The 72,089-nt window shown below is 38.6% G+C and overlaps 1 protein-coding gene and 1 pseudogene across 1 annotated transcript in view; both read left to right on the top strand.

The window, feature by feature from the left end:
• Window positions 1–4,193: 4,193 nt before the first annotated feature.
• On the top strand, window positions 4,194–59,932 carry LOC103053894 (vomeronasal type-2 receptor 26-like; annotated as a pseudogene).
• A 10,908-nt stretch (window positions 59,933–70,840) lies between these two features.
• LOC112543130 (vomeronasal type-2 receptor 26-like) overlaps window positions 70,841–72,089 on the top strand; it is a 12,286-nt gene continuing 11,037 nt past the window's right edge. Inside the window, exons 1-3 of the mRNA XM_088141978.1 lie at window positions 70,841–70,935; window positions 71,017–71,308; window positions 71,538–72,089. The exon at window positions 71,538–72,089 is cut by the window's right edge and continues 309 nt beyond it. Of these exons, the coding sequence (XP_087998104.1) occupies window positions 70,841–70,935; window positions 71,017–71,308; window positions 71,538–72,089 (939 nt within the window). The remainder of the gene's footprint in view (window positions 70,936–71,016; window positions 71,309–71,537) is intronic.

Genomic DNA, 72,089 nt, shown 5'->3' on the forward strand with positions numbered 1-72,089 from the left:
CAATAGATGTGGAACATGATATAATTCAAGATTTCCAAGACCAAATCCCACCTCTTTAATAGACAACCATGTCTTCCTAAAGACATATTTCATACCTTCTTACATTCATTACATTTTCCCAAAGTGATTGGTGTCTTCTCCACCCCATCATGACACCAAACGTTGATATCAGTGGAGTTAATGTATCCCAAAAATAAACCAAACTATTTCCTTAAAATGGGAGCCCAGACTTGGGTGGAAATCACCAGGGAAAGGGGATTAATCTCCATTAGAACTGAGGTAAGGACTGAGACATTCTGACTATTAGCAAGTTGGTCTTGATATTAAACTCGAAGCTGTGATAATGTAACATAAGACCATTTTTCATTGATGCCCTTTATGATGATAGAAGAGAATTAGGATGGGTTAGAATAGATCTTTTCTCTGGATCACTTCCAAGGGAACTGAAAACAACCAATTTCTACTCAGTTTTGTTTTCTTTTATTTTTGGTATTCCCCTTGAAATATACATGTTGCTGTTAGGATTTTCTCATGGGAAGAAATACATCTCGCTATCTTCAAACACATTGTTTTGACTACAGAAATCATGTGACTTATTTTGGCCTTTTAGTTTGCACGTATACTGCTATTTACTGCCACCTATTGGCGTTGGTATGCTAGTTACTCAAGGGGTGGGTTTTTTTTTTTTTTGTCTGCGCTCAGTCATTGCTGACCCTGCAGTGACTGCTTGGACGAGTCCTTGCAGTTTTCAAGGCAATTGTTTTCGGAAGTGGTTTGCCAGAGCCTCCTTCCTAGGGCAGAGCCCAGCTGGCGAGCGCAGGAGGCGGGGTTTCCGTTGCTTCGCGCCCTTTTCGGGCGCGTGCGGTTTTTCGCGCTTACCGGCAACTGCTCCCGACTCCTTTTTTGCAAGGCGCCACCAGCATTTTTCCTCCCACTGGAGTGAGAGTCCCCATTTATCTACTCACGTAAGTTTTCGAACTGTTGGGTTGACAGGAACTGGGGAGGAAACAGGAGCTCACCCTGTTTAACGCGAAGGCTGGACTCGAACCGCTGAAGCGTCGACCATTTCTGGCCAGCAACTTTCAGCGTCATTAAGCCGCTGCGCCACTGCGTCCCCCTTCAAGGGGTGGTGCATAGTGTTAATAAAGTGTGAGGATTACATGTCTCACTGCTCAGTAGAATTTTAGCCATCATGAAATCAGTTTTATGGGTTATGTAGTAGTAATAACCAAGTAGTGTACCTCTTCTCTGAGAGTTTTTGGCTAGAGACTTTGTTAAACTTGTGTAGTGGATAAGTCTTGGATGCCACATATATGAGAAGAAGTGATTTTTTCTATGTTTTGTATGAAACTTGTATTTTAAGTAGTTTTTTATTTTTCTCAATAAACAACCAGATATTTTATACTTTCTGGCTGGATTTCTTTGGAGAACAAGATAAGGACATTGCATTCTTTAAATCTCTCTAACGCTGGTGTGTATTTTTGGCATGAACTGTGGTCATAGCTGCACTCTGCATAACAGTTGCATTCTGCCTGTGTGTCCCCATCCAGCTGAGTTTTTGGATCATTTTCCATTTGCTTTTCCTGCTATAACATATTAAACTTAATTCTCAGTTTATTGCAATATATTTTCCTGAACCGTATGGGATGGAAGAGGAACATCTTGATAGGCCTATTCATCCCAAGTCATGGAGAAGTCACACATGAGAATGGAAATCAGGACCACATTCAGCTTGATGTTTTGCAAGTGCGTGGAAGTTCAGCAGCTCTCCCACGGACACATGATGACAGATGGAACGGATGTATTCTTAAAAGCATGCCCCTTGTGTCATATCTACTCAAATCCATTGGCCTGCACTGACTACAGTTCCCTTCTAGGTGGAGGTGGATCAGGTTCTGCAGACTAAACTGATTCATCTTTTGTGTTATGTATTTGACAAAAAAACAAGGCCTACAACATCCAAATAGAATAAAGTTTCCTTCCCACAAAATGCTGGAAACTAATACTACTGAGCCCTTCATTTTACTATTGAAATACACTTTGTGTAAGTGCTTCCAGGTTTGTTATTTTGATGCTTGCATTAACAGGGTAACATATTCTGGTTGAGAAGTGGAAAATGACCAAAGTTCTAATAGTCAAAGAGTGGCTTTGATAGGATTTGAAGATCAGATCTGAACTTCTCCAGTTATTAAGCCACAATCAGAAAAGAAATTTGGACCTACTAAGTTCAACTTCCTTTAAAAAAAACAGACAAAAAAAATGGCCAACAATGGGAGAGAAAATACTGAAGAAATAATTTTCTCCCCACTAGAATTATTCCAATGATAATAATTTGTTCCCTCGGTCAAAGGTGTAAACAGCTGAAGAAGACATTAGAGACATGAAAAAAATTGAAAGAAATATATGTCCTGTGGAGACTTGGGAGTAGAAGAAAAGGGCAGACAAGTCCTGTCAATTCAGCTGCCCCAAACTAAGTTGTTTTGCTGTGATTTAAATCTTCTTGAGTGTTAGCACCAGATCCAAGCAGAAACAGTACTAACTGTTAGCATGAAATATTGCTCTTAACAGGAGTTTTGAGGCAGGCGAAGATAGACTAAGTTGAGAAGCTGGTCTTGGTGGAGCTTCTCTATTCAGAGAGCATTTGCTGCCCAGAATGTTCTTCCTTCTCATATTTCCGCTCTTCAGAGTGAAGTCTCTGCCGTGTGGTCCAGGTGATCCGGTCATGGTTCCAAATCAATGGTACCAGCAAGGGGACCTTGTCATTGGTGGGATGGTATCTATGCTAATTACCAATTTAATGAAGTTTCATTTCAGCAGCATCCCTCTCAGGAGTATTTTGCACATCCAGAGTAAGGAATTCTTATCTTTCCGCTTTGTGGCATCTCTAGGGAGAGGAATTGCAATGACTGGAGAGAAAGTTAGATTGTTTTGCTCTCATGATGTCAACCCTGTTTAATGAAAGATACTGCATATTGGAATATGGGATTTCCTAAAGTTATTGCTTGTTTTTAATGAAGCAAATTTCCATATAGGCAAATGTGAAACATTAGAGCAGGAAGCCTAGTTTACATCAGAAGCAGAATACTTGGGGGGAAAAAGTATATTGACTTCTGCAATCAGCATAACACTAAACCTGTCAGAAGTGTGAAAGTTGCTCTTTTGTCACAAGAGCCTGCTGTGATTGTCATCAAGTTGCTGAATATCTTCTCTAGGAGAACATCTTTCTCTTTCCTTCCCTTTCAGATGCCTCCCCATCTCCCACTTTCTTTCCTCACCCACTATAGTTTCCTTTCATTTTTCCCCCATTTCTCCCATTTTCCCAGATGTCAATGTTTGCATGTTGTAGGCCTTGTTTTATTGCCAAACGAATAACACAAAAGATGAATCAGTTTAGTCTGCAGAACCTGAACCACATCCACCTAGAAGGGACCTGTAGTCAGTGCAGGCCAATGGATTTGAGTCGATGTGACACAAGGGGCATGCTTTTAATCCCTCATATCGCTTTCCTTCAGGAAGAACAATTAATCTTCATTTCCTTCTTTCTGGGAACAGTGGTTTGCTAGTGGTTTAGGTCTCATTTACTCAAGGCTGTATCGTGTTGGCTTTTTAGTTTTATTTAATGCACTGAAAAACATCTGTGGTACCCAAAACATGAGTAATAAGTGAGAAATAACAAGCATTTTTTTCCTCTCCAAATATAATGTACAATTAGAATGCCACCTGTTCTGATTGGCATAACAACTTGAGATATGAACAAGAATCTCCTGGAACTTGCTAAGCAAATATTACTTTCCAATGTTTGCTTAAATGTCTAGAACAGTACTTTGAGTGAAATGTGATCAGATGCTTTCCTATTTCTCATTAGGAAAACTTTATGTGTGAGGAAATCCGCTAAAACATTTTGTGATTTCATCAACAGTGGAAATCACAGTAGCTACTTCAGTGTATTGGAGTTGTCGATAGAGGTGGACCAGCCTTTCTCTAGTTCCCCAAGCACCTCTGTGAGGTCCTGGAAATTAATCAAGAAATATATAATGACACATAGAACTCTTCCTGTTTTTAGCGTGCTAACAAAATTCTACCAGCATGTCCTTTCCTTGGCCTTTGCTGTGAAGGAGATCAGTGAGAATCCACAAATCTTGCCCAATGTCAGTCTTGGCTTCCATATCCATGACAGCTACTACAATGCAATGATGACCTATCGGACCACCCTGGACCTTCTCTTCAGATCACAGAGATTTATCCCGAACTACAAATGTGACACCAGGAAAAAGCTCATTTCTATCATTGGAGGACTTAGCTCTGAAACCTCCTCCTATGTGGCAGACCTCATCCAATTTTACAAGATTCCACAGGTAGGATTCTGGAGGAAAATCCTCCTCCTCCTTTCCTTTTCCAAACTGTGGCTCTCAAATATGGATCATCCTCTGAAAGATGGCCACATGGCTCAACAATTTGACCAAATTTGTCAGCAAATATAAGTGTATCAAATAGGGGAAAAAACGAACAAACAAGACGAACAAAAATATTAACTGATGCTGATTTGTTTCTATAATATTTGTTTATTTTCTTTTAGCTCACATATGGGTCATTTGCCCCACAGGATATTTATGGTTCTGAGATCCCGTTCTATTATTCCATGGTCCCAAATGAGTCCTCACAGTACATTGGGATTATCCGACTGCTGGAGCTTTTGGGTGGAGATGGGTTGGGCTCCTTGCTATTGATAATTGGCACGGAGAACATTTTCTGCAGACCATGGAGCCTCTCCTTGCCCAGCATGGAATCTGCTCTGCTTGTACAGAAAGAATTCCATATTTAACCTACTGGGATAAAATATTTGCAATATTTCAGAAAGGGGAAAATATTTTGAACCACATAAATGATGAGAAGATCAATACTTTTATCATCTGTGGAGAATCTTTGACAATTGCATGGGTGATTAATATAATCTTTGTGCTTGCTCCTGGACTTGAGCAGAGTTCCTTGGGAAAGGTATGGATCATGACTGCCCAGATTGATTACCTAATAACAGGAATGCAAAGAGGATTTCGTCCGCAGTTCTTTGATGGTGCCATTTTATTTACAATTCCCTCAAAAGAAATCCCAGGGTTCAAGGAATTCCTACAGTTGATAAAACCTCCTTGGATTCAAGAAGATGAATTTTTTCCACTCTTCTGGGAACAAGTGTTTGACTGTTCATTGCCATCTCCTCCTGCGACATTACTGGACAATCACACTTGTACTGGAGAGGAGAGTCTAGAGGACGTTCCTGGGGCTCTTTTTGAGATGCAGTTGACCGGGCACAGATATAGCATCTATAATGCTGTCTATGTGTTGGCTCAAGCTTTGCATGCTCTCTCTTTACTTCGCTCTCGTCACAGACATTTCGGGAGGCATAAAATATCAGAAGATGAAAGTGTACAACCATGGCAGGTGATTTGTGTGTTAGAAGACCTTTGTAGCAGATAGCAGTAAAGTACAAAGTTAGGTTGTATGACTCAGACAGAGAAGAAGTGATTATTAAAGTGAAGTTGAATATCTTGTCCACTGATAACATTTATGGCCATACGTTTATTTCCTTCACTGTAATATGTTTTCCATTTTACTCCCTGAGCATCTTCAGGATGCAAGGATGGTTTAAGTGAACTAAGATCCAGGTCTTGGTTTTCAAACCCTATGGCTTTTTAGGCATTTCACCTATTTTTGAGAGAATAGAGCAATCCTACCTTGCCTAGTCAGCCGTATTCAGGTTGTTACCATGTCCATAGCAGCCTTCTATCTGTGAGAATTACATGAAATGAAAAGTGGGTGCGAAGTCAGGAGTAAATCTGGAAATTGTTTCTACAGGTTTTCACATGCTACTTCCTGGGAAACATGGGACTGGGAACCAGAACATATGGAAAACAAGAATGCCTTTATCTTTCATGTGACTGTTACTCAAACAGAAACATCTGATTATTCCTATTACCCCTCTATACAGAGTTTTTCAAGAGGGTCGAAATATTGACTTTCCATGTTTTGAAACTATCCCTCAAAAGTACAGTAAACCTAAGAGAAAATTGCTGCTACCTTTCTATTCTTCAATTTTTTTGTATTTATTTATTTTATTCCCAATAATATAGCTCCATCAATTTCTTAAAGGCATGAAATTCAATAATTCTCTTGGAGAAACTTTGACTTTTTATGATCAAAAGAAGATGGAAGGTGGGTTTGATATTACAAACATTGTCACTTTTCCCAATTCTTCCTTCCAAAGACTAAAAGTTGGAAAAGTAGATCGTGATGCTCTGAAAGGAAATGAATTAGTCATTAATGAGGAAATGGTAGCTTGGCACAGATCGTTTAACCAGGTATGCTCACAAGGAATGTTTTTATCACTATTCTTAGATATGTTCATTAGGTTGGGAAATTTACTTTTCTCCTTCCTGGGAACCCATGAGAATTAACAAGATTTAAAAATGATATTCTTTCCACTAATTTTTGAAAGCTAACGTGTCTAATTTTGTGTACAGTATTTACTAGACTTCCCTCCAATAGTGAAATGAAAATGTGAACAAATGAAGCATGCATTTAAGCAACTACATTTCCTTGTTTGAGTGAAACTTCCTCAAAGATGTGATTTAAAGTAAATTTCATTGACTCAAACCTTGTAGTCATATAGATTAATTGAATTAATGAAGCATCAGATCTTGAAATCGTCACTGAATCCAAATGAAAGAATTGAAAATCCAGATCATCTGTGCTCAGAAATTCAAACTGGAGTGCAGATCAAAATGTACCTAATTGTGATTTGAAATATATTCTGAAATCCAATTTATTTCTTGAGACTTTTGATAGGACTTTTGTTTTTATTGTAATAAGGGCACACATTTCATTTTCCGCGAAAAACTGATTTTTCTTCAAAACAATAAATGCTCATCTTCTAATATTGATAACTAGGTCCTTCCCATTTCTCTGTGCAATGAATATTGTCACCCTGGTTATCAGAAGAGGAAGAATGAAGGGAAAAAATTCTGCTGCTATGACTGTGTTCCATGCCCAGAGGGGAAAATCTCCAATGAGATAGGTAAGTTAACAAAATTCTGATTTTGTGTATATAGTGATGAAGTAGAAATTTCAGCCAGAATTCTATTTCAGACCAGTACACCATACCAGTATCTTTGGGGTGCATTGTGCTGAACTCTTTCAGCTAATCCATTTTTTGCAGATTGTTTATTCCTGAGGTTTTATTTGGAAACTGAATGCTGCAATGAAGAAATCAAATTCATTAGTAAATTAGTTCATTAAAAATTATATGATTCTAAGCATGGAATTAATTCTCTGTGTCATTAATCTGCATTGACATAAGGATTTTTTTTTCTTTTCTGTTTAGACACTGTTGCTTGCTTTCAGTGCCCTGAAGATCAATACACAAACCATGACAAAGATGGATGCATCATCAAAAGAATCAGCTTCTTGTCTTATGAAGACCCTTTAGGACTCAGTTTAGCCACTGGGGCTACCTTACTTTTCCTCACTACAACATGGGTGCTTGGAACATTTACTAAGCACAAACACAGTCCCATTGTCAAAGCCAACAACCGAGACCTCACCTACACTCTCCTCGTCTCCCTTCTCTTCTGCTTCCTCTGCCCTTTGCTCTTTCTTGGACAACCTGGGAGAGTGACCTGTCTCCTCAGGCAATCTGCATTTGGTCTCATCTTCTCAGTGTCCATTTCCTGTGTGTTGGCCAAAACCATCCTTGTTTCTCTCGCCTTCATGGCCACCAACCCAGGATCTTGGATGAGGACATGGGTGGGGAAAAGACTGGCCATTTCTAATGTCCTTTTCTGTTCTCTCCTCCAACCAAGTATCTGCATGGTGTGGTTGTCAACCTCTCCCCCATTCCCAGAGTTAGACACGCACTCAATCACTGAAGAAATGATTCTGCAATGCAATGAAGGGTCAGTCTTTATGTTTTCCTGTGTCTTGAGCTATCTAGCCTTCCTTGCCTTTGCCAGCTTCATTGTGGCTTTCCAGGCTCGTAAACTGCCTGACAGCTTCAATGAGGCCAAATTCATCACCTTCAGCATGTTGGCCTTCTGCAGCGTGTGGATCTCCTTTGTTCCAACATACCTGAGCACCAAGGGAAAAGCTATGGTGGCTGTGGAGATTTTCTCTATCTTGTGCTCTAGTGCCGGACTCCTAGGATGTATCTTTTCCCCAAGTGTTACATTATTGTGCTGAGGCCTGATTTAAACAACAAGCAACAACTGATAAGAAGACACATTTAAATGCCTTTTTTCTTTTTCTTTTATTATGTTTTTAAGCTGGTAGGAGAAAGAGAGATCATAATGAGAAATTCATTCTTAAGTTATTCTTGTGAAGGGAGTGTTCACCATTCTAATTTGCCTGTAGCTCTGAAATTTGGATTGATGGGCAATTCTATCAGATTTATGCTTTTTCCCAACAATATCCAAAGAAATCTCATAGAGATTACTGTTGGAATGCAAGTTATTTTTAGGACAACCAGAGAGACCCATTTTAAAATGAACCAAGGATAATTTTCTAACTATTCCCATAAATGTTCTTGAATTACCAAATGTAAATATTAGCACAAAGATGAAGTTTAAAATGTGAAGGTGAACCCCTGTACTCCATAAGAAAGCTTATTTTTTAAAAGTGAAAACCTAGGAGATTTGACATTCTCTATATTGTCCAGGAGATAATATAATGTAAGATCAATAAAAACATTTGTTTTATAACCAAGGAAGATGGATAGGTAGATATTTTTCCCTTTCTTGCTCTCAGTTTGTTTTGTTTTGTTTACTGATTTTTTTTTTTAATTAGCACTCAATCGTTACCGATTCTGCAGTGACTGCCTGGACAAGTCCGTGCAGTTTTCAAGGCAAGGTGTTTCGGAAGTGGTTTGCCATTGCCTCCCTTCTAGAGCAGAGCCCAGCTGGCGAGAACAGGAGGTGGGTTTTCCGTTGCTTCGCGCCTTTTTTGGACGTACGCGGCTTCTGCGTTATCAGCAACTTGTCCCGTCTCCCGTGCAAGGCGCTGCCAGCATTTTTCCTAACACTGGGGTGAGAGTACCCATTTATCTACTCATGGAATTTTTCGAGCTGCTGGGTTGGCCAAAGCTGGGAGGAGACAGGAGCACACTCTGCCACGCAGAGCTGGGCTCGAACCGCTGAAGTGCTGACCACTTCTGGCCAGCAGCTTTCAGCATCATTAAGCCACTGCGCCACCGTGTCCCCTGTTTATTGATTATGTCATACATATTAGTTATTATATGCAAACACATATTTCAATAAAAACAAAGTATTTATTATTGTGAATAATTATAGAAAGGATGTTACCACATCTAACTAAGCAATTTGAGATGTGAGTCAATATGAGATATGAAATTAAGACAAATATATGGATCTATTAAGAAATCAGACCTTTCCTCATGAGTGATTTCCCTTTATTTCCTCCCCTTCCTGTCTGTAGGACTCCATCCCCTCCATTGCTCCCTTTTCTTTGCACTTCTCAGTAGCCTCTTCCAAAATACAATTGAATTACAATTCCTCAAGTCCAGTCGTCCAGGACTTCATACGCACTCTGGAGTGGAACCATTACTTGCACTTATCATAGAGAAAATATACAGAACAGGAATCTTCAACACCTAGCAAATAAGAGAAAATCAGAGTCCCCCTTATCTCTGAGATGGGATCACAACCACATTATGTCACAATAATCTACAGCGTAGCAGTTTGCACCCTACAGCGATTAAAGGTGTTTCCCTATCATTTCTGGAATTCTACCTCTCCCCGAAATGAAGACCGAACTTGACATCTAGAAACCTGGAAGAGGCTGCAGTTTTGAATTCATTCAGATTCTATTCCATCCAAAGGGTTTTATTTTTATGTGTTAATAATGATTTGTACTTTGAAAGCAATCTAAATATTGGGGCTGTAGAACTAATACACTCTCCAAATTCACACTATTTTAGGTAACCAAATTAAGGGGAAAAGCTATTGAATTTTCGATGCTAGCTTGGGTGGGGATCAAAGAAGTTATCTTTTATTCCCTTTTATGAATGAAATACATAAAACAAGTGGGAAAAACAAACAATAAGAGGTAAAGGAAGCAAAATAAAACTGAAAAGGAAAGAAATACATTCATGTCTTATATGAACCAACAATAATATATTTGTAACAGCTTTACATAAATATGCTGCAGTCCATTGAGAATTGGGTCCATTTGCCAAATATAAGCTTTTTAGCTCCTTGAAAATGGAAAATACAATTTTCTTATGTATTGTCGAAGGCTTTCATGGCCGGAATACAATGGCTGGTGTGGGTCTTCCGGTCTGTGCGGCCGTGTTCTGGAAGTCTTGTTTCCTAACGTTTCGCCAGCATCTGTGAGTGGCATCTTCAGAGAGCAGGAGCACAGACAGAAGCAGACCTGGACACAGAGAGAACTGCTCCTGTCTGTGCTCCTGCTCTCTGAAGATGCCCGTCACAGATGCTGGTGAAACGTTAGGAAACAAAACTTCCAGAACACGGCCACACAGCCCGGAAGACTCACACCAGCCAACAATTTTCTTATGCTTATCAGAATTATCATGCAGTTCCTTTCATGGTATTCATTCACATAGGCATGTGAATTTAATATTTGAGAATTAAAACTTGTTTCACAGGAGAACGCATGTAAAAATTGGGCTGTCGATAGATATTACAATTGGAAATTCTGTCATAGCTGCCTGAGGCAGAAAATATTTATTCTTCAAAGGAGAAAAACATTTTCAGCTACTAACTGTTGCAAAGTGTTGTTGTTTAGTCGTTAAGTCGTGTCCGACTCTTTGTGACCCCATGAACCATATTGCGCCAGGCCTTCCTGTCCTTCACTGCCTCCCTGAGTTTGCTCAGTTTCATGCTCATTGCTTCAGTGATGCTATCTAACCATCTCATCCTCTGACGTCCTCTTCTCCTTTTGCCTTCAATCTTTCCCAGCATCAGGGTCTTCTCCAAAGAGATCTCTCTTCTCATTAGGTGACCAAAGTATCTGAGCTTGAGCTTCATTATCGATCCTTCCAATGAGCAATCAGGGTTGAGTTGCAAAGTGTAGATGCTGGCTTTTCTATAAATTTACCTTTTATTAGGTTCCCTCACCCCCACCCCCCATATAATTACTTCTGCGATCTGGAATACTGAAAGCATTAACTTAGCATAAGAAAAAGAACAAAATACAATTTTGTACACATAACACACCACAGTGTTTGAGTCAATGTAATAGTATTAGGAACTCTTTGAAATGTATTACATTTGGTTTTCAAGGTACAGAGAAAAGTGTAATGTATGAATATTCTCAGGGCACCCAAATGGGTAATTTCCACCAGGAGGTCACATCCAGATTTTATGACTAGTCAATAGATGTGGAACTTGATATAATTCAAGATTTTTAAGACCAAATCCCACCTCTTTAACAGACAACCACGTCTTTCTAAAAACATATTTCATACCTTCTTACATTCATTATATTTTCCCAAAGTGATTGGTGTCTTCTCCACCCCATCATGACACCAAATGTTGATATCAGTGGAGTTAACGTATCCCAAAAATAAACCAAACTATTTCCTTAAATTGGGAGCCCAGACTTGGGTGGAAATCACCCAGGGAAAGGGGATTAATCTCCATTAGAACTGAGGTAAGGACTGAGACATTCTGACTATTAGCAAGTTGGTCTTGATATTAAACTGGAAGCTGTGATCATGGAACATAAGGCCATTTTTCATTGATGCCGTTTATGATGATAGAAGCGGATTAGGTTGGGGTTAGAATAGATCTTTTTCTGGATCACTTCCAAGGGAACTGAAAACAACTAATTTCTACTCAATTTTGTTTTGTTTTGTTTTTGGTTTTCCCCTTGAAATAAACATGTTGCATTCTGCCTGTGTGTCCCCACCCAGCTGAGTTTTTGGATCATTCTCCATTTGCTTTTCCTGCTATAACATATTAAACTTAATTCTCAGTTTATTGCAATATTTTTCCTTGAACCGTATGGGATGGAAGAGGAACATCTTGATAGGCCTATTCATCCTGAGTCATGGAGAAGTCACATATGAGAATGGAAATCAGGACCACATTCAGCTTGATGTTTTGCAAGTGCGTGGAAGTTCAGCAGCTCTCCCACAGACACATGATGACAGATGGAACGGATGTGTTCTTAAAAGCATGCCCCTTGTGTCATATCTACTCAAATCCATTGGCCTGCACTGACTACAGTTCCCTTCTAGGTGGATGTGGATCAGGTTCTGCAGACTAAACTGATTCATTTTTGTGTTATTCATTTGACAATAAAATAAGGCCTACAACATCCAAATAGAATAATGTTTTCTTCCAACAAAATGCTGGGAAGTAATACTTGTGACTCATTCATTATGCTACTGAAATACGCTTTGTGTAAGTGCCTCCAGGTTTGTTATTTTGATGCTTGCATTAACAGGGTAACATATTCTGGTTGAGAAGTGGAAAATGACCAAAGTTCTAATAGTCAAAGAGTGGCTTTGATAGGATTTGAAGATCAGATCTGAACTTCTCCAGTTATTAATCCACAATCAGAAAAGAAATTTGGACCTACTAAGTTCAAATTCTTTAAAAAAAAACAGACAAAAAAAATGGTCAACAATGGGAGAGAAAATACTGAAGAAATAATTTTATCCCCACTAGAATTATTCCAATGATAATAATTTGTTCCCTCGGTCAAAGGTGTAAACAGCTGAAGAAGACATTAGAGACATGAAAAAAATTGAAAGAAATATATGTCCTGTGGAGACTTGGGAGTAGAAGAAAAGGGCAGACAAGTCCTGTCAATTCAGCTGCCCCAAACTAAGTTGTTTTGCTGTCACTCCACAGTACGATTCAAATCTTCTTGTGTATTTGCACCAGATGCAAGCAGAAACAGTGCTAACTGTTAGCATGAAGTATTGCTCTTAACAGGAGGCAGCTGAAGATATACTAAGTTGAGAAGCTGGTCTTGGTGGAGCTTCTCTATTCAGAGAGCATTTGCTGCCCAGAATGTTCTTTCTTCTCATATTTCCGCTCTTCAGAGTGAAGTCTCTGCCGTGTCGTCCAGGTGATCCAGTCATGCTTCCAAATCAATGGTACCAGCAAGGGGACCTTGTCATTGGTGGGATGGTATCTATGGCTAATTACCAATTTAATGAAGTTTCATTTCAGCAGCATCCCTCTCAGGAGTATTTTGCACATCCAGAGTAAGGAATTCTTATCTTTCCACTTTGTGGCATCTCTTGGGAGAGGAATTGCAATGACTGGAGAGAAAGTTAGATTGTTTGCTCTCATGATGTCAACCCTGTTTAATGAAAGATACTGCATAGTGAAATATGGGATTTCCTAAAGTTATTGCTTGTTTTTAATGAAGCAAAATTCATTAAAATATAGGCAAAATGTTAGAGCAGGAAGGCTAGTTTACATGAGAAGCAGAATACTTGGGGAAAAATGTATATTGACATCTGCAAAAGAGTAAACCTATTAGAAGTGTGAAAGTTGCTGTTTTGTGATAAGAGCCTGGTGTGATTTTCATCAAGTTGCTGAATATCTTCTCCGCAGAACATCGTTCTCTTTCCTTCCATTTCAAATGACTCCCCATCCCCCACTTTCTTTTCTCACACGTTATAGTTTCCTTTCATTTTGCCCCCATTGACCCAGATAACTGAGCTCTTATATGGCTTTCCTTCAGGAAGAACAATCAATCTTCATTTCCTTCTTTATGGAAACAGTGGTTTGCTAGTGGTTTAGGTCTCATTTACTCAAGGCTGTATCGTGTTGGCTTCTTTAGTTTTGTTTAATGCACTGAAAAACATTTGTGGTACACAAAAGGAGTAATAAGTGAGAAATAGGAAGCATTTTTTCTCTCTCCAGATGTAATGTATGATTAGAATGCCAGCATTTCTGATTGGCATAACAATTTGAGATATGAACAAGAATCTCCTGGAACTTGCTCAGGAAATCTTACTTTCCAATGTTTGCTTAAAAGTCTAGATCGGTACTTTGAGTGAAATGTGATCAGATGCTATCCAATTTCTCATTAGGAAAACTTTAAGTGTGAGGGAAATTGGCTAAACATTTTGTGATTTCATCAACAGTGGAAATAACAATAACTACTTCAGTGTATTAGAGTTGTCAATAGTGGATCAGCCGTTCCCTAAATCGCCAAGCACCTCTGTGGGGTACCGTGAAAGTAATCTAGAAATATTTAATGAGACATAGAAATCTTCCTGTTTTTAGTGTGCTAACAAAATTCTACCAGCATGTGCTTTCCTTGGCCTTTGCTGTGAAGGAGATCAATGAGAATCCACAAATCTTGTCCAACGTTACTCTTGGGTTCCATATCCATGACAGCTACTACAATGCAATGATGACGTGTCGGACCACCCTGGACCTGGTCTTCAAATCACAGCAATTTTTCCCCAACTACAAATGTGACACCAAGAAAAACCTCATTTCTATCATTGGAGGACTTAGCTTTGAAACGTCCTCCTATATTGCAGATCTTGCAAAGTTTTACAAGATTCCACAGGTAGGACCTTTGGGGATAGAGTCCTGAAAATTATCCTCCTCCTTTTTCTATTCCAAAACTGTTGCTATCACATATTGATCATAATCTGAAAGATGGCCACATAGTTAAAATAATTACCATGTTTGTCAGAAATATTTCTCTCTTGAAGAGGGAGGGAGAGAGAGAGAGAGACGTAGAGAGCGAGAGAGAGAGAGAAAGAGAGAGAGAGAGAGAGACTGGTGCTCATCTATTTTTAAAATATGTGTGTACTTTATTTTAGCTCACTTATGGGTCTTTTGCCCGTCAAGATGTTCATAGTGCTGAGATTCCCTTCTATTATTCCATGGTCCCAAATGAGTCTTCACAATACGTTGGGATTATCCTACTGCTTCAATATTTTGGGTGGAGATGGATTGGGCTCCTTGCTATTGATAATCGGCATGGAGAATGGTTTCTGCACACCATGGAGCCCCTCCTTGCCCAGCATGGAATCTGCTCTGCTTGTACAGAAAGAATTCCATATTTAACCTACTGGGATAAATTTTTTGAAATGTTGCAGAAAGGGGAAAATATTTTGAACCACATAAATGATGAGAAGATCAATACTTTTATCATCTGTGGAGAATCTTTGACAATTGCATGGGTGATTAATACAATCTTTGTGCTTGCTCCTGGACTTGAGCAGAGTTCCCTGGGAAAGGTATGGATCATAACAGGAATGCAAAGAGGATTTCGTCCGCAGTTCTTTGATGGTGCCATTTTATTTACAATTCCCTCAAAAGAAATCCCAGGGTTCAAGGAATTCCTGAAGTTGATAAAACCTCCTTGGATTCAAGAAGATGAATTTTTTCCCCTTTTCTGGGAACAAGTGTTTGACTGTTCACTGCCGTCTCCTCGAATGACCCTGCTGGACAATGACACTTGTACTGGACAAGAGAAACTGGAAGACATTCCTGGGGCTCTTTTTGAGATGCAGTTGACCGGGCACAGCTATAACATCTATAATGCTGTATATGTGTTGGCTCAAGCTTTACAGGCTCTCTCTTTACTTCAGTCTAATCACAGACATTTGGGGAGGCATAAATTATCAGAAGATGAAGGTGCACAACCATGGCAGGTGATTTGTGTGTTAGAAGTACTTTGTAGTAGATAGTAGTAAAGTACAAAGTTAGGTTGTATGACTTAAACAGAGAAGAAGCTATTATTAAACCGAAGCTGAATATCTTCTCCATTGATAAAATGTATGGGCATCCCTTTATTTCCTTCACTGTAATATGTTTTCCATTTTACTCCCTGAGCATCTTCAGGATGCAAGGATGGCTTAAGTGAACTAAGATCCAGGTCTTGGTTTTCAAACCCTATGGCTTTTTAGGCATTTCACCTATTTTTGAGAGAATAGAGGAATCCTGCCTTGCCTAGTCAGCTGTCTTCAGGTTGTTACCATGTCCATAGCAGCCTTCTATCTGTGAGAATTACATGAAGGGAAAAATGGGTGCAAAATAAGGAGCAAATGTGGAAATTATTTCTCCAGTTTTTCATATGCTACTTCCTGGGCAAAATGGGACTGGGAACAAGACGTTATTGAAGACTAGAATCTACCTTATCTTTCATGTGACTGTTACTCAAACAGAAACATCTGATTATTCCTATTACCCCTCTATGCAGAGTTTTTCAAGAGGGTCGAAAAATTGACTTTCCATGTTTTGAAACTGTCCCTCAAAAGTACAGTAAACCTAAGAGAAAATTGCTGCTACCTTTCTATTCTTCAATTTTTTTGTATTTATTTTTTATTCCCAATAATATAGCTCCATCAATTTCTTAAAGGCATGAAATTCAATAATTCTCTTGGAGAAACTTTGACTTTTTATGATCAAAAGAAGATGGAAGGTGGGTTTGATATTACAAACATTGTCACTTTTCCCAATTCTTCCTTCCAAAGACTAAAAGTTGGAAAAGTAGATCCTGATGCTCTGAAAGGAAATGAATTAGTCATTAATGAGGAAATGGTCACTTGGCACAGATCATTTAACCAGGTATGCTCACAAGGAGAGTTTTTATGACCATTCTTAGATGTGTTCATTAGGTTGGGAAATTTACTTTTCTCCTTCCTAGTGACCCATGAGAATTAACCATATTTAAAAATTTAAAATTAAAAATTAGTGAAAAAATTTTTAAAAATTTTTCCACTAATTTTTGAAAGCTAGCATAACTAATTTTGTGTACAATACTTACTATATTTCCCTCAAATAGTGAAATGAAAACGAGAAAGAGTGAAACATGTATTTAAGCAACTACATTTGCTTGGTATAGTGAAACTTCCTCAAAAATGTGATTTAAAGGAAATTTCCTTGACTCAATCCTTCTAGTCAAATGGATTAATTGAATTAATCAAGCATCAGATGTTCAAATCCTCACTGAATCCAATTGAAAGAACTGGAAATCCAGATCATCTGTGCTCAGAAATTCAAACTGGGGTCCAGATCAAAAATGTGTATACATTCTGAAATTCAATTTGTTTCATGACTCTTTTGATAGGACTTTTGTTTTCATTGTAATGGGGGTGCACATTTAATTCTCTGTTTAACTACTGATTTTTCTTCAAAACAATAAATGCTCATCTTTCAACATTTTAATATTGATAACTAGGTCCTTCCCATTTCTCTGTGCAATGAATATTGTCACCCTGGTTATCAGAAGAGGAAGAATGAAGGGAAAAAATTCTGCTGCTATGACTGTGTTCCATGCCCAGAGGGGAAAATCTCCAGTGAGATAGGTAAGTTAACAAAATCCTCTGATTTTGTGTATATAGTGATGAAGTGGAAATTTCAGCCAGAATTCTACTTCAGACCAGTACACCATACTGGTGTCTTTGGGGATGCATTGTGCTGAACTCTTTCAGCTAATCCATTTTTTGCAGAATGTTTATTCCTGAGGTTTTATTTGGAAACTGAGTGCTGCAATGAAAAAATCAAATTCATTAGTATATCAGTTCATTAAAAATTATATGATTCTAAGCACGGAATTAATTCTCTGTCTCATGGATCTACACTGACATAAGGTTGTTTTTTTTTTTTTAGACACTGTTGTTTGGATAGAAATTTCAGATAGTTGGTATTGATGTGGAAGCCGGAAATCTCCAATCTACACCAACTAATTAGGAAGTATCTCAAAATGATACAATGAAATCAGAATTTCTGAAGTTTATGGAAGTAAATTTTTACTTCTTAGGGACACAGGGCCACCTAATGAAACATTTATTTAACAATAATAAGAATCTGAGGAATAGAAATAAATTACTTCCTAACTTCAATCTTTATTCTTTTCATGTCCTCCCAGCCACTTTTATTATGCTCCATTTCTGTACAGCTTTGGTTCTTTGGAAAATCCTCCTTATTCATATTTTCCCTAGAATGTGTTGCTGTCTAGGCTGTCTACGAAGTGTTTGCTTTTTGTGGTGGAATGTATCTATGAGGAGGAGAGTGATATGGGAGATGAAGGCTATCTGGAAAGATGGGGTGCATTCCAGCAGGGAAAAGGAGACAACAGACCACACAGTCTGCAAGGGGAGCATGGGAAGAGTAAGAGGTTCAGGATAGCCACTCCCTAGAATCTCCCAGGGTATATCCACTAGTTGCTGTAATATAGATTTAGGGGAGGGTCACATAAGAGACAGCACAGCATGCAGCTGGATAACAGTTAGCAGTGTAAGAAGCTCAGAAGAGAACCTCCCTAGTTTCTTCAGCTTTAAAGGAAGGGGAGGGGAGGCAAGATTCAGTCTATAAAGTGTAAGCAAATAAAGGAACTATACTCGATTGGACGGTTTTATTGTTGTTCTTGGGCTGGGCCTGACAATTTTTGATGCACCTGACCCCAACATTATCGGGGTAACACAAGAAAGAAAGAAAGAAAGAAAGAAAGAAAGAAAGAAAGAAAGAAAGAAAGAAAGAAAGAAAGAAAGAAAGAAAGAAAGAAAGAAAGAAAGAAAGATTAAATTAAAAAAAAGATACATATCTCTCTTGAATTATGCTTCCAATATAGTTTTCCCTTGAAATATGTGTAATATATTGATCTTTTTGGAATTTCCTCCTTAATCTGTTCTCTTTCATTTTCACTTGAAATTCGGTGAAACATTCCATTTACATACCATATTTTGAACTGTGATCTTGAAATCAATATGTTTTTAAATATGAAAATGATCATATGAGGTATTGTCGAATCTTCATTGGAACAGCCCTTATAATAAGAACACAAAGTTAAAAATGGATGGAGATTTTCCTGGGGCTATGTGTTGGCCTTGCAGGGTAAACCAGAAAGGAATCACAACCAGATGAGCTAATTCTACTGTATTGTAAAGCTACATTGACAGAAGCTGGCAAGTCTGAAAATACAATTCACCCCTCCCCATCCTTTAAAGCTGAAGAAACTAGGGAGGTTCTCTTCTGAGCTTCTTACACTGCCAGCTGCTATCCAGCTGCATGCTGTGCTGTCTCTTATGTGACCCTCCCATTCGCAATGTCTCTTGGCCCAGTATGCAAAGTTCTTTCCCGCATATCGTTACACCATGCTACACTTCCTTGTGTGCATTCAAAGTAATATTTGTCTTAATTCTAACAACACACAAAATATACATAGGGAGATGTTCAAAGGTATTTTCATACTGTAGCTTGTATATTTTGCACCCAAGACATACACATCAAGATGAGGATAGCTATGAAAATAATAAATTATCTTTCTCTTGAATCCCCATTGATAAGACTTTTCCTTTTTAGACGCTGTTGCTTGCTTTCAGTGCCCTGAAGATCAGTACGCAAATCATGACAAAGATGGATGCATCGTGAAAACAATCAGCTTCTTGTCTTATGAAGACCCTTTAGGACTCAGTTTAGCCACTGTGGCTACTTTATTTTTCCTCACTACAACATGGGTGCTTGGAATGTTTATTAAGCACAAACACAGTCCCATTGTCAAAGCCAACAATCAGGACCTTACGTACACACTCCTCATCTCTCTTCTGCTGTGCTTCCTCTGCCCTTTGCTGTTTCTTGGACAACCTGGGAGAGTGACCTGTCTCCTCAGGCAATCTGCATTTGGTCTCATCTTCTCAGTGTCCATTTCCTGTGTGTTGGCCAAAACCATCCTTGTTTCTCTCGCCTTCAAGGCCACCAACCCAGGATCTCGAATGAGGACATGGGTGGGGAAAAGACTGGCCATTTCTATTGTCCTTTTCTGTTCTCTCCTCCAAGTAAGTACCTGCATTGTGTGGTTGTCAACCTCTCCCCCATTCCCAGAGTTAGACATGCACTCAATCACTGAAGAAATGATTCTGCAATGCAATGAAGGGTCAGTCTTTATGTTTTACTGTGTCCTGAGCTATCTGGCCCTCCTTGCCTTTTCCAGCTTCATTGTGGCTTTCCAGGCTCATAAACTGCCTGACAGCTTCAATGAAGCCAAGTTCATCACCTTCAGCATGGTGGCCTTCTGCAGCGTGTGGATCTCCTTTGTTCCAACATACCTGAGCACCAAGGGAAAAGCCATGGTGGCTGTGGAAATCTTCTCCATCTTGTGCTCTAGTGCTGGGCTCCTAGGATGTATCTTTTTCCCCAAGTGTTACATTATTGTGTTGAGGCCTGATTTAAATAACAAGCAACAACTGATAAGAAGACATGTTTAAATGACTTTTTTCTTTTTCTTTTATTATGTTTTTAAGCTGGTAGGAGAAAGAGAGATCAAAATGAGAAATTCATTCTTAAGTTATTCTTGTGAAGGGAGTGTTTACCTTTCTAATTTACCTATAGCTCTGAAATCTGGATTGATGGGCAATTCTATCAAATTTATGCTTTTTCCCAACAATATCCAAGGAAATCTCATGGAGATTAGTGTGGGAAAACAAAACCAAACTCCTATTTTTAGGAGAACCAGAGAGACCCTTTGTAAAATGAATCAAGGATAACTTTCTAATTGTTCCCATAAATTTTCTTAGATGATACAGTTACATTTCCTGAACTACCAAATGTAAATATTAGCACAAAGTTGAAGTTTAAAATGTGAAGGTGTACCCCCATTCTCCATAAGAAAATTTATTTTTTTTAAAGTGAAAATCTGGGAGTGTCTCTACATTGTCAAAGAGATAATGTAAGATCAATGAATCCATTTCTTTTATAACCAAGGAAGATGGATTAGAATACCATTTTCCCTTTTTTGCTCTGAGTTTGGTTTGGTTTGTGTACTGATTACGTTGTAGTTATTAGTTAGTATAAGCAAACACAAATTTTAATAATAAAACAAAAATATCTATTATCTTGAATAATTATTGGAAAGTGCTTTATTTATTTATTTATTTATTTATTTACTTACTTACTTACTTACTTACTTACTTACTTATTTATTTATAACTCTGAAAATGGATTTATCTAACATAGAAATATTTTCATTGGAAATTCTATGAAATAGAAGCTTTTTCCCAACAGGGAAAAATGATAGAGATTAGTATGGGAAGACATTTTTAGGAAAACTACAGAGAAGGTAATGTAAAGTGCATGAATTGCAATTTTGTAACTGTTCCCATGGAGGCTCTTTGATGGCACAATTATATTCCAGAAGATACCAAATGGAAATATTAGCACTAAAATAATAAAGAAAAATTGGAATCCGATTGATTTGAATTTTCATCATTATTGTTTCTTTTCACACCACTCCTCTGAATGTTTCCAGATTCAGCTCTCTAAATGTCTGAAACAGGTCTTAAATTGGTCAAGCAATTAAGATTCTATTTACTCCAAATAGGTTATGATTGTTCAATAAACTTATTTCTGATCTTAGAAAGTGAAAGGTAAATGAAATAATCCTGAAAAAAGACATTCTCTCTCTCTCTCTCTCTCTCTCTTTCTCTTTCTCTCCCTCCCTCCCTCCCTCCCTATCATCATCATCATCATCATCATCATCATCATCATCTGTCATATGTCATATGTGGGCAGCAAACAGCAAAAATAAAGATTTAAACTAACAGAAAAAACATGGCACAATCCAACCAGACCAGATTAAAAAAAAAGAAACAACAACAACAAATTGGCATTTCCCCAAAAGTTCTCTCCCACAGACCAAGATTGAACTCTTCTGCAGAGTCTCTTTGCAGTTGTAGCAGTCCATATATATTAGGGCAATTTATTTTATGGCAAGGGTGTCACCACTGAGAAGTGTCTACTTGGGTCCCTACAGGTGGATCTCCTTGGGGATGCGACCTTCAGCAGGCTACCTCTCCCAGATCTTACAGGATGGACAGATCCATCTCCTAAAGATGCCTGTGTAGTCTCAGCTTGAACACATCCAGGAAAAGAAGTTTGCCATCCCACTTAATACCTTGAATGGTTCTTACCATTAGGAAGGATTTCCTAACAATAGACTGAAAGGTATATTCCAGAAACTTAAAACAATTTTTCAGTGACATGAAAACTAGCCTTCTCTTTGTAGCTCCTCTTCAAGTAACTGATAACTACTAACTGAACTACCATTCTGTTCCTGTTGTTTGTTCCTTGAGAGTAAACCTGCTCTATTCTCTGTTTCTCCTCATACAAGTCAGCTTTGATTCTTCTTATCCTCTGTGCTGTCCATCTACGCTCAAGCTCCAGTTTCTCTAAATTCTTCATGTGTGTTGCCTTGAAGAGGATAAGATCTTTGAGGTGGGGTCTGTTCAATGGTGCATAATTTGGAAACTTTGCTTCTATGAGGGAGCCCAGAATTTTGTGGAACATTCTAGCCTACACTGTATTGGGTCAAAGAATCCATCTCCTTATAATGTATTAATTCAAGGTGAATAAATATTCAGAATGTGTCAGCATTGAGGTATACATCTGATCCTTCAATAGAACATTCACTGTAATACTTTTTTTCAAATCATGTTAATGTTTTAGATTTCGGAATGAAAACGTTAATTTCAGAATATCTTCCCACTTGTGATATCACCTGAACCTGGAGCTAATTAAAGCATTTTCTTTTCTTTCTTTCTTTCTTTCTTTCTTTCTTTCTTTCTTTCTTTCTTTCTTTCTTTCTTTCTTTCTTTCTTTCTTTCTTTCTTTCTTTCTTTCTTGTCCCAGTTTGTATTTTTCTGAGATTTGGAGCAAACATTCTGAAACATAAGGGATTTCATGTGGTGCTGTCCGCATTTGGAAAGCTGTCATGACATTTACAGATTTTGGGGAGCATTACTAAATAAGATTAACATGGGTTACAAGTGTTCCCTGCACATAAACTCACCCTTAGCAATATATAAATTGTGATGAAACAATTTTTTTTCCACCCAATGTCCTAAAAAATTGAAAGAGTTCAAATAATATCAATTGATTGAAAGATGTCTCAACCTAATAGCTATATAATGTTGACTATTGCATTTTTCCATTCAATTTTGCAAGGATTAAGGAGATTTTTTCATTTTCTTCCACAGGTCATACATTATATTGTCATGTAATTCTTTGGATGACCACCATACAAAATGTGGTTGGACCAAGATCTAAAGTGTCTAAAGATGACATCTGCAGGAACCCAAATAAATGAATCACTTCTGTACTCCAGTTTATATTCTTATATCTGGGGCAAAAATGCCATAACATGTATGAATGCTAGGATTCTGCAAGGTATTATATTTTCAACTTTGGGAGACTATTAATAAAATGGAGTTATAGGGTTTACCCTTGTTCTTTGCTGGATAACCTCAACTTTAGTAAGAAATACATACATGCACCAGAACAAATTGTAACTTTTGATGCAACAATTTCTTTGCAGTCAAAGTAAAAAAAAAAAAAAATTGAAGAATTTCATAACTGACCTATCTTGCTTGAAATCTTCCCTTGTGGACATGGAACACAATTGTAGCAGCAGAAAGCTTTCCCTTCAGACTTTCTCTTCCAATACCCAGGGTGACAGTATTCATTGCACAGAGAAACTGGAAGAATCTGCTCATAACATGAAAAAGATTGCATAGGTAGTTGCCAAGTTGTTATGCTTTTTCATCAGCTGAAAATATTGTCAACTAATCATCTTATAAGGAGAATCATTATAAGGATCAGTTGGAGACATTTTAACTGAAATCTTTTCTATTATTTAAGGAAGCTGTAAAAATTTAAACCTTCTACATGTATGTAGGCCCATACCTGATTAAAACCTTTGTGCCACCCAATTGTGGCACTCAGTTGTGCCATTAATGATCAGTTCATTTCCATAAGAAGCTTTGATATCTAGCCTTGCAACTTTCACCCTCTGGATGGACTTGTTTGGAAAAGCAATCAAGTTGATGACATCAAATCCTCCTGCAACTTCCCTCTTCTCATTAAAAGACACCCTCTCTCCTGCTGAGTTGTTGAAAGAAATGACTTGAAGATATAGATGGAGCTAGTTGAACAAGAAGAAAAGAGGAAGTTGAAAAAAAAATAAGGAAAGAAATCAACATAGGAGACATTCCATGTGTGATTTCTAAAATTCTTTAGGCAGTTTCATTGGACAAAATGTCAATACAAAATAAAGAGTATATATTGTAAATAATGTTTCCAGTTTTCTCTGATAGAACAAGAGGTCAACCCAAAAAGTATTGATGGTGAATAACTTCTACAGAATTGCCTGAGGCAATTTTCCTTGAGGAAAAATTTAAATGTAACCTAACTAAGGTGTTGAAGATCGTTGTTTTAATCATAGCTATTTGAACAATAGATTATACCTGGAATTTAGGTTTAGCTCATTTTGTGACCTAAATTATTTTGTACTAAATTCTTCATTGAGAAGAAAACATAGCTGCTGGAGAAATGTTACCTTAAAAGGCTGTAGTTCTGGAGATTCAGCCATTTTACCCGCCAATATTTTTCTCTGATTGGATCCCTTTGATCGCATGTTATGCAAAGAATGAGCCACAGCATAAATTCCATTATAGATACTGTAGCTGTGACCTGTCATCTGTAATTTTAACACAGGTTCAGGAAGGCTTTCCAGTTCTTCTTCCCCAGTGCATTTTTGCCTGCCCATTGGTGACCATTCTGAATTAGGAAAGAAACAGTCAAATGCTTGCTCCCAAAAATGGTTTCGAAACCCATCTCTGTGCCTTGAATATGGTTTTATGGACTGAAGAAATTCCTTGAATTCCAGATTTTCACTAAAAGAGAGCATCGAGACATGGTACAGGGGAGGAGTTAAGGAGAGATCTTGATTTTGCTTAGGCATTTTTATGGATCACTTCAAAAATTGATTAGATAGATTAGAATTTACTCCTGAGCCATAATTTCTCAAATTTTGAGAATAGAGTTAAATTTCTGAGCACTCATTATTTTATTCAACCTAACGGGAAACTTGTTAAAATGCCAGCATCATTCACTATGGAATCTAACTTTGATTTTGAGTCATTTGTTAAGAATTAGGTGAGATTGATGAGAATGAGCATTTAAGCATGCCCTTGGGTTTTAATTAATTAAAAAGAACAGGATGAATCCCTTCACCCCTGGACCAACCTGGGGAATTTTGTATAACTCTACAATTTCTTCCATATGGGATGAAGTATCTGATCCAAGTCCCCCAATGATGGCCATGAGATTTTTCTGGAGTCCACATTTGTAGTTGGGGAGAAATCTGTGTGATTTGAAGAGCAGGTCCAGGGTAGTCCGATAAGTCATCTTTGGAGTGTTGTAGCTGTCATAGATGTGGAATCCAAGGGTAGCATTGGGCAAGATTTGTGGGTTCTCATTGACCTCCTTCACAGCAAAGACCAAGGAAAAGACATGCTGGTAGAATTTTATGATCAGACTGCAATGAAGAAAGTCTATCAGAAAACAATTCTATAATTCATAGAATGGTATTGAGAAGAACAGTGATTTCAGCCTGGGATTGGAATTGGATTTTTTTTTTTAATAGTGCTGATGTTTCTAATCTATTGAACACTTTTGGTTACCGTCCATATAGTATTTATGAAGGAGTTTTTTTATTGTACATTTCATTCACAGAAAGTTACTCAGAATAACATATACTTATAATACATTTTTTTAGTTTTCTAAGGCAATGTTCAATGGCAAGATACTGAGCTGTTTCTTTGTACATAAATTCTAAACTTATTCCAATTCTTTCTTTACCTTTCCCTTCAAAAAAATTCAGACTGAAATTAGATGCTTGTCCAATTCTCATTCATTTTCACGCTTTCACAAAAAAAAACAGAGAGAGAGAGAGAGATTGAGATTGTCTATTTAGATATTTTTTTTTCTTTTTAATTGTATGAATCCCCATCCATCAGTTCTTTATGGTCAAGCTTTTCTGTAGCAATCCATAATCTCAGTCCTTTCCTCCCCAAATATTATGATTTTTTTGGGGGGGGGGGGAATGGGAGAAGAACTTTCTCACTTAATGTGGAATAAGAAACTTTCAGAAAATTCAAGAAACAAATGGTATAAGGCATTTATAGGTCTACTTTGAGACTTTGATTACTTATGGCAATGACTTGTGATCTGGGAACATGAGAAGAAGTAAAGTAGAATCTCAAACAGTTCCTGAGATGGATATTCATTAAAGAACTGCTCACTGAAATTAGTCATGATCTGGAAAGCCATCTCTGCTCTGTTGAGATGACCCAGTTGGTGCCATTAATATGGAACAATGAAAGGACCATTTTGGAATACTGGGAAGACTGGAAAGAACAATACATCAGAAGCAAGATGATGATGATGATGATGATGATGATGATGATGATGATGATGATGATGATGATGAAATGATCCTTTTAAACTTATCTTCTACATATTCACTTTGACCCATTACTTGACTCATCATGTTGATTTTTTCCACCATACCTCTTAAAATAATCACCCTAATCTTTTACTTCAAGAAAGATACTACTATATGCCTGATTATTAATTAAGAAAGTAAAGTCTGCGTGAATCAATAGAAAAGTAGGTAGGAGAATAAATGAATATGATTAGCTCTATTTATCCCCCCTCCCCTCCCCCAACTTCCACAAATTTCCCTGGAACTCATGTTAGCTTATAACCAATTTCAAGTTTGCTTTCTAATTTTCACAGCACTCTGGATTATTTCCCCTGGATCACTCTGCAAATGGACAGAGAGCAGATATGCATTTTCTGCTTGACCCATCACTTTCTAAGTGCAGGAAAGATGATATCCTGCTTCTCCCACTCCCAGCTCATGCAAATGCTCCCTAAATCATCTTTTCCAGCTTTCATTCAAAACTTTTGTTATCTGCCCCAAGCTGTCTCAAACTATTCAAAGTAGATGATCTCTAGCCTTGGTTCCATTGCAGTAGCAGACCTACCTCTGATTGGCTGCAGAGCCCAGCATGCCCCCTTCCTATCCAGGGTCTACCCATACTCTAACACACACACACACACACACACACACACACACACACACACTTGGATGATCAAGCAATGGCCTGTTAAGTCAATGAAATATCCGCAACCCTAAAAACTCATGCTTGATTCAACCCTTAGATTTCCCAGGGGCAACTTTCAATTCCTCCCCAAGTTGGCTGAAACATGTTTTCCATTTGTTTGTTTGTTTGTTTGTTTATTTATTTATATCTTGATATTGCAAACAGGACCATTGCTACTTTGTTTCTGTGAAGCTTTCCATGTTTCAAATAAACTTTGAAGTTGGATGTTAATACTCCTTTTTATGGATATATCTCTCTTTCTGGAAAAAAAAATCAGTTAATTCTCATTTTATTTAAGGGAGGGATTATATCTATTGTATTAATTCCCCATATCTTATGGCTTTGTGATCTAGCTAGTCTTTAGTGATTCATGTTCACTCTCATATGACACCTTCTTAAAAATACAATAAAGTATCCTGATGGGAGAACAAAAGTCTTATTTAGCCTACATCCAGAAACTCTCAGAAATTGAAGGAATTACTTGAGCCAATGAAGTTTTCATCTCCTTTCTTTGAGCAACCTTTTACTCATAGAAAGAGGTGTGGTTATCTAAAAAATGCTGTGAAGAAACAAGGGATCATAAGGTGAAGAAAAGTGTAGGATTGGCTTACTTTGAAAGTCCATAGAGCTCCTGAGATGGATGTTCATGAAATGAATGTTCACTGAAGGCATAGAGGTTCTGCGAAGCCATCCCTCCAATGAGGAGATCACTTGGTTGGTACCATTCATGAGGAATAGGAAAAGTATCAACCACTGGGCACTCAAGAGTATTTCCTTTGATCACTGGGACCATCAGAATGAATAACACATCAGCAGCCAGAAATCTTCTAAAAGAGTCTCCAACATATCAATCTAAACCAATGTACCTGACTTAGCATCCTGGATTTTCTCCATACATCTCCTCAGAGAAAAGCATCAATCTAACCTTGAATTTCAGTGGAGATACAGACAACTGCTGGAATACTGACTGAGATTTCTACAACTCAAATCTGAAGTCAGTCTGATCAAAGAAGAAACAGATGCTGGAAGAAATGAACCCAATAGCCCTGTTCGACTCTTCCCATCTCCCCAAGTTCTCCATGGAACTGGGGTTAGTTTATAACCTCTTTCAGCCATGCTTTCTTGTTTTCACTTCTTTCTAGAAAATCTCTGGAGCTTTGAGGAAATAAACACATAACAGTAATTTGGATAATTCCAGGTAGAGTTAATTATCTATTAAACATTTCCTCCATAATTGGAGAGAGACAGAGAGACAGAGAGATTATCCATCGGAGAAAGTGCTACCTTCTGTTTCTGAAATAAAAGTATTTTTAAAAATCAGATGATACTCTTTTTATGATACATACACATGGAGAAAGAAAGAAAGAAAGAAAGAAAGAAAGAAAGAAAGAAAGAAAGAAAGAAAGAAAGAAAGAAAGAAAGAAAGAAAGAAAGATGGAATATTAGACTTATCTCTCTTGATTCAGAATACAAAGTAGAGGGACAGGTGCTTGCAGAGAAAAGTATAAGTGTACGTATATTGTAGATGTCACACCATCTGCCCCATTCTGTCTTGTAATGCATTTATTTATTTATTTATTTATTTATTTATTTATTTATTATATTTCATTCAATTTGGATGCCACTCAACTCTAACTGAATCTGAGTGGCTTGCAACAATAAAATAACTTTAAAAAAGAGCAGCAAAATAGAGAAAATTAACCATAAAGGATGTCAGGTTCAGCCTGCACCGCACGCCTAGGAACTTGCCCAGCCGCGCTTTAGTCAATTTCACCACTCGAGCGCTAGCGCAGAAAGAGGAAATGCGAAACCGCAAGCTAATGAATGGGCCAGCTGGCGCCACTTCACTAATCTGGAGCGGATGCGTTGTGTTAACGCCAAAGGCCCTAACCCTAACCCTAACCCTAACCTCTATAGACAAAGGAGAGATCAGCGAATTGAGGAAGAGATCAGCGCGCGAGGGGATGCTCCCGGCTGTGCGCGCGACAGAAGCCCCAACGAAGGCAACGACCACGCCACAGGCAACAACAATCAAAGAAACAGGAGAACTGGGCTGAACCTGCCATTCCAGTAGAAGGGGGGGATTACAGGGGCAATCTGCAATCTAATTTGTAATATGTAACCTAGCAACGGGGCCCGCGGGGGGATTGAGACAACTATAAAGGAGTAAAGTAAATGTACCAAGCCAGTCCTGGCTTTGCTTGTGACTGCTACGTTACGCATGAGTAAACCTCTTTTGTGAACCACACGTGTCACGGGAGTTTCTCTGTCGAACGGGGCAAACCTTACAAAGGAAACATAAAACATCAGGGGAGTCCCTTTCAAGCAATACTAGTTTTGAAGAATGATATACCTTTTAAACAATGGCAAAAAGATTTATCTAGATTTGTATGGCAGTGCAGGAAACCAAGGGTTAAATATAAAATTCTGCAAAAGACAGTGGAGGACTAGGTTTACCTGTCTTTAAATTGCACTTGGCAGCCAACTGTTTAGTTGGGATGAAAGAATGGGTCTTGCTGAGAAATAAAAGAATATTAGAATTGGAAGTTCATAACCTGAGGTTTGGTTAGCATGTTTTTTTATGGTATGGTAAAGTTAGTGTACATTTTAAAAATCACTATGTAAGAAGTGTCATGTTGAGAGTAAGGAACAAATGTAAACCCAGGTTGTCCCTGAAGATATCTTTTTTACCCTCAGCACAAGAAGCATTCTATAGAAGAGAAACAGCAGAGAGAGAGAAATGTTTCACATATCAAGACTTATTAAGAGAGGAAGATGGAGAAATTAAGATGAAGTCAAGAGAATAACTGACTGCAGAAGGACATAGTTTTCAATCGTTCTCATTTGCACAGTTAAAAGAAAGGTTTAATATGGATAAAAAGACCATTAGAATTGAAAAACACAACATGGAATTTGAAATTGGTGCATAAATGATGGATATGTAATCGCAAAAATTTATAAACTTGTGTTAAGATTTGAAGTAGAAGAACAGTGGAGTCCTTGGGGCTCTCTGAGCTTGGTTGTTTTATTTATTTATTTATATGTCAAATTTATTTATATGCCAAATTTATATCACTGCCCAAGTCCCCCACAAGGAGGGACTCTGGGCGGTTCACAACAAAACAATTTAAAATCAATAAAAACATAAATAATACAAATATAAAATATAATTATTAAATACAATAAAACCCAAGAGATGGTGATATTATTTCAGCCTGTGACCAGATAATATAGGTCAAAGGTAAGACTAGGGAACCAGCCAACCCCAAAACTGACTATTCCCATCCCCACTTGCAAACATTAGGTAACATCTTCAGTGCTAGAATGGAGTGGGGTTTGCTCTCTGTTTATATATTGTGGCATGCCCTGCCAGTGTTTGGGGGGGGGGCGGTTGTTTCTGGTTGTTGCTTCATTAGGGTATTATTTACTGCCTCATTGTATGTCTGGTGATAATCTTGGTGTTAATCTCTGTTTATCTGGGTGATGATTGCTGGTGAGGAGATATTCTGGTCTTTTGTTTCTTTTTTATTGCCTCTTTTGAACAGTGTGCAGATGTTGTTGATCTCTATGTGTCTGTTGAGGGCACTTGGAAGAGAATGTGGGTAACTGGTATTAAATTTACCATTGTGTCATAATTTAAGAGAAGAATTTTATAAAGTGATATATCTGGTATATGACACCAGAGAAATTATCAAAATGATTTATAGATATAAATATAAAAGCAAACAAAACAAGGAGTCCCATCCACCCTACCCCAAGGCCTGGGTAAATAGCCAGGTTTTCAAGGCCTTTTGAAATGCCATCAGGGTGGCAGCTGGGTGGATTTGAGGTGGGGGGGGACTTCATTCCAGGGGCAGGTGCTGCAACAGAGAAGGCACACATCCTGGGTCTTGAAAAGTGACATTGCTTGATCGATAGGACATAAAGTGTGCTGACTCTGCCTTCTCTTATCAGATATACAGAAACCATGAAAGATAGGCAGTCCCTCAATAACCAGGCCCTATTCTATGTTGGACTTTAATAATCAGCACCTTGAATAGCACACTGGCAACCAGCTGTAGAAGTCAGGAAGATGACTTCGATGGACATATGTAAGATCTGTTGCCAGAGTGATGGGGTTGGGGTGGGGTGTGTATATGAAACTATAGGATGTCACAATCAATGGTTGTTAGCACAACCAGGAGATGGGACCCTTCACACCATCAGAGCCCCAGGCCGAGTCACATAACTGGGTGTTTAGGGCCTTACAAAAGCCAGCAGAATCAGGGCCATCCTAGTCTCTGGAGGGAGAATGTTCCACAGGGCAGGTGCTATGGCAGAAAAGGCACGCCAATGAGACCTGGAACATGTCCATATGCCAGACTGGATTGGATAGGTAGAAACAACTAGGAAAAGACCTTGTCCCTCAAGTAACCTGGTCCCAAGCCATGAAGGGCTTTAAGGGTGACACCAGCCCCTTGAATTGTACCCAGAAGCATACTGGCAACCAATGCAGCTCATGGAGTAGTGGTGTTATATGTGCCGAGTAACCAACATAAATTACTACCCATGCAGCTGCATTCTGTACCAGTTGAAGCTTCCAGATGCTCTTCAAGGGCAGCCCCATGTACAGCACATTGCAGTAGTCCAGATGGGCGGTCACAAGGGCATGAGTTGGAATGGGCACAACTGGCACACAACCTGAAGGTGTGCAAAGGCCCTCCTAGCCACAGTTGCCACCTGCTCTTCCTACAGGAGCCATGAGTCCAAGAGGACCCCCAAATTGTGCCACATGTTTTATGATGTTGTTTATTGATTATTATTGATTATGCTGTTGATAGGAGAAGGGTATTAGCTATCTGGGTATTTAAAGAATTTCAAGATTAAGATCCAAACTAATAAAAACTTCCTTAGATAACTCAAATGCTGAACAACATATATAAGTCTTTGGCAAGTGGTTTGAATAATCCAAATGTTTGCTAACCTTTGTTAATAACTAGAGAACCTGTGACCCATTGGGTCATCCTTTGAGAAAGGTAGTGCAGTCTTATGTGACCAGAATGAACATTAAATTTTCCTGAATGGTATTGCTATCTCTTTGCTTTGAAAATGACCAAGCAAGGTGGGTAAAAAAGCAGCGGAAGCAGAAGTGACTTCTGACTTCCTGCCAGCTTCCCCATTGATTTTGCATGTGGGAAGCCGGCAGGGAGCATCGGGAATCAGAATCACAATCACGTGACCGTGGGGACCATGAAACGGCCACAACTTTGCAAATAAAAGCAGTCTGAATATCCTGGAATTTTCAATTCCACAAGAATAATTGTGGAATTTTTTACGCATTCCTTAAGTTATTGGGTTTTAGATCCCTTGAAACCTCGATTTGTTTGGGCTAACGTGAGGGCACAAGGAGATAAACACAAGAATTTTAGTAGTATATAGATGTTTTATTAAATTCATAACTATTTGTTGGAGAAATCTAAAAATCATCCTAATGAAATAAAATTTCATCACCATGTAGCAACAGTTTGTGTTCAACTGCAGTCATCTTATTACTGAAAACTCCTTTGATTGTCAGATGAAACCAATAAAAAGACCCAAATACATTAAAGAGAAGTAGAATTAATAAATATTTATTTTAATAATACTCGTTGAGGTAGTAGAATACAATTATTTCCCTTCTGTCTCCCTCTCTCTCTCTCTCTCTCTTTATTTTTGTTCTGGTTATTACTGCTGATATCCCCACTTCTGACTTATGAAGAGGATTTGTTTGTTTATATTTTTTTTAATTCAAAAACTAAGAATTCAGCAAACAACTCCTTTCTTTAGAGAAGGAAATTCCTCCCCACAGAGCTACATCCTGTTATTCATGTGAGAAACCCTACAGTCCCACCTAAAACATTCAGCTGTCTACAGGAAATATTGGGAAATAACCCCACTGAAGCATGAATTTTACTACATCTGGAAATAAGTTTGTATGCTTCTAGGTTTATTAGTTTAACAACTGAATTTATAGAGATGATTAATCTTTTTGAAAATTAGACAATGGCTGAACTTCGAACAAGTGAAGAGGGATTCTGGGAGAAACTACAGTGCCCGACCAATTATGAAAACACATCTAATCTTTACTACTTCTCTACTTATTACATCATTTTTTTAATGATAGACAACATTCAGAGCAAATTAATTTTCTCTCCACTAGAACTATTCCAGTGAGTATAATTTGCTCACTTGGTCAAAGATGTAAACATACAAAGAAGCCTATAGAGACATACAATCTGTCAGTGAAAATGAAAAAGCATATAAAGATTTTGTCCTGTGGAGAGTTGGAAGTGAGAGTAAGAATTGGAAAGGGTAGATGGGAGTCTTCACTTTCTTTTGCTTCAGACTGTGGTTTGCCATAGTACCAGGATGCAATCCTTTGAGCACAATGTTAGCTTGATTTCGGCAATTTGAATAAAGGACATCTATCTATCTATCTATCTATCTATCTATCTATCTATCTATCTATCTATCTATCTATCTATCTACTTCTTATATGTAAGGAGTAGCCAAGCTCTTAAGAGGTGTATTTAGTCTGACCGTTCTTTGCTAATGCAGGATTCTGATTGCAATGAAATCAGAGCCACCCAAAGTTCAGAAGACTTTTTGCTGCCCAGATGTTTCTTCTTCTTCTTCTTCTTCTTCTCATGATCCCACTAGTCAGAGTGAACTGTCTGGCATGTCATGCAGGTGATCCCATCCCTGCTCGGTATGAGTGGTACCAGGAAGGGGACTTCCTTCTCGGCGGGATGGTTTCCCTGATACAATACCATTTTAATGAAGTTTCATTTCAGAAGCATCCTTCTCAAGAGTTTTTTGGAATTCCAGAGTATGGATTTTCTTGCCCCTTTGTACCAGTTAGGAAAGTTTCAGGAAGTGGAGGGGAATAGGGAAAAGTGGATTGTTTTCTTGCATAATGAGAACCTTTTCTCTCTGAGGGTATTACTCATTGTCTAGAATTCCATAGTTTAAAATGAATGAAAGTTCTCTATGTACAGTGTGCAAAATTGGAACAGGTAACCCAGTTTATGGCAGTGGCAGGGTGCTAGAAAGGAATAGCATGGGCTTTTATATAACATTAAGCCTACAGGAAAAGTGCAAGTTGTTATTTCCTTATAAGACCTTATAGAAAGTGGTAGCAAAAATGAAAAATAATTTTATTTTTTGAAATAGGAGGGCATTTTTTTTGTGGAAACTAGCCAAATGTTGACTCATTCTGCAACCATGCCAATCATAGAAAATATCTCAATGTGGCAGAATTCTCAGCTGAGATGGTATATCTCTGTCTGAAACGTCTGTCTGGGGGGGGGGGGATTATTGATATATTTAAATCAGCTATAGCAATTATTATTGTTCAGACACAAACTCTTCTCTCAAGCTAACTTCTGAAAGAGTAAAATCATTTCATTCACAGGTTGCTAACAAAATTCTACCAGCATGTCCTTTTGTTGGCCTTTGCTGTGAAGGAGATCAATGAGAATCCACAAATCTTGCACAATTTCACTCTTGGCTTCCATATCCATGACAGCTACTACAATGTAATGATGACCTGTCGGACCACCTTGGATCTCCTCTTCAAATCACAGAGATTTGTCCCAAACTACAAATGTGACACCAGGAAAAATCTCATTTCTATCATTGGAGGACTTAGCGCTGAAACTTCCTCCTATATGGCAGACCTTATAACATTTTACAAGATTCCACAGGTACGTTTCTGGAGGATGAAGGCAGGAAAATCCCCCTCCTCCTCTCTTTTTCCAAACTGTGGCTCTCAAAAATGGACTATACTCGTAAAGATGGTCACATAGCTCAACAATCTGACCAAATTTGTTGGCAAATATTAGTGTCTCAAATAGGAAAAAAAGGAAATAGATACTGATGCTGGCATATTTCTGTAATATGTGTTTATTTTCTTTTAGCTCACATATGGGTCATTTGCCCCACAGGATATTCATAGTGCTGAGATTCCCTTCTATTATTCCATGGTCCCAAATGAGTCCTCACAGTACATTGGGATTATCCGACTGCTGCAGCATTTTGGGTGGAGATGGGTTGGGCTCCTTGCTATTGATAATCGGCATGGAGAACGTTTTCTGCAGACCATGGAGCCCCTCCTTGCCCAGCATGGAATCTGCTCTGCTTCTATGCAAAGAATTCCATATTTAACCCACTGGGATAAATTTTTTGAAATGTTTCAGAAAGCAAGAACGATTTATAACCACATAACTGATGAGAAAACCAATACTTTTATTGCTTGTGGAGAATCTTTGACAATTGCATGGATGACTACTATTATATTCATGTTCGACCCTGGACTTGAGGAGAGTTCCTTGGGAAAGGTGTGGATCATGACTGCCCAGATTGATTACTTATTAACAGGAGTGCAAAGAAGTTGGGATCGGCAGTTCTTTGATGGAGCTATTTTTTTTACAATTCCCTCAAAAGAAATCCCAGGGTTCAAGGAATTCCTGAAGTTGATAAAACCTCCTTGGATTCAAGAAGATGGATTTTTCCCACTTTTCTGGGAACAAGTGTTTGATTGTTCATTGCCATCTCCTCCTGTGACCCTGCTGGACAATGACACTTGTACTGGAGAGGAGAGGCTAGAGGACATTCCTGGGCCTCTTTTTGAGATGCACTTGACCGGGCACAGCTACAGTATCTATAATGCTGTCTATGTGTTGGCTCAAGCTTTACATGCTCTCTCCTTACTTCGATCTAATCACAGACGTTTGGTGAGGCATAAATTATCAGAAGATGAAGATATAAAACCATGGCAGGTGATTTGTGTGCTACAAGAACTTTGTAATAGATAATAATGAAGTAGAAAGCTAGGTTGTATGACTCAAACTTAGAAGAAGCAATTATTAAAACGGAGTTGAATATCTTGTCCATTGATAAAATTATGAGTATACCTTTATTTCCATCACTGTAATATGTTTTCCATTTTACTCCCTGAGCATCTTCAGGATGCAAGGATGGCTTAAGTGAACTAAGATCCAGGCCCTGGTTTTCAAATTCCTGTGGCTCTTTAGGCATTTCACCTATTCTTTAAGAGAATTGAGGAATCCTACTTAGCCTAGTCAGTTATCCTTCAGTCCTTGCCATGTCCATAGCAGCCTTCTATTTGTGAGAATTACATCAAATAAAAATGGATGAGAAGCCAGGAGCAAATCAGTCTGGTGAGTCTTCCTTAGAAAATGAGGAGGAGACAAGAGAGGGATTTCTGGAAACTGTTACTCTAGTTCATCAAATGCCACTTCCTGGGCAACATAAAGGACTGGCAACAAGAAGATGTGGAAGACCAGAATCCACTTTATCTGTCAATTATTGCTCAAGCAGCAGTATCTGACCCTTCCTATTACCCCGCAATGCAGAGGGCAGCAAAGAGGTTGTCAAATGTCTGGAGAAATGGATTTTTCATGTTTTCAGAGTTTCTCCCTCAACAGTACAGTGCAGCTAAGACAAAATTACTTATGCCTTCTATTCTTTCTTTTTCTTCTTTTTTTAAACCCAATAACGTAGCTCCACCAATTTCTTAAAGGCATGAAATTCAATAATTCTCATGGAGAAACCTTGACTTTTTATGATCAAAAGAAGATGGAAGGTGGATTTGATATCATAAACATAGTCACCTTTCCCAATTCCACCTTCCAGAGATTAAAAGTTGGAAAGGTGGATCCTGATGCTCTGAAAGGAAAGGAATTAGATATAAATGAGGACATGGTAGTTTGGCACAGATCGTTTAACCAGGTATGGTTACAAGGAGAGTTTGTATGACCATTCTCAGATGGGGTATGACCATTAGGAAATTTACTTTTCTCCTTCTATGCAACCCATGAAGATTAACCAGATTAAGAAATGATATTCTTTCCACTTTAATTGTTAAAAGCTAACCCTAACTTATGCTGTGCCAAATATTGATTATACTTCCCTCAAATATTGAAATGGAAAGGAGAAAGGGGGGAAAAAACCCTTTCATTTTAGGGACTATGTTTCCTTGGTTGAATGAAGTTTCATCAAAAGTGATGTCAAGGAAATTTGATTGACTTAAGGCACCTGATCAAATGGATGAATTGAATTATTATAATATCACTCGTTCAAATCCGCTAATAAATCCAACTGAGAAAAACTGGAAATCCAGATCAGCTGTGCTCACAAATTCAAATTGGAGTGCAGATCAAAAATGTACCTAACTGTGATTTGAAATACATTCTCAAATCCAACTTATTTCTTGACCATTTTCTACATCCTTTTGATTTTTGTTTTTAACAAAACAGTACGTTTCATTTTCAGTGTAATAACTGATTTTTCTTCAAAACAATGAATTCTAATCTTCCAACATTTTAATATTGGTAACTAGGTCCTTCCCATTTCTCTGTGCAATGAATATTGTCACCCTGGTTTTCAGAAGAGGAAGAATGAAGGGAAAAAATTCTGCTGCTATGACTGTGTTCCATGCCCAGAGGGGAAAATCTCCATCAAGATGGGTAAGTTAATGAAATCCTCTGATATTGTTGTTAGAGTGATAAAGTTAAAATTTCAGTGAGACTTTCATTTCAAACAGGTACACCATGCTGCTAAATTTGTGGGTGTGTTGTGCTGAATGTTTTCAGCTGATTAGTTTGTCAAGTTGTGTATTCATGAGGTTTTATTTTGGAAACCAAATGGGGCAATGAAATCAATTTCAATAGTTTTATTTGGAAAATGAATGGGCAGTGAAATCAATTTCATTAGTTCATTAAAAATTATAGGATCCTAAGCATGGAATTACATGTTCTGATGATCACATAACAAAAGTGACAACAATGTTTTAATTATTTAGATTTTTTTTTTAAATCCTGGAATTGTTCAGGTTTCATTACTGAGCAACCTTCCTAATGGATGTTCAGAAACATTTCCAAAGAAGAGAGACTATAGACCGCAAAAAAGGAGTGATTTCAGAACATTTTTTTTAAAGATGAAATATAAGAAACAAGAACAAAATTACAAAAGTGATCGTACAATTTAAATATATATATATATTACAATGATGGAAAAGGAAGGGAGGGAGGAAGGGAGGGAGGGAGGGAGGGAGGGCGGGAGGATTCAGAATTGATGCGTAGTTATTTGGATAAAAACAGTTGGTTTTGATATGAAAGATGGAAGCCCCCAATGTGCACAAACTAAATAGAAACATGCTCAAAATTACATAACAAAATCAGAATTTCTGAAATTTATGGAAGTAAATTCTTCTTAGTAACACAGGGCCACCTAATAAAACATTTAATTTAATAATGAGAAGCTTACAGAAGTTATGAGGAACAGAAATATGTTACTCCCTACCTTAAATCTTAATTCTTTTTATTTCCACTGAGTCTATTTTATTTTGCTCCATTTCTGCACAGTTTTCCTTCTTTGGAAAATCCTCCTTGTTGATATTTTCCCCAGAGTGTGTGGCTCTCTAGGCTGTGTAATATGTATATATGTATTTGATTTTTGATGCCATCTGACTCAATATTCTCTTTAGGGGGGTAAACACAAAAAATGAAGTTTTAAAAGAAACAAAGAAGGCAAGCAAAAATAAAAATAAAATTATTAAATAAAAATGAGCCATACTTCTCTTGCAATATCATTAAACTATTTTTCCAAGATAGTTTTCCCTGGAAATATATATAATATGTTGATCTTTTTGGAATTTCCTCCTTGATCTATTGTCTTTCATTTTCACTTGAAATTTGGTGAAAACATTTCATTTACATACCCTATCTGAACTGTGATCTTGAAGTCAATATGGTGTTAAATATGGACATGATCACTTCAGGTATTCATGAATCTTCACTTGAAGAGCCCTTTACAATAAAAACATAAATAAACTTAAAAAATGGATGGAGATTTTCCTAGGGTATGGTGCACTTCTTTCTCTGTATTCAGAGTAATATCTGACTTAATTCCTACAACACATAAAATACACATAGGGAGATATTCAAATGTATTTTCCTGCTGTGGCTTGTATGATTTGTACCAAAGACATAGAGTAAATATCAGGGTGAGTATATATATGAAAATGATCAATTATCATTCTCATGAATCCCCATTGACATAAGACTTTTTTCTTTTCAGATACTGTTGCTTGCTTTCAATGTCCTGATGATCAATATGCAAATCCTGACAAAGATGGGTGCATCATGAAGACAATTACCTTCTTGTCTTATGAAGAACCTTTAGGACTTAGTTTAGCCACTGTTGCTACCTTATTTTTCCTCACTACAACATGGGTATTTGGAACATTTATTAAGCACAAAGGTAGTCCCATTGTCAAAGCAAACAACCGGGACCTCACCTACACTCTCCTCATCTCCCTTCTGGTCTGCTTCCTCTGCCCTTTGCTCTTTCTGGGACAACCTGGGAGAGTCACCTGTCTCCTCAGACAGTCTGCATTTGGTCTCATCTTCTCAGTGTCCATTTCTTGTGTGTTGGCCAAAACCATCCTTGTTTCTCTCGCCTTCATGGCCACCAAGCCAGGATCTCGGATGAGGACATGGGTGGGGAAAAGACTGGCCATTTCTATTGTCCTTTTCTGTTCTCTCCTCCAAGCGTGCATCTGTATTGTGTGGTTGTCAACCTCTCCCCCATTCCCAGAGTTAGATATGCACTCAGTCACTGAAGAAATGATTCTGCAATGCAATGAAGGGTCAGTCTTTATGTTTTATTGTGTCCTGAGCTATATGGCGCTCCTTGCCTTTGCCAGCTTCATTGTGGCTTTCCAGGCTCGTAAACTGCCTGACAGCTTCAATGAAGCCAGGTTCATCACCTTCAGCATGTTGGCCTTCTGCAGTGTCTGGATCTCCTTTGTTCCCACGTACTTGAGCACCAGGGGAAAAGCCATGGTGGCTGTGGAGATCTTCTCCATCTTGTGCTCTGGTGCCGGGCTCCTAGGATGTATCTTTTTCCCCAAGTGTTACATTATTGTGTTGAGGCCTGATTTAAACAACAAAGAACAACTGATAAGAAGACATGTTTAAATACTTTTTTTCTTTTTTTTATTACGCTTTTAAGTTTTTAGGAAAAAATTAAAAAAAGTTTTAGAAAATTAGAAATTCATTTTTTAAGTTATTCTTATGAGGAGGGTGTTTACCATTCTCATTTGCTTGTAGCTCTGAAATCTGTATTTATGGGAAATTCTATCAAATTTAAGCTTCTTCCTAACAACATCCAAGGAAGTCTCACAGAACTTTGCGGTAGAAGACTATTTTGAGGAACACCAGGGAGAACATTTCTGAGATGACACAATTACATTTCATGAACTAGCAAATGTAAATATAATCACAAAAGTGGAGTTTAAAATGTGAAGGTAACTCCCCATTCTCTGTAAGAAAATTTAATTTTTAAAATGAAAAACTAGGAGTGTCTGGTTAATAGTCAACATGATAATGTGAAGTTAATAAATACATTTCTTTTATAACCAAGGAAGATGGATATGAATACCATTTTCCCTATTTTGCTCTGGTTTTTTTTTTTTATTGATTATGTTGCAATTACTATTATTTTAAGCAAACACACAATTTAACAATAAAACAAACAAAACAATCTATCATCCTGAATAATTATTGGAAAGTTGTTACCACATCTAAATAGGGAATTCAAGCTGTGAGCAAGGATGAGATATGAAATTACGTCATATATGTAGAACTATTAAGAAATTTCTCCTTCCTCCAAGAGTGATTTCCTTTATGTTCCTCCCCTGCCTGTCCACAGAACTATAACCTCTCCATCACTTCCTTTCATGTGTAGTTCTTAGTAACCTCTTCTAATATACAATTGATTTACAATTTCTCAAATCCAATGGTCCAGTATTTCATATACAAACTGGAGTGGAACCATTACATGGGTTTATTATAGGTAAAACATACAGAACAGGAATCTTCAACACCTACAAAATAAGAGAAAATCAGAGTCCCCCTTATCTCTGAAATGGGATCACATTCACATTATACCACAATAATCTAAAGTTTCCACCCTAAAGTAGTTAAAGGTTTTTCCTCATCACTTCTTTTCTTCCACCCTTAAATGAAGACAAATCTTGAAATCTAGAAATCTGGGAGAGTCCAGAATTTTGAGCTCATTCAGATTCTATTCCACTTAAATGATTTTTTTTAATGTATGCTGCATTGTTCATGATTTTGAAAGTGATCTAAATATTGAGGCTGAAAAATTAATACACTCCCCAAATTCACACTATTTATGGGTCACCAAATTAAGAGGAAAAATATTGAATTTTCTATGCTAGCATGGGTGGGGATCAAAAAAGAGAAAGGGTTTTTTTTTTCTTTCTTTTATTAATTAATACATAAAAGAAGCAGGAAAAACAAACAATAAGAGGTAAATAAAAGAAAATGAATCTGAAAAAGAAACAAATACATACATGCCATATATGGACCAAGTTTTATATGAGTATTCTGCAGCCCAGTGAGAATAGGACCTATTTGCTAAACATAAGCACTTTAGGTTAATTAAAATGGAAAATCCACTTTGCTTATTCATATCTTAATTACCACTTAATTCCTTTCATGGTATGCATTCACACAGAGATGTGAATTTAATCTTTGAGAATATTAAATCATATTTCATAGGAGAATGCATGTAAACATTGGAGTATCAATAGATGTTATAATTGTAAATACTATCACGGGCTGTCCTATAATATTTGTAGGCAATAAATATTTGTTCTTTAAAGGAGAAAAAACATTTTTAGCTACTAATTGATGCAAAGTATAAATGCTGACTTTTCCTGAAATTTTCCATTTATTAGTTTGTTTTCCCCTTTAGTTAATTCTGAGATTAGGATTCCCCATGGCATTAAGTTAGCATGAGGAAAAAGAACCAAATGCTGTTTTATACACATAACACACTAGTCTTTAAGTCAATATAATAGTAAGAGGAACTATTTGAAATCTATTACATTTGGAATTAGGCAGTCTAACAAATGTCAATGAGTGTAATTTGTTCTCTGGCTCAAAGCTGTAAACATTTGGAGAAAATGTAGAGACATGGAAACAGTGAAACTGAAAGCACTTATTGCAGTTCTCCTGTTCCATGGAAACCTGCAAATAGGACGAGGAAGTAGAAAAAGCTGTATCACTTCCATTGCCCAAATCATGTTGTTTACAACAATTCTACAGTTGTTTTCTCCAACTTTTGGGATAGAATTAAATGTGTATTTTCAGAATTTCAACAAGTTTTTGCAAAGCTTTATATTCCTGCTATAAGTAAGAGGAATAAATGTGAAAAGTAAGATTGATGTACAGGTAGTCTTTGTTCAGTGACTAACTTGTTTAGCGACCATTCACAGTTACAATGGTCATGAAAAAGTAACTTTACAACCAATTGTTGCATATATGACCTTGGCAGGTCTGCAAAGCAAAGGAAAACTGAAGTAAGGTCATAAGTACGGTCATGGTTTCACTTAGCGACATCTTGGATTAATGACCAAGTTGCCATTCCCAGTGTGGTCGCTAAATGAGGACTATTTACATTATCTTTAAGAGATGTATTGGCACATGCCAATATTAATTAATTCAGTCAATAATGTTTCTTTTGCCCCCTTTGTCTTTATGTTAAGTGACAAAGATATTGTGAAGGCCAGGTATTATAGAAAGTTTTAGCTCCCAATATGTTACTTATTTTCATATTCCCACTGAATGAATGGTGGTTACAATTGGTCCTCAGAGGTCCAGCCGTCCCAGAACCCTCACAGTCACTTGATCATGATCTGGGCACTTGGCAACCAGTTCAATTTTTCAGCCATTTGCAGCATCCCTCAATCAATTGACTGTCATTTGCTACATTTCTACCATCTTCCCCAGAAAGTCAATGGGGAAGCCAGCAGGAAAGGTCACAAGTGACTGGGGTAAGTGTCCCCCACCTGTGCACCCTCCTCCAGCTGCTCTGTACTCATGCCATACCAGCCACTCACACACCTCCATGCACACATGCCTGACCTGCACCAAACCTCTCACACACATCCTTGCATCCCCTTGCACCATTTTGCACCTTCCCCAACCTAGGCCACATCTCTTGTGCTTCCCTGCACACCCTCACACAACCTCTTGCACCCTCCATGCCCTGCCCAATGCCTCTTGTGCACACCCTAGCAGCAATGGCCTGTTTTGCAACAATTGCTTTCTTCGACAAGCAACTTTTGGCAACATCTTCTCAGTGACTGTTTCTTGCATCTTGGGGAAAACTATTACTGTAGTTGTAGCTTTTATGGCCATCAAACCAGGAGAACATGGGTGGGGGAAAAATAGCACTTTCTATTGACTTTTTTGTTGTCCTTCTCTTTTTGCCTGGCATCTTTAGTCCCCTCTAGAGTCTAATTCAAATCATAAGGTCTCTAATCTCTGTTATGACTTACGGTAGTCAAAATAATTTTGCTTCCCACAAAAAGCTGTTCACTTTATATAGTTACTTCCAAAACCTTATAGTAAAAGTTTCAATGTTCTAAATTTGTCTGGACTCTTAATTAGTTAATAACTTTCTTGGTTCAAAATCTTGTTTAGCTTTTTACCATTTATTTCAATTTTTTTAAGTTCTTAAACTTATAATTATTTTTTTTTCTTTTGCTCAGAAATGAAGATGTCACCAGGTCACTTTCCAAACTTTTCACTCCAATGATCTCTAATAGCTTTAAGAAGGTTAGATAAGCAATTTCTGGAAGTGATTAGAAGTGAGGTTAGCAAACTTAGCATCCTTTAAAAGGCTCCACTGTCTTTCTCTCCTAGCACTCTAACAAAGGGGGACCACTGTCCTGTTGCCTTTTCTCAAGAAGCAGCCATCAAGAGCCCATGTGGGTGATCTCCCTCTCCTTGTCCAGAGACAATCCAAAGAACCAATCTACTCACCAATTCTTCAGTCTTTGCCCTGGTCATTGCCTCTGCTCTCCCAGAGGCTCCACTGGAAGTCTTTTGGCTGTCTTTTTCAAAGAGGCATTTGTATGGTGTGACTGGTAATCTCTCCCCCTTTTCCTGAGTTAGACTTGAGTTCAGCTATTGAAGAAATTATTGTACAATGTAAGGAAGGGTCCACTTTTTTTCTGTCCTAGGATGTATTAGCCTCTTGGCCTTCACAAGCCTCATCATAGCTTTCTTTGCCTGCGATTTACCTGGCAGCTTCAATGATTCTAATGACTCTGTTATGAGTTACAGTAGACAAAATAATTTTAGTTTAGCTTTAAGTTGGTTACATAATCAATTTCTGAAAGAGATTAGAAGCAAGGTTAGCAAATTTAGCATCCTGTAAAAGGCTCCACCATGGCTGTGAGCTTGATGATTGATCCCTTTGTATCCCGGCACTCAAACCCATGGGGGACTGCTGTCCTGCAGTCCTTTCATGAGGAGCAGCCATCTGAGCACATGTGGGTGATTTCACATCCTCTCCTTGTCTGGAAAGGCTCTGAAGAACTGGTCTACTCACCAGTTCCTTGGTCTTTGCCATAGTCATTGTCTCTGCTCTCCCAGAGACTTGACTGTAAGTTTTTGGTTGTCTTTTTCAATGAGGCATTTGTATGGTGTGACTGGCAATCTCTCCCCCTTTTCCTGAGTTAGACTTGAGTTCAGCTGTCGAAGAAATTTTTGTACAATGCAATGAAGGGCGTGCTTTCACATTTTATTCTCTCCTAGTTTATATGGGTCTCTTGGCCTTCACAAGCTTCATTGTGGCTTTCTTTGCCACCATTTGTCTCGCAGCTTCAGTGAAACCAATTTCATCACTTTCAGCATGTTGGCCTTTTGCAGTGTGTGGGTCTCTTTTGTGCCAACCTATCTGAGTGCAAAAGGAAAATCCATGGTGGCTGTGGAGATCTTCTCCATCTTGGCCTCCACTGCTGCCATACTTGGATGTATGGCAGCCCCTTGAGGAGCTTTGAATGGACTGGATGTGGGGGGTTGAACTGAATCTAAATCCTGCCAAGAAAAAAAAAAAGTTGTTGGTACAGGAGACATGATAGCAATATTCAAATACTTGAAAGGTAGTCACAAGGAAGAAGATGGGATTTCTTCCCTGTGGTAACCAAGGGTGGGGCGAGAATCAATGGGTGGAAGATTTACAGAGAAGAATCTAAACTCAAAACAAGGAGGAATTTCCTGACGATGAAGGCTATTAAACAGTGAAACAGTGTGCCTCCTGGAGGTTTTACTGGAGATAATCAGGCAAAAGTTGGATAGCTATTTGGGAAGGTCTGAAAATTTATGTTCTGGCAGAAAGTTGAACTAGGAGACCTTCAAGGTCATACCCAACCCTCCCTCCCTCCCCCCCCCATTTTGTATTCTTAATAAAGATCAGATGAATCCGATATTTCATCTTTTTTTTCCTGTCTCTCTCTCTGTGTATGAACATACAAAAATAATAATAATAATAATAATAATAATAACAACAACAACAACAACAACAATAACAATAACAATAACAATAATAATAATAAAAGCTATTTTTAAAATTACTTTTATTTCAAAAAGAGGAGGGAGCACTTTCTCAAATGGACAATTAACAATTGTGTGTTTGTGTTTTTTAAAAAAGCCAGTTATGGGGAAAACATTTAATAGATAATTAACTCTTCCTGGAATCGTCGAAATTACTACTATAATGTGTTTATCTACTCAAAGCTCCAGAGATTTTCCAGAAAGCAGTGAAAGCTAGAAGGCAAAGCTGCAAACTAACTCTAGTTCCATGGAGAGCTTGTGGTGGTGGGAAGAATCAAACAGATTTATTCAAGTTCATTTCTTCAGGTGGTTCCCCCACCCTACCCTGGGTTACACTTCTGGAAACCTCAGTGAGTATTCAAGCATTTGTCTGTATCTTTTCTGAGGGTTACACTGATATTTTCCTCTTGGGAGGTATATTAGTAAAAGTCAGCATGGTAAGCCAGGTGTGCTGCTGGGGGTTGATATGTTGGAAACCTCTTTCACAAGATTTTTTGGCTGCTGATGTGTTACTCATCCTGATGTTCCCCGTGATCCAAGTGAATACTCTCAGGTGCCCAGTGGTTGAACCTTTTCCTATTCCTCATGAATGGTACCAACCAGGTGATCTCCTCATTGGAGGGATGGCTTCACAGAACCTCTATGCCTTCAGTGAACATTTATTTCAACAACATCCATTTCAGGAGCTATATGAACTTTCAGGGTAAACAGATCCTACACATTTATTCATCAAATGATCCTTTGTTTATTCTCAGGTTTTCTAGATGACCACACCTGTTTCTATGAATAACAAGGTTCTCAAAGAGGCACTGAAGTCGTAAGACAGACTAAACATTTCCTGAATTGTACTGAGGTTTCAGACCCTCTCTATACCAGGACTTCTCATCCTTGGCAGTTTTCAGATGAGTGGACTTCAATGGTGGCTGGGGAATTCTGGGAATTGAAGTCCACCCATCCGAAAGCTGCCAAGGATGAGAAACCCTGCTGTATACTAATGAGAAAGTACTTATTCTATTAAAAAAAAAAAAAAAGACAGAGAAATGTGATTTGAATGCCTAAGGATACCTAGACTATAAATACATGAGGAGTGGGAATTCATAAAATAAGAAGTAAATGTTCAGAAATGTGGGCTTCCTACTATATAAAATTAGCATTAAGTGGGAAAAATCAAGTTAACCCAATCACACATTTTCAGAAAGAGAGATCTGTCAGTAACAAGGAGCACAAAGGTCCGATTTCAAGCAATTTTTTTTTTGGAAGAAAAATGTAGAGAGAATTATTGATTGATTATGTGTCATCAAGTTGCTGTTGACTCCTAGTGATGACATAGATAGATTTTTTTCCATGATGACACATCTTGCTGCTGATCGTCCTCTGCTTCTTTTTCCCAGCATTAGAGCCTTCTCCAGAGAGTTAGGTCCTCACAGTAGGATAATTTGAGACTGGGCATTTGTGCCTTGAGTGAAAATTCTGGGTTGATTTGTTTAATGATCCATTGGTTTGTTTTCTTGGCTGTCCATGGTATTCTCAGGAGTCTTCTCCAACACCAGAGTTCAGAAGAATCAATACTCGTCCTCTACTGCTTCCTCAAAGTCCAACTTTTGCTTGCATAGAGTGTCACGGGGAACACCAGGACTTGCATGATTCTGATCTTTGTAGGTATAGATACTTCACAACATTTGAATATCTTTTCCTTTTTAAAAAAATATAGATTTTTAAGAATGTTCATTACAATAGTAAAAACTAATACAAATTAAACTTAGAGAAAGAGAAGAGAATGGAAAGAAAGAAGAAAAAGAAAAGAGAGAATATAATAAAGAAAAAGAAAATAAATGTATAAAGAAGTGACTTCCAACCTTCAATACAAGTATAAACAAATTGAATAACTCTTCACCCTCTATAAGATTAAATAGATATCTCTTCATCCCATATCCCATCCCTTATCTATAAGCAAATCCATTAAACATCAACTTTTCAATCCTGGTGTCAGCAAAAAGTCCATAAAGGGTTAGCAGAACATTGCAAAAACAAACCCCCCCAAAAAAGTCTTATTTTAACCTTGCTCAAACAAACCAACTTTATATTTCTTCCTTTTACTTCTAACAGTCTTAATTTTTTTACTTCTAACAGTCTTAACCTTTAATTCAATCAAATATTGTTGTATGATTTGATTTCTCTTCAATTCTTCTTTATCCCATCCCACCAATTTCTTCAAGGCTTTAACAAGTCTCTGTTGTAGATCCAATAAGAAAACAGTTTCCAGGTCATTCTCTTGGTTTATCGTTTGCATTTCCCTTTTAATTTTTAAAACTTCAGCCAGTTTCTTTTGTATATCAGGTAAAGTGTCCTTTTTCAAATCATTCTGTTGGCCTGTCATTTGTAGTTCCACATATCAGATAAAATTTGTTCCACATCTGTCATTCCTTCATTAACATCTTTCAGGCATAGTCTATCCATAAAAGCAGACATTATTACTGACAGTGTTGATATAGTAAGTTACTAACTTCTGACCCCCTTAATATTTCCGATGTTACAATGTTTTGTTTTATTCTGTAAGTCCCAGTATTAAATGACATTAGGCTTTGTATTTTTTTTTTCTTCTGCTTAAAATCTTTAGTCCTCTCTAGTGTTCAGCTTCTAAAATCATCACGTATCTTTTGTTATGATTGACATTTGCCAGGATAACCAAAATAAGTCTGTTTCCCATGAGAAGTTGTTTATTTTCTATAGTTAATTCCAAAATCTTACAGTAATATTATAAATTTTCTGGACCCTTAATCTATTTATAACTTTCTTACATCAAAATCCTATTTAGCTTTTTGCTGGTTAAAGTATTTAAGTTCTTGTAATTCATTGTTCTTTTGTTCAAGTTGAAGATAAACTCAGCCAATGAAGACTTTTCAAACCTGTCATTCTGAAGATCTCTAATAGCTTTAGAATAGTGAATAGGCAATTTCCGAAATTGATTAGAAAGTGAGTCTTGCAATCTTAGTCTCCTTTAAAAATCCCTGGTGCTCAAACCATCAGAAAACATGTCCTGCCATTTCCTCACAAGAAGCAGCCATCCAGAGCACATATGGGAGATCTCCCATCCTCTCCTTATCTGTAGAGGTTCCAAGGAACCAGTCTACTCACAGGTTCCTTCGTCTTTGCCACAGTTGTCAGCTCCACTTTCGCAGAGCTGTCTTCAGTTCACCATACCTCACCTGGAAGTCACAAGATTTGAATACCCTTTCCAAGGCCTTCATGGCTGCTCTCCTTTGTCTTTGTCATGGAAAGTCACAAAATTTGAATTTCTTCTCCAATGCCTTTATGGCTGTTTTGCCAAGGGCTAGTCTGCCGGATGTTTCTTGAGTGCTTCTTCCTTTACAGCTAATGGTTGATCTTAAAAGGCAGAAGCTTCAATATCTTCATTGTCAATTCTAAGGTTGATTGTTCTACCTGTTGTCATTAGTTTGGTATTCTTTATATTAAATTTTAGTCCTATTTTTTTCCACTGTGCTCCTTGACTTTTATTATTAGTGCTTGCAGACCTTTGCATTTTCAGCTATCAGGGTAGTGTCATCAGCATAGCACAGATTACTGAAGTTTCTTCCTTCAGTTTTAAAATCACACTCATCTTCTTCCAATCCAGCTTCCCTTAATGTATATTCAGCATAGAGGTTGAATAAAAAAGGGGAGCACTACAGCCTTGTCATACTCCTAAACAGGGTGCTCAAGAAAATCTTATCAGAAACCTGACATTTTCCTCCCAACATACCAAAGGTTCAACAGTTGGAAAATGGTGTTTGAAGTGGGAGGACAAAAGTACCAATGGACTAAATTTAGCCCCCACTATGTAGAAAACATCTCAATAGCTTATCCATTCATCATTGCCTTGAATGCCTTTACGAGGAATGTCCAGGATATAATGAACTGCATAATAAAAGTGCTACTACATAAATAATACTTCAATTGTAGCTGAAAGTAATAATCAGTTCAGCAATATTCCAATTCTTTCACAGGCAAAAATGAGAATTCTTAGTTTTCAACTAATTTACTCTCTGCAGAATCATTTTCTCAAACATGCTATTTCCAGTGTGATTAGAAAAAAAAATGTTTCCGGAAATCAGTGGAAACTAGAAAGGGAATCTAAAAGTGGGTATTTACTAAAACCACCTCTATGGAGATTTTTTTTTGGAGGGGGGTGGCTAGAGAGAAACAGGGGTAAGCATATTTACATGTTCCGTTGACTTCTTTTCAGAATTATCAGCCAGTCTTCTGCTTTAGGCTATGGAGAGCTAATAACCTCTTAGATTATGGAAATCTCACTTGGATTCAAGCATGCAATTGCATCTCTGTTAAAGTGGAAGGTTACCCTGGTGCATGTCTCTCAAGAGAAGTCCATGTGTTAAGTCAAACAGGTAGTCTAGATTAATATGTAGGTGACAGTCTTTAGAAGAATGTTTTGCTTCTGTTGTGTGATTCCTTCCAAGGTTCCAGGGATCAAAGGGGATGGCCTGAAATAATTGGCAGATAGGCCTTTTCCTGTTCTATATTTATTTATTTTATTTATTTATTTATCATATTTATATAGCCACCCATCTCACACAAAATGACTCTGGGCGGCATAGAACAATTAAAAAGAATAAATACATAAAAACAATTACAAATAAAAACTATAAAAAGACACAAAACAGGAGGGGATAAAATTAATAAGGGAGCCATCACAAAATCTCCCCGGTCCCCTGGGAGCCCCAGGTCTGATCACATAGCCAGGTCTTGAGGGACTTGTGGAATGTTAAGAGCTGATTAAGGGGGAGAAGATTCCACAAGGTGGGCTCCATGGCAGAGAACGTTGAGATGAATGGAGCTAATGCTTGATATCAGCCATTATCTGCTGGTTGTTGGGTGTTTTCAATGAACAGTTACTTGATGGATGTCCACCTCTATCAAGTGAGAACATTTCGTGGGGGGGGGGGGTGTATATGCACATATATATGAATGATGTCATGCTGAATGATAGGTGAGGATTTATATGATTAAAGAGAAAACTTTCAAAATTATGTCCCTGATATATGAAAAATAAGAATAAAATAAGAATGGAATAGTGAAAACCTAATTAGGCAATCACTGTCTATATGTGTGTGTGTGCGTGTGTAAAAGAGACAGTAAATGTGTGAGAAATAGCACAAACATCTACTTTCAATCAGAATTCATTTGAAGTAAAGGATTCATTCAGAACCAAAGAAATTTCAGGGAAAAATATTTAAGAAATTTGAGTATTCCAGAAAACCTTGTCTGCAATGTGAAATGTTCTTCCCAATTAATAAATTTTCTAAGAAGGAGGAGGAGATGGAAGAACATAAATGGTTAAAAGCAGAGTAAAGGAAAAGAGGCAAAGAGTAAAAGAAAGAAGTGGAATAAGTTTAGTTTCCTCTATATGAAACAGGGCACAATATTTCCCACTGATGATTAATATAAAACCTAAAAATACGGATTAGTGTATTTTCTTTTAATGAATGACTTCCATGAAACAATGAAATGCATAACATAATCCTATATCATCATACATTGGAGCAATATAAAAAGAATTTCATCTCCCGACTCTAATCACGGGCACAGATGGCCATTCTTGATGTTCAACGAATTCATTCACTGCAGAATTCTGTCCTGAACGGCTTTCTTTATTTGCAGCGTGGTCACAAAATTCTACCAGCATATCCTTTCCTTGGCCTTTGCTGTGGACGAAATCAATGAGGATCCACAAATCTTGCCCAATATTACTCTCGGGTTCCATATCTACGACAGCTACTATGATGCAAGGATGACTTATCGGACCACCCTGGACCTGCTCTTCAAATCACAGAGATTCCTCCCCAACTATAAATGTGGAACCCGGAAAAATCTCATGGCCATTATTGGAGGACTTGGATCAGATACTTCATCCCATATGGCAGAAACTCTAGATTTATACAAAATTCCTCAGGTTGGTCCAGGGGTAGGGGGATTTCTCCTATTCTCCTTAAATAATTAAACCCCAAGAGCATCCTTAAGTATTGATTCTCATGCCTTTATCCGCACAACAACATGGTTGTAAGGAAATCTCACGCAAGATTTAAGAAGTGACTGAACATTAAAATTAGCTTACACTGGTGAAGATGGATTTCAACCTGCTGGCATCAATCATGTTTCCAATTAGAAAAATAATGAAAGCCCCTGAAATTTGAGCAACCTTGTATAGGAGTCCTTATATAAATGATAATTCATCTGACCAGTTTTTAAACTATTCCATGAGGATGAACAGACAAAACAAAACAAAACACACTACCCAAATCCTGTTTTTTCTGTTTTCTTTTAGCTCACTTATGGATCATTTCCCCCCAAAGAATTTCGTATCAGTAGGTTGTCTTCATTTTATTTCATGGCCCCAAATGATACACCTCAATACATTGGGATTATCCAATTGCTTCAACATTTTGGATGGAAGTGGGTTGGGCTCTTTGCTGTTGATAACGAGAATGGAGAACACTTTTTGCAGAAACTACAGGAGATGTTTTCCCAGCATGGAATCTGTCCAGCCTTCATACAAAGAATCCCACTGCTGCTTCCTTTGGATGACCTGAATAAATTTAGCAATATAATAAAAAGGTTTTATGTACATTTCACAGACATTAGAGCAAATACATTTATCCTCTATGGAGAATCTTATACGCTTCTATGGCTTATATGTCCCGTATTTCTAACTGATCCTGAAGATAATTTTAATGTATCCTTTACAAAGGTATGGATCACAACAAGTCAAACTGACTTCATACTAGCAGGATCTCTAAAGGCTTGGAATCTCCAGTTGTTCAATGGGGCCATTTCTTTTCAGATTCATTCAGGTGAAGTTCTACCATTCAAAGAATTTCTGAAGTCCATAAAACCTTTTTGGAGACAAAGAGATGGATTCATAAAGGAATTTTGGGAGCAAGCATTTGACTGTTTCTTTCCTCATTCAGGATTGTCAACAATGGACAATGGAAAATGCACTGGGGAGGAGAACCTGGACAGTCTTCCTGGATCTCTCTTTGAAATGCAAATGACTGGTCATAGTTATAGTATCTATAATGGTGTCTATGCTGTGGCTCATTCTTTGCAAGCCTTATTATCAAAAGGATCCAGTCAGAGGAAATTATTGGTGGGTAAAATACTGGAACTGCCAGATCTACAGCCTTTTAAGGTAAAGATTGCCCAACAAATGTGAAAAATTGACTACAAAATTATTTGGATCACAAAATGAGCTGTCTTATTTTCAGGCACAATATGCCATTCAAATAGCTCTGATGAAGTCAATCAATAAATGATAAACACATAAGGAAAGTAGGGGTCTTCTCACTGAGTAAATCCTGCCATTGGAGTAAATTCATCTTTCTCCCCAAGAAGAATATGTGAAATAGTTTTCTACTATTCACAGAAATACTTTGCTTTGTTCTATCTATGGAAAACATCATGCTCATTACTGTATATAGTAATGTTCTCCATGTTAATTCTTGGTATTTATCAGATCAAGCTGCATAAAGAAATTTGGACAGAAAGGTGAAATGTCTTATAGAATGACTTATCCCACTATTCTTTAAACTTCCTCTCTTCCTTCCTTCCTTTTCAAGCAGCTCCACCCATTTCTTCAAGGCATTTCTTTCAACAACTCAGCAGGAGAGACAGTGTCCTTTAATGAGAAGAGGGAAGTCACAGGAGGATTTGACATCATCAACATGATCGCTTTTCCAAACAATTCCATCCAGAAAGTGAAGGTTGGAAGGTTAGATCCCAATGCTCCATATGAAAATGAATTGATCATTAATGAAAATAAGATTGAATGGCACAAAGGTTTTAACCAGGTATTCTTGAATGGGTCTACCTCTAACTATATATAAGAAATTTGTGTACATTTTATAATCTCTTAAATATTGAAACATATTTCAATTAAAATATATCCAACTGATTCCCGTTGGCCATGACGTTCTTTACGGGAGGAGTAGTTGACTCATGGGGAATCAAAGAGTCCCATTCTCATTCATTCCTGAATCCTAAATGGTCTAATCACTTTTTCAGTACCATCTCATCTTCCCATCCATCCATTCATTTCAGTAGTAGAATTCTTACCCTGTATCATATTCATTAAGATTGTTGCACAAATTTCCCTAAAACTTATATCAGGTTCCTCCATTATACCCACTGAGAAAACCTTGGTGTTTCCTTTTGCAACATTTTTTTAATGTTATGAACAGGTTCTTCCAGTTTCTTTGTGTAATGAGTACTGTCTGCCTGGTTATTGGAAGAGGTCTGAAGCAAAAATGTTCTGCTGCTATGATTGTGTTCCATGTCCACAGGGGAAGATTTCAAGCATGATAGGTCAGTAATAAACTCCTATAATTTATGAAAACATTGGGTTGCAAAGAAATGGTTTCATCAAAAGTTATAATTTGTTCTGGTGCATATATCTATTTATTACTAAATTTGAGGTTTCCCAGCATATAAAGCAAGGAACAAGGATAACCCCTATAATCTGTGATTAATAGTCTCCCAAATTTGAAAATATCATGATATCTTGCAGAATCCTAGCATTCATACATGAAACATTTTCTCTTTTGGTATACAGTATTTGTCCCAGATTTCAGTATACAAACTGGAATACAAAAGCAATGCATTTATTTGGGTTTCTGCAGATGTCATCTGTAGACCAGGTGTACATAGTGCTCAAAGAAAAATCTTGGTCCAACCACATTTTATATGGTGGTCATCCAAAGCATTATGTGATAATATAATGGATGGCATGTGGGAAAAAATTGAAAATTATCTGCTTAATTGTTTTAAAATTGAAAGGAAAAACGTAATAATCAACATTATTTTTAAAAAATCCCCTCTTACCAATATGGGTGGTATGTGACTTCCTCAATCTTAGGTCTTCTACAAGAGGCCTAAGAATTTGAGAGTTCTGCGTAGTATCTTAGCTGTTCCTAGCAAAGCACTTTTCTGGACAGATTGCTCTGATGTTGTTCCTGGGATCTGTTGGAGCCATTCTCCCAGCTTAGGAGTCACGGCCCCAAGTGCTCCTACCACCACAGGGGTCTTTCCTCTCCACATCCTCTCTAGTTCCTCATTCAGGCCTTGGTACTTCTCCAGCTTCTCATACTACTGATGTTGCTGTCACTTGGTGGCACTACATCTATCACCACCACTATCTTCTGGTCCTTGTCTACTACCACAATGTCCGGTTAATTGGCCGGTACCTGCCTGTCCATCTGGATCTGGAAGTCCCTTTTGTTCTCCATGCCCTTCTGTGGAAACTCTAATCTGGACTTGGGAGGGTCTAGCCCATACACTGTGCAAATGTTTCTGTACACAATGCCACCTACTTGGTTGTGCCATTCAGTGTATACTGTTCCTGCCTGCATCTTACATCCTGCTGCTATGTGTTGAACTGTCTGAGGCCTCTTTGCACAGTCTGCACCTTGGGTCCTGTCTAGTGTGGTAGACCCCTGCTTCTATGGATCTGGTGCTTAGTGCCTGTTCTTGTCCTGCTATGATCAGTGCCTCAGTGCTGTCTTTTAGTCCAGCCCTTTCCAGCCACTGATAGGATTTCCCAGTGTCAGCCACCTCAGCTATCTGTCAATGGTACATCCTATGCAGGGGCTTGTCTTGCCATGGCACTTCCTCCACTTAACTTTCCTACCCTGTGTGCTGCTGCCTCAGGCATTCTCCCAGCAGCCCATCTTTGGGTGCCATCTTACTGATGTACTCCTGGATGCTCTGTTCTGTTTGGTCCAGGACAGTGGCTTTGACACTCACCAGACCCTGCCCGCTCTCTTTCCAGTTGGTGCACAGTCTCTGGGTGTTGGACTTGGGGTAGAAACCTCCGTACATTGTGAGGAGCTTCCAGGTCTTCACATTGGCAGCCTCCATGTCCTCCTTTGGCCAGCTGACTATACCAGCAGGATAGCTGATGACTGGCAGGGCATACATGTTGATGGCATGGATCTTGCTCTTCCCACTTGAGCTGGCTCTTCGTGACTTGTTTTATCCTTTGGTGGTACCTGGATGTTGCTGTCTTCCTAGCCTCCTCATCATGGTTCCCATGTGACTGTGGCATACGAAGGTATTTATAGCTGGTCTCTATGTCTGCTATGTGGCCCACTGATAGTTCCACTCCATCTGTCTTAACTATCTTCCCTTTCCTTACTTCCATCCAGCCACATTCTCCAGTCCGAATGACATACTAATCATGTCACTGTAGATCCATGTCAGGTAGATCAGCGAGTCGATGTTTTGTTCACTCTTAGCATATAGCTTGATGCCATCCATGTAGAGCAGATGGCTGATGGGAGTTCCATTCTTGAACTTGTATGTGTATCCAGTCCTTGTGATTATCTGGCTGAGGGGGTTTAAGCCTATGCAGAACAGCAGCGGGGACAGTGCATCTCCTTGGTATATGTCACACTTGATGGCCACTTGTGTGAGCTGTCTTGAGTTGACTTCCAGTGTTGTCTTCTACAGTTCCATTGAGTTCTTGAGGAAGGTCTTTAAAGTCCTGTTGACTTTGTAGAGTGCCAGGCATTCGCAGATCCATGTGTGTGGCATTGAGTCATAGGCTTTCCTGTAGTCAATCCAGGCTGTGCTCAGATTGGTCTGCCTAGACCTTGAGTCTCAGGCAACTGCTCTATCTATGAGCAACTGGTGTTTTGAGCCTCTGGTGTTGTCCCAATGCCCTTCTGAGCTTTGCTCAAGTACTGGCCCATATGGTCCTGTAGCTTGGTGACTAGGATGCCTGATAGGACCTTCCATGTTGTGGGGAGGCAGGTTATTGGCCAGTACTTGGACAGTTCTGTTTCCTTGTGGGGGGGTCTTTCATGATCAGCACTGTCCTTCCTTCTGTTAGCCTGTCTGGGTGGGAGCCTGCTGCTAGTAGCTGGTTCATCTGTGCTGCTAGGCATTCATAGACTGCTGTTAGTTTCTTTAGCCAGTAGGTGTGGATCATGTCTGGGTCAGGCGCTATCCAGTCTTCATGTGCTTGACCCCCTGTTGGATGTCTGCTACTATGATGATGACTGGTTCATGTTCTGGGAGATTGCTGTGGTCTTCTCTCAGGTCCTGCAGCCACTTTGCACTGGTGTTATGTGTCTTCTCTTTCTCCCATATGTTCTTCTGGTACTGTTCAGTTTCTGCTGCTGGTGGCTCAGCTGTTACTGTGTGGTTGCACTGCAGTTGGGAGTACACCTTGGAAGATTCTTTGGAGAAGAGGGCATTTATCTTCTTGGCCTCTGCTTCTCTAGTGTACAGTATCTCCTTAGCCTTGCAGCCAGTGCCGTGAGCCTTTGTTTAGAAGTCTCTAGGGCTTCAGATGGAGTCAGGCCCATATATTTTTTTCAGTAGCCAAGTCTTGTCTTTAATTTCCACACCCTTCTGTATTTCCACCAGCTGACTAACTTCTCTCCGAATTGCCTTGATTTAGTCTCCAACCTCACTTTCTGGGGGGGTATGTACTGCTGTTCTTCTTGAGCATGTAAGCCAAGCATTTCCAGGATTATAGCGGCTGTAGCATATACTAGTTTATTGGTTTGAGTTATGGTGATAGTAGGGATTGTCATGAGGGCTCTGTTGGCATCTTCTAGCATACTGTCTGATGGTACTTCTACACTGAGCCTTGGTAATTGGTCTCAAGGGTTGACTGTAGCTAGCTTATCCATGTTCTTATGCCGTGTATCAGCTGCTGTAATGGAGGGTGTGGCAGTGACGTTCCAGCTTCAGGTGTTGGCTGCACATCCAGTTGTTCTTCCAGGTCTGCTTGAGTCTGGATTGTAATGTGGAGTTGGCCTATCTCAAGTTGTGAGAGCAGCTTCCTCTTCACTATGTTGAAGCATTGGGTAACTAGCTGTTTCTCAGTTAGTGTGGATGTAGGTCTTCTGACCATCCACAGTTCCCTCATATGTTTCTTATATCCCCTCTCATTAGGTCTACTGTTGTAGTAGCATTCTACCAATTCCAGGTTCTCTTGTCTCATCCATGTATGGTTTGCTCTAGTAGCCCACTTATCATCAGTTATCCTGGTTCCCCAACATCTGGCATGGACCTTGTTAATCCAGGTGATGTCTGAGTCAGCATGACTCTCTTAGTTCATGTCACTTTCAAATCTGAGATAGGCAGGTGAAGTGTTAGGAGGTCTTTGCCCAAAGACCGCTACTGGTAAGGAAGATACCAGCTGGGATTCAAAACCCAGTTTCCCACATCAAAGGATGGTTGTCTAACTACTATGCTATCCAGCTACTCATACTGTGTATGTACTCATGCACACATATGCACTATTATTTGGGGGGGGGGGTCCTTTCAGTCAGTTTGTTTAAACTTAGGCAGCATCTACTTCCCCTAAAATCTCTGGAAAAAAAATTGAATGTGAAGAGGGTATGTGATGGAATGGAATTATGAAGGCAGGCTCAGAGAGATAAACATTTTCTTAGCTCATCAGAAGAGCGTGGGAGGAACAAGAGGATGAGACTGGCACCTCCCTGAGGAATTCACACTGTTGTGGCTGGCTGACTTTGGGAGTTGGGGTTTGAGTCTGGGAAGATTGATGTCAGGCCTAGCCCAAGGAACTCCAAGAGACAATGCAAATTCAGTCCAGCTATATTTATTAGCTACAACCTCTAGCAAGAATCTTCCCAGACTGAAACCCCAGCTCCCAAGTAATGCCAGCCACAACATTGTGAATTCCTCAGGGAGGTGCCAGTCTCATCCTCTTATCTTTCCCTCGCGCCTCAGGAGATGAAAGAAAATGTTTTTCTCCCTGAGTCTGGCCTTCATAATTCCATTTCATCACAGGTAGGAGGTATATGGAAGAGAAATATACTGTATTTATATACTGTAAGTATATATAGTATATAATTTATTAACTATACTATAAGAATAATTGGAATCTATAGAATGTTTATGCTATCCACATTGCATTCAGCTGTATTTGAATTCCAGAACTGAACTGCAAGGATTTCAAAAGGTTCATTAGATGTCCGATTCAAAACTAGGCTCCTCCAAAGTAGGTTAAAAAGACTAGCAGACTTCTGGAACTTTGTTAATAAACAGATTTTGTGAGGCTGCTATCATACATTTTGTGTCTGCCTGAAATTGGGGAATGGGGGTGGGGGGCACAAAAAAATCTTTCCAATAAAAGAAAATACTAGAATGGGTATTGGGAATGAGTAAGTGAACGGGTGTAGGAAAAACAGTTTTTGAATAGCATACTTTGCTAATCACCAATTTCCTTTTTTAAACTCAAATTTACTAATCTGAGTATTTCAAGGAATATTAGTGATTCATCATTTTATAGAACTATTTCTGTCTTCAGCATTATATGCTACTTAACTATAAATCAAGAAAACAGTTCAAAGAAACCTGATGAAAAAGATTAGTTTTCCATCTCAGACCCTATAGCACTCCGAATTTTCTAAATTTCAGAAATTCTGCTTGGAACACAAGGCTAAGTGAGTTTGGAAGGAATATCAGTCTTTAAACAGCAGCATAGAACATTTATTGAAAAGTGGTAAATAGGAAATAAATCAGTTTCCTTTGATCTTTTTATCCAGACACAGAAAATTGTTTCAAATGTCCTGAAAATCAGTATCCAAGCAAGGAGCAAGATCGATGCCTTACCAAAACAATGAGTTTCTTGTCCTTTGAAGAACCTTTAGGGATCTCTTTGGCATCAGCTACTGCTTCCTTTTCCCTCATGGCAACCAGCATGCTCGGAATTTTCCTTAAGCTTAGAGATACTCCCATCGTCAAGGCTAACAACCGGGACCTCACTTATACTCTCCTCATTTCCCTTCTCCTGTGCTTTCTCTCTTCATTGTTATTCCTTGGTCAGCCTGAGAAAATCACCTGCCTTCTGCAGCAACCAACTTTTGGCATCATCTTCTCAGTGGCTGTTTCTTCTGTCTTGGCCAAAACCATCACTGTGGTTGTGGCATTCATGGCTACTAAGCCAGGTTCTACAATGAGGAAATGGGTGGGGAAAAGATTGGCCCTTAATATTGTCCTTTCTTGTTCTTTTTTTCAAGTAGCTCTTTGCACCCTGTGGTTGACAACCTCTCCTCCATTCCCTGAGTTAGACATGCACTCCCTTATGGAAAACATGATTTTGCAATGCAACGAAGGCTCCGTCCTCATGTTCTATTGTGTCCTGGGCTACCTGGGTTTCTTGGCTATTGCCAGCTTCATTGTGGCATACCTTGCCCATAATTTACCTGACAGTTTTAATGAAGCCAAGTTCATCACCTTCAGCATGTTGGCCTTCTGTAGTGTGTGGATCTCCTTTGTTCCAACCTATCTGAGCACCAGAGGAAAAGCCATGGTGGCTGTGGAGGTCTTCTCCATCTTGTCCTCCAGTGCTGCCTAACTGGGATGTATCTTTTTCCCAAAATGCTTCATCATTGTGCTGAGGCCAGAGCTAAATAGCAGGCACCAACTAATCAAACGAAATAATTAAATTACGTCCACATTATTTTTCTGAATGAAGAGGAAAGAATATTAGCAAAGAAAAATTAAAGTCTAGCCCTTTTCAATGTTCAATCCTGTTCTCCTTTCCAAGCCAAGATTGGTACAGATAATCCCTGCTTTATTTTCTGAATTACATGTGCCCACAGTTACTATTTAAGTGATTCTACAATGCAATGAAGTTCAGTTTTCATGTTTTATTCTGTCCTGGTCTATATGGGCCTCTTGGCCTTCACAAGCTTCACCATGCCTTTCTTTGCTTGTAAATTACCTGGCAGCTTCAGTGAAGCCAAGTTCATCACCTTTAGCATGTTGGTCTTTAGCAGTTTATGGGTCTCCTTTGTGCCAACATGTCTGAGCACAAAAGGAAAATCCATGATGGCTATGGAGATCTTCTCTATCTTGACCTTCAGTGCTGCCCTACTTGGATGTATTTTTTTCCCTTAAATGCTTCATCACTGTGCTGAGACCTGAGCTAAACAACAGGAAGCAATTAATAAAAAGAATTGTTAAATAATGCATTTTTCCTACTATATTGCCAAGTTTATACCCTAAATATATTAGCCACCTAGAGTAATTGTGGCTTCAGTTCATGTCATTATAGCATGAAGGATGTATATATATCATAATATTTCTGTTACATGTTTTTTCTGAAACATAGCCCATCTTGCTATGCCATTTTGTTTCTACTCTATCAAATCAGATTTTAATAAAAATTAAATAAAAGGGAAATACTTTTTTAGTTGTTGTTTGTTTATTATTCCCTGATCTGCTTTTTGGAGTGTCTCCTAATGTCTACTAAAAGGACAAGTGAAGCCCTTATCTTGTAAACAATTGTGTGCAAACATTTGCTGGGAACACCAAGATCAAAATTCCCCAAAAATATCTTTCAGGAGTGGTGGGGGAGAACCTGACCTTATTTTCCACCTCTTGCAACCCTTCTTCACTAGTTTATAAATTAAACAATAAAATAACAATAACATCTAATTAAAATCCAAATAATCAGGTTGGAACCTGCCATATCATGGATGAGAATGAGTTGTATAAGTCTAGTGTTATTATTTATTCATTTGTTTGTTTGTTTATTTGTTTATTTATCACATTTGTCACTGCCCATCTCATTGAAATGATTCTGGGCAGTTTACAGCAAAAATAAAATTCATTAAAATACAATATAAAACAGACCTAATAATAAATAGCTTCCAAGTAAGATGGAAAGTTGAGGAATAGTTCAAAGGAGCATCATCAGGGTGCTAACCACCCCCAAGGACAGTTAGAGCTCACATTGCCCCATGCACTGCGGCAGAGCCAGGTCTTTAAACCTTTTCAGAAAGCCAGGAGGGTAGGGGCCAGTGGCACCTCTGGGGGGACAATATTCCAAAGGGCAGGGGCAATGGCAGAGAAGGCTCTCCTCCTGGGCCCTGCCAGCAGACATTGTCTTGCTGATGAGGTCTGCAACCTGCCCTCTCTGCCTGACCTGGCGGGTTGGGTTGATGTAACGGGGATGAGACAGTCCCTCAGGTAACCTGGACCCATGCCATGTAGGCCTTTAAAGGTGATAACCAGCACCTTGAATTGGACCTGGAAGCAAACTGGCACCCAGTGCAGCTCCCACAGCAAAGGTGTTACATGTGCTATCCTAGGGATACCTAATATCATCTGCATGGCTGCATTTTAAACCAGCTGTAGCTTCCTGAAACTCTTCAAGGGTACCCCATGTAGAGGGCATTGCAATAGTCCAACCAAGAGATGACCAGGGCATGAGTGACTGACCGGAGAGCCTCCTGATCCAAGAAGGGGCATAACTGGTGCACCACCCAAAGGCATATGGGCGCAGAGTCTGGGCCATAAAGTTCTTCCTCTCCCTGGAACTTCACTGCTCGTTGTTTGCTATCCACTGCACCACGCCGCCAGCACAGCTGCTGCTTGCTGCTTGCTGCTTGCTGCTTGCTGCTTGCTGCTTGCTGCTTGCTGCTTGCTGCTTGCTGCTTGCTGCTTGCTGCTTGCTGAACCGTGCCACTCACTGCTTGCCACGCCACTCGATGTTGCTGCGCTGTGCCACCCAATGCGAAGCTCCACCCAGCCATACTGGCCCCCACTGAGCTTCACCATGTATATGGCACCAAGACACCCCCAAAATCCACAGCCCAGCCTTAAAAGCTTCTGGGCACTCAGGTAAGCTCTCAGGGCAAGCACTCCTTGCCTTAACCTAGCACGTTGACTGGTGCTCCCTCCTGATTATTGTCCACCTGATTATTTTCCAAGCTAAAAATAATGTTTAATGTATTCTGATATGTCATAGCTCACCTGTGTGAGTACATACATGTCAATTTTAGCTAGAAGAAAATTGTTTTTCTTTCCCTGAATAAGGCACACATGTAATATTTTAAAGGGCCATGGAGACCCAGGGTTAAGTCGATCTTTAGACATAGAAGCTGACTTGTTGACTTTGGGCTGGTCACCCTTCCTTGGTCTAAGATAAGTCACAAAGTTATTGTTGTGGGGAAAAAAATCAGAAGTCCCTGGAAATTGGGCAGGCTAGAAAGGAGAGAGATGAATGTGTGAATGTGGTACATGATTTCATAGAGTAAGAAGGTTCTGCAGCCTACAGTTTGAAACTAGGGAAGTGAAGGGAAGATTAGTGGAGATTAAGAGAAGCAAAGAAATTGTTAGTTGATTTGGTGGATCATCTCTCAATCTATTTCTTTAGACCTCAGACGATGAGGTGGGGCTTCAGCTGATGATCTAACTGGATAGATGAAGGGACACTCACTACTTTAAATTAGGGCTTGGAAATCCACAAGCAATGATTGCATCTAATGTGTTACATGTGCCATGTGTCAGGTTCAGCCTGCACCACACGCCTAGGAACTTGCCCAGCCGCGCTTTAGTCAATTTCACCGCTCGAGCACTAGCGCAGAAAGAGGAAATGCGAAACCGCAAGCTAATGAATGTGCTCCGGAGAGGGCACACCGAGGACACTACGGGACATTGTGGGTTCGTTAGGACTTTCCACCTCCTGCGTGAACAGTTCTGGTGGCCGTCTCTCCGGAGGGATACGAGGGAGTACGTGGCCAGCTGCTCAACGTGTGCAGTGGCGAAGGAAGGGAAGGAGAACCTTCGGGGACCCGTCCTATAAGTGACTCGGCCATGGTAAGGCCAAAGCCCCAAGCCAAGGAAAGACACACCGTTATGGCAGATGGGGGGGGCAGCACCCTAGTAGCCCAATTAAGAGGGGGACTTGTCTTCAGGGGGGCGGTATGTCAGGTTCAGCCTGCACCGCACGCCTAGGAACTTGCCCAGCCGCGCTTTAGTCAATTTCACCGCTCGAGCGCTAGCACAGAAAGAGGAAATGCGAAACCGCAAGCTAATGAATGGGCCAGCTGGCGCCACTTCACTAATCTGGAGCGGATGCGTTGTGTTAACGCCAAAGGCCCTAACCCTAACCCTAACCCTAACCGCTATAGACAAAGGAGAGATCAGCGAATTGAGGAAGAGATCAGCGCGCGAGGGGATGCTCCCGGCTGGGCGCGCGACAGAAGCCCCAACGAAGGCAACGACCACGCCACAGGCAACAACAATCAAAGAAACAGGAGAACTGGGCTGAACCTGCCATTCCAGTAGAAGGGGGGGATTACAGGGGCAATCTGCAATCTAATTTGTAATATGTAACCTAGCAACGGGGCCCGCGGGGGGATTGAGACAACTATAAAGGAGTAATGTAAATGTACCAAGCCAGTCCTGGCTTTGCTTGTGACTGCTACGTTACGCATGAGTAAACCTCTTTTGTGAACCACTCGTGTCACGGGAGTTTCTCTGTCGAACGGGGCAAACCTTACACCATGTGAACCAGCTGTGTTAAATTCTATCCAACAGAACAATCACGTGATTTATTATGTGTTTAAAAGAAAATAATAAAATAATGTATGACCCACTCCTTCCAAATGCCTCAGGGACTACTTACGTGAACTACTCTGAATATGTGGATTTGTAGGTTAAGCCATTCTGCTTATCCTACACACAGGAGAGGGCCACCCTCTCCGTTTTTCCCACCCTAAGAAATATACACCAGTGAAGTTGTGTTTTGTTCTCATATTTCTGAGTGAGAACCCAAGAAGCATCTCTTTCTCTATCCAGTTCTTTTGAAATTATATTTAGCATTAGCTTTAATTCACAGGAGGTCTCTCTCTCTCTCTCTTAACTGCTTACTGCTAGTAAGGCTTCTATATTTTCTGTTACAGATGCAGATTTAACTTCAGTCTTTAGATATCATAAATATGATCTTCTTGAGCTGACATTTGCTTAACCATTATTTTATTTTGTTTTAAACAGCATGCACACACATGCCTCTGATTTATGAGATTTATCATGCTTCAGTTCAAATAAATCCTCCTCCTCTTCCTCTTCTTCCTCCTCCTCCTCTTTTTCCAGCTTTTTTTCTTATCTATCTATCTATCTATCTATCTATCTATCTATCTATCTATCTATCTATCTAATCTATCTATCTCCAGCCTCGCGGTAATATCTTCTGGTAGACAAACCCACAATTTATCACATATCTGTAACTTCCATAAAGTTCCTGAGGCTGATTCAATTCCCGCACACTTTCAGATCCACAATAATGATCTCCAACTACCAGCTACCAGGAGTCCTACATTGGATTCCTGACTTTTAAATGAACCAATCAGATGCTTTCTTCCATGCCAGGAAAAACAGTGAAACTACTTTGGGCTGATCAAAGTAAGTGCAAGGGAGGGGAACTTGCTTCTTCACAAAACAGATGTCATCGTGGCCAATCACAATGTACCAATTTATAACTTGGCAAAGCAGTGGGGTTGCTCCTGAGGACCCCCATCTCTTCTATCTCTTTTTTTCTGGGCAGGAATGCACATTTGCAGACAAAGCACTTGGTTGCAGTCACCCACCATTTTTAATGTTTATGCCTATGAGGATTATATTATTCCTGGGAAAAAAGTGGATGCTAAACATTTTCCTTTTCTTTTGCAGAAGGCCTGCTTCCCATTTATTAGTCTTGTATAATTAATAAAAGGGAAAGGAGCTTAACAGATGATAACAGAGGTCTCTATTATAACACATGGGTTCAATGTAATTGGGAATGGCATTGAATATATGAATGAATGAATGAATGAATGAATGAATGAATGAATGAATGAATGAATGAGGAGAAGATCAAGGGTATTATCAAACTGATGTTGAGAAGAAAAAGAACTACAATATAAAATAATTATGTAGCAAGGCAAGAGTCTCTCAGAGATCTAAAAATCAATTGGTTCTATAACTTTAGCTCTAGGGTTAGATTCAGTGGAAATAGTAATAGTGTATATTAAATTCAATGGGAGTGAATTAAACTGTCTGTTTAATCAATGACATCATCAGGTCACTCCGGAAGTGATGCCATCAGGTTGTGCCGGATATGACGTGCATAACCCACATGATGTAGTCCTCCAAAGATCATAACCCTAACCGGACATGATGTGTTGAACCTAACCCTATCATCAAGAAAGGTGTGATGGTCAACCCTAGGGTGTCCAATTAGCTTAACCCTAAATCTAATTCTATGGGGACATTGAAATCAAAACTAAGTAAAGTGAATAATTAACAGAACCCTAGGGTGTGCTGTATTCGGGAAGCAAACCCTATTTGGGCCTTGTGAAATCAATAATAGCCTAATGATGCTTTTAATTTTATGGAGTTTTAAAATCAGCGCCTGAATGCAGGAAAAGGAGATCCTAAAAAGGCTTTATTTCTATGCAGTTCTAAAATCACCCCTCGAACGCAGGAAAAAGAACTTTTTAAACCACAGCCGCCCCAGAATGATTAACCTAACCCTAACCCAAACCTAAAGGAACTCAAGATCACAGACAGCTTTACCTTTTGTAAAAGCTAAAGATACATAGCTTGCAAATTTTAACTTGAAATAAACATGCATGTGCGTGCGTGCATGCACACATACACACACACACATTTGCAAATTTAACCGATAACACAAGTACACACATACACGTAAACATTTTGAAGCATGACCCTCATAAAATTTTATTTCTACCCCCCTCCCTCCAGCAAAGCCAGGAAAATTTAGTGGAGGAGCCAAATATTCATACAAGCAGCAATCATCTAAGCAGCAAGTATTCCACAGTGATACTCATGATTGATACCTCTAGACAGGTCAGAGCCATGTTTCTGGGCATTAGCATTCGTGCTTGTGATGGATCGGAGGGGTTGTATGCATGTCCAGACATGTTCTAAGCACATGTCTCAATGATGTGACATTATCCATCTGCACAGCCACATTTGGAATGGATGGGAGAGGATGTATGCACATCCCAGCTTGTTAGAGCCCATGATTTTGTGCATGTGCTGAGTTGTTGACATGTCAGCTACAAGCCGCTGTGAAGTTCAATGGTTTAAGCTCTGGCTTGCATTTGAAAATAATATGGCAGCCTCAGATTCCAAAGAGGTGAAGAAAGAAGAAATTTCCTCAGACTAATTTCTTGGAGTGGGCTCAAGCCCCATTTGTCAGATTGTTGTCTTGGTAGCGGCTCTTCCTCCTGACCTTCACGGCCATTCCCTATGCCTCTACATCTGCCTACTCTGAAATGTAACTGACCATCCAATGTGGTCAGTGAAAGAAGGCTTATTGTGACTGTCCCACAAATGGTTTTTTATCTACAGGGACTCCACCATCAGGCCTTCTCAGTTGTGGCCCCCTTAAGTAGGATGGCATGCCCTCACACATCTGGACCACTTCTTTCCTGCTGAACTTTTACAAAGCTGTAAATACTTAGATATTTGATGAAGCTTTTACAGGATGTTAATTTGGACCTCCATCTGATGGGTGGCAACTTTATTATAGTATCTCCACCCAATTCCCCATTCTTAATTCATAATCTTTCCTTGTAAACCTCTCAGAGTCAATCTGGAATGGAATGGCACCCAAATTGTGTCACATAAATAAATAAATATTTAAATACATACGCAAATAATCCTATCAGTCTCTTTAAAAATCATAGTGGTATTGGCACTACATATTTATGTCAACATATATGTCAATCTAGGAGTTATAGTCATTTTAACATGTCTTCTTTTGTAAAGGCCATTTTTAACCATCTATTAAAATATCAAATTTGATCTGAGATACTTTTTCATATATAAATATGTGTTTCAAATACATTAGCTCTCTCTTTTGGAAAGACCTAGGCAGATTGATTGAGTTTTACATCATTCTCCTCCTTTTAAATAGGAATTATTGCAAAACACTTAGGATAGCCCCTTTCTATGTAGGTACTATAAAGACACAACAACAATGTATTGAACAGGATCCCTTGGATAGAACAGGCTCCTGTTAGAACTTAACATGCATTATAAATTGGTTTTCGTGTTTGGTCTTTGATCATAAATAACAATGTGCATACTGTATATTTTTTAAAAAAATAATCTAATATTTCAATTAATGATTGGAAGATTTTTTCCATACTATATATGGGAAAACATTTCTTTCTATAGTTTATCTGAGATACTTTTAAAAGGAGTTATTTCTCCTTTCAGATGTGGGTCTGCAGAAGATAAGGTATATACACTAGACAACCCGTGAGCCATTGGGTCGTTGTTTAACGCTAGCCAAGGGCAAAAAAGCAGTGGGAGTATGCACAACTTCAGACTTGCTTCTGGTTTCCCCACTGACTTTGCTTGTAGGAAGCTGACAGGTAGTGTCAGAAATTTTCCTTCCTTCCTTCCTTCCTTCCTTCCTTCCTTCCTTCCTTCCTTCCTTCCTTCCTTCCTTCCTTCCTTTCTTCTTCCCTCCCTCCCTCCTCAAATAGTTTATTATAGCTAATAAATAAATAAGAAGGAACCTTTAACATCCATAAAATTAAGTTAAAGAGTGTGTGATAAAATGGGCTAAAAATTTTGGTCATAATATACAGTTGGAACAATGGGAAAATATGTGGCAGAAAATTTACTATGTGTTATAACTTAAAAGAGAACTTTTATAAAATGATGTTTCACTGGTATTTGTTGCCAGGAAAATTATCTAAAATGTATAAAGGTACATTGAATGCATGTTAGAAATGTGAACAACATGAAGGGAATTTTATCATCTTTGGTGGACTTGTAAAAATGCAGGGGAAAAAAATCGGAATGAGATACATATTTGTATACAGAAGTTTCTAAAGATTAACATACCATCAAAGCCAGAGATTTTTCTTTTAGGTTTGATGGACAAGCAGTTGGAAAAAAAATATGGAATTTTGTTCTTATATACAGTATGACAACAGCAGCAAGGCTTTTATATGCACAGAGGTGGAAGGACAAGACATTACCTACAGAGGAAGAATGGATGGTGAAGATGATGGAGTTAGCTGAGATGGCAAAACTGACAGTTTTGATTCAAGGTAAGACATTGTGTAATTTTAATAATACTTGGAAACCTTTTTTTTGGACTTATTGCGAATGTGGAAAAAATGACATGTTGCTATATGGATTTGATGATTAGAAATAATCTTGTATTATATCTGTTGTGAGGAGGGTTGGAAATCAATTTTATTTTTCTTTCTGATTCTTTTTTTCCTTTTTTTATTTCATACTTTCTAAACTTTCATACTTCTTGTTTCTCTTATTCTTTTTCTCTTTCTATAGTCTTTTCTTAATACTAGTTTTTGTTAGTGTTTTATTGTTCTTTTTTAAAAAAATATGTTTTTAATAAAGTTATTGTAAAAAAAAATTCAGAAAATAATAGAAATTCTGAATCCAACTGACTTGTAAAATGAAGGTCCACCTACACTAAATCACCATATTGTATATTCTGCTACTTTCTATCCCAAAATAATTAAATGCCTTATCCCAACACTAATTTCATTCCACCTTTCCCCTAGATGATGGGAGAATTGCAAATCTGGAAATCTGGAAGATTTCTGAATTCTGTAGGTCAGTTGAGTGGTCAAGATTCTATTGATTTCAAATAGTTTATTTTTCTTTATTCGTCAACTTGATCTCAGTCATGGCACATGGTGACAGATGGAGTGGAGGAAAGGATGCTCGAAAGGAGGAAATAGGCTGGATTTTTTAGCAATGTCTGTTTTACTAAAAGCATGCACCTTGTGTCAAATCCAACTGGTATTGACCTAATACAATCCATTTCCCTGCACTGACTACAGATCTCTTCTAGACAGATGTGAATCAAGTTCTACAGATTAAACTGATTTGCCTTTTGTGTTAATCGTATAACAATATAACAAGGCTTACACACCCCAAATAGAACAATGTTCTCTTTCCACAGAATACTGGGAAGTAATACATTTTACTACTGAAATAGACTTTGTGTAAGCGCTTCCAGGTTTGTTATTGTGAAACTTGCATTAACAGGGTAACATATTCTGGTGGAAAAGTTTGACCAAAGCTCTAATAGTCAAAGTGGCTTTGAGGTGAATTGAAGATCAGATCTGAACTTTTCCAGTTATTAAGCCATAAACAGAAAAGAAATGTGGACCTACTAAATTCAACTTCCTTTAAAAAAAATATGGCCCACAAGGGGACAGAAAATACTGAAGGAATAATTATCTCTCCACTAGAATTATTCCAATGATAGTAATTTGTTCCCTTGGTCAAAGCTGTAAACAGCTGAAGAAGACATTAGAGACATGACAATATATATATAAAGAAATGTTTGTCCCATGGAGACTTGGGAGTAGAAAAAAAGGACAGACAAGTCCTATCATTTCAACTGCCCCAAACTGAGAGCACTATGTGCAAGGAGAATCAATACTAAATGTTAGATTGAAGCCTTGATGTTAACAGGAGTTTTGAAGCTGGTGAATATATACTAACTTGGGAAGCTGGTCATGGTGGTTAGAGAGTATTTGCTGTTCAGAATGTTCTTTCTTCTCATATTTCCACTATTCAAAGTGAAGTCTCTGCCATGTCATCCAGGTGATCCAATAATTGTTCCAAATCAATGGTACCAGCAAGGGGACCTTGTCATTGGTGGGATGGTATCTATGGCTAGTTACCATTTTAATGAAGTTTCATTTCAGCAGCATCCCTCTCAGGAGTATTTTGGACTTCCAGAGTAAGGAATTCTTATCTTTCACCTTTCTGGCATCTCTAGTGAGAGGAATTGCAATGAATGGAGGGAAAAGTAGATTGTTTTCTTTCATGATGTGAACCCTTTCTAATGAAAGATATTGTATAATGGAATATGGGATTTAAAAAAAGTTTTTGCTTGTTTTTAATGAAACAAAATTCTGTATCTGGGCATGGAACACAAATCATAGCAGCAGAATTTTTTCCCTTCATTCTTCCTAAATTCATTTGACCACACAGTCATATCTTTTCATCAAGTTGTTGAATCACTTCATAGCAGAACATCTTTCTCTTTCCTTCCCCTTCAAATGTCTCCTTATCCTTCGCCTTCTTTTTTTTAACTCACTATAGTTTCCTTTCATTTTACACCCATTGACACAGATTGCTGAGCCTGGCAATCCCTCAGGAAGAACAATAAGCCTTCATTTCCTTCTTCATGAGATCAATGTTTTTGTAGTGCTTCAAGTCTCATTTAATCAAGGCTGTATCATAAGGTATGGCCTAATACACTGAGTGTTGCCTAATGTCCCAAGAACACCAATGGAACACAAAACATGAGTAATAAGTGAGAGATAACAAGCATTTTTCTCTTCTCTCCAAATATAATGTACAGTTAGAACTCCAGCTTTTCTAATTGGCAGAAAATTTTGACATATGAACAAGCATCTCCTGGAATTTGCCAAGGAAATTATACTTTCTCATGTTTGCTAAAACCTCTAGATCGGTACTTGGAGTGGCATGTGATCAGATGACATCCGACTTCACATTAGGAGAACTTCATGTGTGAGGGAAATTGGCTACAATGATTTGTGATTTCTGCAACAATGGGAATCACAAGAACTACTGCAATGTAGTGGCAGTAGAGGTGGTTCAGCCATTCCCCAATTGTGCATGCAGGTGGAGTGAAGTACCTCTATGAGGTTCCAGGAAAGTAATCTAGAAATATTTAATGAGACATAGAAATCATCCTTTTTTCAGAGTTCTAACAAAATTCTACCAGCATGTGCTTTCCTTGGCCTTTGCTGTGAAGGAGATCAATGAGAATCCACAAATCTTGCCCAATGTCACTCTTGGCTTCCATATCCATGACAGCTACTTCAATGCAATGATGACATGTCGGACCACACTGGACCTGCTCTTCAGATCACAGAGATTTGTCCCAAACTACAAATGTGACACCAGGAAAGATCTCGTTTCTATCATTGGAGGACTTAGCTCTGAAACTTCCTCCTATGTGGCAGACCTCATACAATTTTACAAGATTCCACAGGTAGGTTTCTGGAGGACGGAGGCAGAAAAATCACCCTCTTCCTTTCTTTTTCCAAATTTGGCTCTGAAAAATTGATCATGCTGTGAAAGATGGCCACATAGCTCAACAATCAAACCAAATTTGTCAGCAAATGTTAGTGTCTAAAATGGGGGGGGGGGGGACAAAAAACAAAAAACAAATAGATACTGATGTTGATATGTTTCTATAATATGTGTTTATTTTCTTTTAGCTCACATATGGGTCATTTGCCCCACAGGATATTCATAGTGCTGAGATTCCCTTCTATTATTCCATGGTCCCAAATGAGTCCTCACAGTACATTGGGATTATCCGACTGCTGCAGCTTTTTGGGTGGAGATGGGTTGGGCTCCTTGCTATTGATAATCGGCATGGAGAACGTTTTCTGCAGACCATGGAGCCCCTCCTTGCCCAGCATGGAATCTGCTCTGCTTCTATGCAAAGAATTCCATATTTAACCCACTGGGATAAATTTTTTGAAATGTTTCAGAAAGCAAGAATGATTTATAACCACATAACTGATGAGAAAACCAATACCTTTATTGCTTGTGGAGAACCTTTGACAATTGCATGGATGACTACTATTATATTCATGTTTGATCCTGCACTTGAGGAAGGTTCCTTGGGAAAGGTGTGGATCATGACTGCCCAGACTGATTATTTATTAACAGGAGTGCAAAGAAGTTGGGATCAGCAGATCTTTGATGGTGCCATTTTTTTTACAATTCCCTCAAAAGAAATCCCAGGGTTCAAGGAATTCCTG

Source organism: Python bivittatus, unplaced genomic scaffold, assembly GCF_059951505.1.
Source record: "Python bivittatus isolate LINGU-HERP-01145 unplaced genomic scaffold, Pbiv_v1 ctg000370_np1212, whole genome shotgun sequence".
Taxonomy (NCBI): Eukaryota; Metazoa; Chordata; class Lepidosauria; order Squamata; family Pythonidae; genus Python; species Python bivittatus.